This window comes from Ruditapes philippinarum, unplaced genomic scaffold, assembly GCF_026571515.1.
Source record: "Ruditapes philippinarum isolate M1 unplaced genomic scaffold, ASM2657151v2 ctg3452_1_1_1_1, whole genome shotgun sequence".
Lineage (NCBI taxonomy): Eukaryota > Metazoa > Mollusca > Bivalvia > Venerida > Veneridae > Ruditapes > Ruditapes philippinarum.
Window position 1 is genome coordinate 243,154 of NW_026864458.1, and position 63,615 is coordinate 306,768.

At 34.3% G+C, this 63,615-nt stretch overlaps 1 protein-coding gene across 1 annotated transcript; it reads left to right on the forward strand.

Annotated features, from left to right (window-relative positions):
- Positions 1 to 6,591: 6,591 nt before the first annotated feature.
- Positions 6,592 to 53,852, forward strand: LOC132725676 (inosine-5'-monophosphate dehydrogenase 1-like; the record flags this gene model as incomplete). Its single annotated transcript, XM_060710851.1, is given in 16 exon segments — positions 6,592 to 6,786; positions 22,965 to 23,101; positions 24,384 to 24,482; positions 31,521 to 31,569; positions 32,896 to 32,997; positions 33,768 to 33,842; positions 34,288 to 34,494; positions 40,164 to 40,251; positions 41,127 to 41,229; positions 43,330 to 43,426; positions 44,181 to 44,271; positions 44,726 to 44,821; positions 49,767 to 49,910; positions 52,409 to 52,553; positions 52,937 to 53,080; positions 53,768 to 53,852. Coding segments are annotated over 16 exon segments (1,791 nt in total). The 5' UTR covers positions 6,592 to 6,606.
- Positions 53,853 to 63,615: the final 9,763 nt, after the last annotated feature.

Here is a 63,615-nt window from a genome sequence, read left to right on the forward strand (position 1 = left end):
AATAAACAAATTTCGATGGAATTATATTTACTTACAATTCACTCTAACAATCCGTCATTTGATATAATTTATTGACCCAAATTATATTTTTCTTACTATTTATATGTAGCAACCAAAAAACCCGCCCTCCCTGACTAGCAGAAATCGCGTAAACATTTAGTTAAAAGGATCAAACAAAATACACTATACAAAGAATCACAGAAACCAACAAACAAACAAGCAACAAACACCACAAAAAAGCCAAACGAAAAAGATAACTAATGCGATAATACACGCCCCAGTTCTAAATTAAGCCTATTTCAGACACATTGCCCCAACAGGACTGCATTTTTCCTAACGGACATGCCGGCCGTAAGACAAAAAGCCTGACATGGCACATCCCGGCCGTGATCAGGCCGAGATTTGTACTCCAATTACTGAACAATCCGAAAAGGTTATAGCGATCACTAAATATAATACGATAGCACCATATAGCCCTTTACAAAGCAAAGTTTACAATATAATGGTACCAAAAAAAGAAATAAGTGTAAAGCATTCATAATAAAATTAATAATAAACACATGTAAAAATTTACGTCAGCCAGACCAAACGCATTTATTATCTAACGTAAGTGAAACTGAGAAAGAACAATAACAAATTATGTTCTATTACATTTTAGTGCGAAAGGTTTTCGTGTGCTTTATGAATCATATCTAGTACATTAGAATGAAGAATAATATAGAGGAGGGAAGAAATGAATTTTGTAATAATAATAAATAATTTTCAAGTATAAAATCACCTAGAAGTGGAGATAAACTCCCCACTAGCGTAACTAACAGTGAAACTATTTCCTGCCAATACATGGTATTTTAACAGTAATTAATGAAAGCTTTTCTGTTACATGACAATATAGTTTGATTATAGCCAGCATTCATTGAGATCTTAAGTCGAGAATCAGTACTCTAAAATTTATGCTGCCTGTTGCGCCTAAACTAAATTTTAAAGTATACACTTTTAAATCAGCATGTGCCAGAAGTCTTGTTGCAAAGAGTTATTCCTATTTATAAAAACGGGTTGAGTAAATAACCCAACAACACAGAGAATCACATCTAAGTTGTTTAGGAAAATATTCACAATGATTTCTAAAACAGACTTATTCCTTTTCCCTTTAGAAATTCAGGAACTGTTATTTTGAAAGCAGGCTGGTTATTCGTTAAAGATTATTGGAACTGTAGATCATATATTTACTTTGAAACTGTAGTTGATTTTTATTAAGTCAAGAATAAGAAATTATATTGTGCATTTGTGGACTATAAAACAAAGCTTTCGATTCTGTAAATAGAAATATTTATGATTGTGAAACTGTTAATGGTTTTAGACAATGTAGATGGTAAATGCTAAGGGTAATTTATAGTATTTTACACAAAAGCTTAATCCTGGTGTAAAAAGCACTCAGGTTTATCAAACATATTTACAAGTGCAAAGTTTGTCCCGTCAAGTGTGAAAAACCATCACCCAATGTTCTTTTTTCTGTCTTCCTGAATGATACTGCTAGAAACATCTCCAAATACGTTAATGGTTAGATTTATTCGCAGCTATTAAAAATGTACTAAAGTGCAGATATAGTAGAGGTTTACTTTAAATTGTATTACTGCTTTATGCTTATATATGTAATTTGTTGCAGAAATCCGCATCTGATTTCAATTAGCACTAAATGCGTATGTCTACTGTTATTTGGTGTATGGAAACTTCAAGTAAATAACAGCCAAAAACTAAGGTGTGTTCTTTTTTCAAAAGGGAAATGTAGAAAATACTCCTTCTTTTTACTTTAAACAATAGCACCAACTGATATTGTTTGAGATTTAGCTACCTTAGGTGTTAAGTTATATAATAATGGTAATCAATTAAAATTACTAATTATACCCGTTTTCGTGGGTACCAATGCGTAGAGATAATGCGAGGGTTTTGCTGTACTTGCAAAAAATCCAGAACTCTTTGTCTTTGATAGTAGATTGTACAGTTACAACTTTTGGACTCGATGTCACTCCTATTTTTGTTCTTATGATGGTGTTGTAGAAGTGTGGGGTGTAGGTAACATTGATATTGTAATAGAATTTGAAATATCTTAAACGTCATAATGAATGTCAAAAGTCCACTCCAGTGTTATGGTATTTGCAGGCAGCTTTGGTACTCTCCAATTGATTTGTGTCAGTTAAATGAGAGTCTTAAATTTTTTGGTGCCAAAAATCATTTAATTCTAACACGAACCCGCATTTTTCCCTATTGAACAAAAAGAACGAAAGAATGTGTGTTCATTATGCTATAAAATCACTGTTTGACGTCCTATATTTAGACATTGTGACGTAATCATTATACACGTGAGTAACCACTAAAAATGTGAACGCGCTGACAATAAGTACGCGAAACAAATCAGGCGCAATTTAGCTTAAATATCAGGTACGGCCAGCATTTCATTGTTATGTCGGTTAGAATCGAAATTTAATATATTCCAAATCGGGTGGATTTCTATGCTAGAATAACATCACTGTTTGTCGTTCTGATGCGCATCATTATATCACTTGGGCTACGCCCTCGTGATATAATTCCTCGCATCGAAACTCCAAACAGTGATGTTATTGAGCAATAAAATCACAGTTTGGGATATATTATTTCTTAATTCAAAACCTGATAAAGTATGTAATATTATGTACAAACTAATGTTTGAATTGGACCGTCAAAACGTATATCACTCTCCATGGATAGCTTATGTTAAAAAATCATGCAAGGAGCTTGGTTTTGTGCTAAATACTGGAATAAACAATCTGTGTTATTCACCCTTCTTATTTAAAAAATATTGTCAAATCTAGAATTCAAAGGACCAATATGTTCAAATGTGCGCATGAACAAAAGGCTGTTTAACTCATAGAAAATGTAATCACTGACAGGATTTTTAATCCTTCATTTGAGTTAGAACCCTATTTGAAACTTATTACCTAAATCTAGCCTGTATCGCTGTGTAGCGTTTTAGATATGTAACCATTAAACTCCCTATTGAAAAGGGCGTTATAGTAAATTTGCGATATGATTTAAGATATTGCCATCTCTGTCCAAATAAGTCTTTATTAGGTGATGAGTTTCATTATATTTTGTCAATGTCCTTAAGTCACTTATTTTAGACTTCGTTTAATCTACTGGTTTAGAAAGTACTTGCCCATTTAATGGGTTGCACCACCTTAAGAGACGGGTACTTAATTATATTTATTTAGAATATGTAGATTAATTGAGATACCTAGCATGCGTTTAATTATAGCGAGCAATATATTTCATATTCAAAGTAGCTGATTCAAAAACCTGATTATTTAAGATACTATAAAACTAGTATCTTAGCGTTTTACACAAAGTACCATAGCAATAATGTGGTTTAATGTGTGAAATAATGTTAGCCACCTTCTAGTCAGGTATCTATTAGCCAATGTATTGTACTGGATTTGTCTAACCATATATTAAGGTACATTTATCTATTTTGTGTATTTTATTTAATTTTTTGTATATTTTTTTCATATGTAAGGTCTGCGTAAGATCATGCCCTCTGAGAAACCACCAGGATCGCTGGGAAGTGTGTGAGCACTTGGTCTCTACCTCTTTAACGATTTCTGTTTGCTCCCGGTAACTACCTTGTACCGGCGGGGTGTGTGTTGCTAGCTTGGGGCTTCATGGGCCCATGTTGTGGGTTACGCCATGGTCGCTCCCATCACTTTATTTGCGTTTTTGGTCAGGAACTTTCATTGTAGCGGTTGAATTGGTGTTCATTCTAGTCACTCATTTGTAAATCATTCATATTAGGTAGTATCGAAAGTCTCTAAGATCCTTACTTTTTGTTATTATACGATTAACCCACGAAGGTATATTTCAATATGTGAGATTTCGTCAAAGTCTTGTTAGAATTCTCATACATGTAACATTCCCTGACGTATTATTTTGTTAAAATTGAACTACACACGTTAATACATTTGTGTTGTGAAATTGTTATACACTTTGTTTATTAATTAACTGATGCCCATATGGGGCCTAAATGATTTTTAATAATATTTACCAAAAAAAATTGTATTAAAATGCCACTTGTTTAAACTTACATTATACTTATCTAGAATATTCTTCTAGCGTAAGCTCTTGGTTTGTTTTTTTCCTATTTATAAAGGAATGTATAAGAGATATCAATAGCTTCTTATGCGAGGGAACATATAATAGATCACTACTAACTAACCCTTGATCATTTTTTATCATACTTCTCCTCCTAAATATTAATTGGCTTTAAAGTTTCTAATAATGATTGCCTCACTTCCGGCGCAGTTTCTATATTCTGCTAAACCGAAAGAGGCTCGTGGAGCCTTCGTTATGTGTATGAATGACTGCAATTTGACATTGAAGGAAAACAAAATTGCAACATGTTAGAGCAAAATATTATTTCAGAAAACTATCATAGTAAATTGGTGCATATTTACGCTTATTAACTCGCCATTTTGTATACTCGATATAATCTACGTAATTGATTTACGTTTTATGGAAGTAAGTGTTCCAAGTTATTTTATTCACTTACTTAATTAATCGTAATTATGAAAAATATGTTCTATTATTATTTAATCTCTGGTCCTCAAATGTGCGTTAATTTAACGTTTCGCATCCCAATTTAATGATACCCAAGGTTGGAAGACCATGAATAGAATTGTAATGTTCATGTTAATTGTCTATAGTCTCCTAAAAATTATTAATTAACAGTAAATCAAGATCCCTTAGCCTTTACAACCGTCAAACTAATCGAAAAAATAATTTTAAAATTCATTTAACAAAATTAAATCTAGAAAGCAACATCTCACCATGATACACAGCTCCAACTCCCAAATCGCCTCTGGTTGTTAATACGAGCCTGTTATGATGTAACGCAGACGACTCAATTTTTAATCTCTATTTTATAAATAGAGTGTAGTACAGTGTGATATACAAACGAATAAATTTTAAGCCCACTTCTATACTAGAATAATGGCCACCGATAATTCAATAATTTAAATCATTAGCTATTTATTTACCATTCAAAATATCATAATTATGATCATATATAAACATGAAATTTCCTTGTTTCAAGTTATGATAATTTAAAGAATAAAGTAAAAGAAATCTCTGAGAATAGTCTAGCTATTTAAATCAAATATCAATAAGTTATGATCATATGATAACATGAAATTCCTTTTTAAAAAAGAAATTGTATTATTTAATCAAGATTATACATTTTTTTTACCTTTTACATTTTTGATTTTGTGATCTTGGATGTTAAGATGTTATTTTTAATAAAATAAGAAAAAAAAAAACGGTTTAAATGTTATTTGTTCTACGTACTTGTATTGTGATAAAGGGACTACTCTCTATATACTTTTCAATGAGATATTTATACCAGTGAAGTATAATTTATATAGCACTGTTTGAAACTTAGTGAAATACATTATTTGGTCCCATTGAAAGACTTTACAAAGATAAATGATATATGATGTCTTTGAACTGATCGCTTCAGCTACATGTACGTCTTGGAATGATCCTGGATTCGAACCTTGGTCGCCATATTCACAGTCCTACCTCTGGAGCTGCCGGTCCAGTAAGCTAACCACCACTACACAACAGCGGCCGTTGCGTTTTCTTCGTGCTAATTGACCTTATATATTTATACCCGTTTATATAGGGCTTCATTGCCTGTCAAAATCAATGTATACTGACAATTTGTAGTTACATGTTACACTGCTGTATATAGTTGCCATTACATGTTACAAGTTATGTTGTTTACCCATATAAAGTTACATGTAGATAGTGGCAGGTATATATTTGCATGACAGTAACCATGTATGTACATGTAGTTACATGTACATGTAGGTAGTCATGTTTATTTCTTCTCCAAATCCCTCTAGAGGCGTGCACGTCGCGGAGAAGGCACACGGCAGGTCAAGTCACCTTAAGTACCAGAGACGATTGGTTGACCTGTTGTGACTAACTCCGGAGGGTTGGCGCTAACGACTGCCGTTTTTGTTATCGTCGGTCAGAAAGCTGATGCCTTGACAGTATTGTCGTCTCCTTTACCACCACTGAACGAGAAGATTCGTCCCCGATGTGACTACCGCAGTGGACCGGCAAGGATGCTATAATCTCGGACATATGGTTATTCCAGCGCTGAGTATAAACAAACTTAAAAAAAACATGTTTATTTTCATCAGTGTTAGGAAGAAGATTGTTAAGATAGGTCCATTTAACATTTACATTTAAATCGTATGAATGCATTTATTGTAATCTACTCCAGCTGTAGCTAAAGTGTTTATAAACATTCACTGTATCCCGCAATGATTTTTGAACTGTAATTTCCTATACTGAGGCTGATGTGAATTAACCGTGTTTTTCTATGTTATTTTCCGTTCATTGCCGATGAATACTTCGTGTGTAATACTCTAACTTTTATATAAGCTATAACAGTGAAGTAAAGTAATTTTGATCCCCATCTAATGAATCGATCTTATTTGAAACGGCTCAATTTTTATACAGTTGTGTCAATATTTAGCACATTTTTCATACATACTTAACAGACGTGAATGCATGAATAATTTTGAATTTTATGAAAACCAGTTTAGATGTACCAATTTTCTAACTCCATATGTCGCAAAAGGGTATGCAATAAAACGTTTTCAAATTACACTATATATTCACATTAACTATACAAATGATGTGTTAAATGTTGACTACTTTTCACATGGGAACAACTTTATAAATAAAAATGTAAGTACATTATTTTCCTTACTATAAATTATTTACATGTGAATAGTCTCATTTCGTTTAATATAATAATAGATAATTGTAAAATTGTAGGATTATTATAAGATTAATTTAACTTGATCAGGAACTTGTATGTATGTATTTCTAGGCTTAATGAGGGTCCATCCGCCCTTTCTGGCACTAAAAGTACGGACCCTTCTGAATGTTCCAGTATTGAACGTAACGTAATGTCATTACGTTATTGCGGATCATATTTTATACAGTATATGTAAAGATTTTCTTGCAATTAAGGGAATTACTGACAGGAAGGGCGGCATATTAAAATCGCACCGTCCGTCTGTCTGTCCGTCTGTGCGTCCCCACTTCATTCGTGTCCGGACTGTATCTTTGTCACACAACGAGGGATTTTTAAATAGCTTGGCACATCAAGACGATGTGTCGCGTCCAAGAACCACGTCCATACCTCAAGGGTCAAGGCCACACAAATATTTTGAAGTTTCACATTATCAAAATTAGAGTTAATATTTACACAAATTTACGTCCGGACTGTAACTTTGTCATGCATCGAAGACTTTTAGAATGACTTGACATAAATGTCTTCCACATCAAGACAATGTGTCGCGTCCAAGAATCACACGCCTACCCCAAAGATCAAGGTCACACTACCATTTTGAAGTTCACTTTATCACAATTAGAGTTTATAGGTACACACATTCGTGTCCGGACTAAACTTCGTCATGCATCGAAGGATTAATAAAAAAAACTTGGCATAAATGTCTACCACATCAAGACGATATGTCGCGTCATAGACCCATGTCGGATTGTCCCTACCTTCAAGATCAAGGTCACACTTACAGTTTGAAGGTACTCATTCTCTCGAGAGGAGTTTGAAGATACACATTCATGTACGGACTGTAACTTTGTCATACAGGGAAGGATTTTAAAATAACTTGGCACAAATGTCTACCACATCAAGACGATGTGTCGCGACTAACGCTCATGTCCGTCTGTCTGTCCGTGCATCCCCACGTACACAACAATCTTGTCCAGACTATAACTTTGTCAAGCATTGAGGGATTTTGAAAGAACAAATCACATGACAATATTGTGTCACTTCTAAGAACCCCGTTCCTTCTTTAAAGGTCAAGGCCACAGTTATATTTTGAAGGTTCACGCTATCACAATTAGAGATTATAGGTACGAGAAAGCTAAGTCGTGGCCACGAGAAACTAAGTCGTGGCCACGAGATAGCTATGTCGTGGCCACGAGATACTATGTCGTGGCCACGAGTTACTAAGTCGTGGCCACGAGATAGCTATGTCACCTTTGTGCCACCGTATTTACCGCCTTATGCAAAGCATAGGTGTTTGGCGCGTTGATTGGTCACTACCCCCAGGCCCCCCTCACCCACTCTACAACCCTCCTACCTCTCAAAACCATGTAAAATTTATCATTTTTCATTTGAAACATGTTTTAATATTCGGTATATGCTTTTAATTCAATTACCTTCATTTCCCACAAAAAAAAGATTTAAAAAAAAAAAGATATGTATATAAATATATATCATTTTTTTGTCAGTTTTTTTGTTGTCATGCCTGCCGCAGTACAGGACAGTATAATTTTAAACGAATACTTACAGTACGCTGAAGACCTTAAAGATATACTACAGTATGCTCAAATTTGATATAAGAAAATATTGATATTTGCTGGAAGTCTTAAACTCTACACGATACAATACAAGTAATCTAAATTACAGCTAAGCAATTAAACGTTTTGGGTAGCTCTGATTTTTGTGGGCAGACCTGTAGCGGGAGGGGATACAAACAATATTTTACTTTAGGCCCGGTGTCGCATGTCCTGAGACCCATGGCAGCCATGGGGCTTGAGCCCCAATTTCTCCAGACTTTTTTTTTCAACTCACTTCACAGTATCGTCAGTTTTTTTTAATGTTTGGTCCATCAAGGCCATCTTTTTTCCATGTCAGATATTACACCGCTTCTCAAGGCAAGAGTGACACTGCGATATGACAGCGCTTCTATTAGTTACCATGGCAACGCTTCACAATATCTCCATGTCATCCAGTGTGGCATTATTCCGTGTTTCCCTCATTTGCGATATATATAAATCGATATCGAAGCCCGTTCTCCTTCATAGAAAACTGAATATTAGTCGACTTATTGTGCTGTGTATGATTTAGTTATCAACAGCTGATTGGAATAAATCCATTGATCAAAAACACTCAACGATGCTTTCAACTCAACGATGCTTTCATTAATTGGGCTACAGTAGATTACAAGTTAATTTTGAGGTAAGTTTGTCATAATTTTCATATTTTTGCTACTTTGACACATGACTGGCTGATTTACATTATTCAATATCGCTTACACGAGATTAACAGTATGATAGAAAAGAAAACGTACTTAAGTTATTATTCATCGTACTTAAAACAAAAATATTCGGCATTTACAATTTCAAATTTTTGCTTCTATGGAACAAGAAACAATTGCCAATACCATCCACGGAATAATATAAATCCTTGCGAAATGTTACAAATGAATTACATGTATACTAATTGACTTTAAAGATCATACATAACAAACATTTCATTGATCGATATTCCTATAATCTCATGCACATATCAAACGTTATATATACATCATTATGAGTTTATTGGTTTTAACTCGCTTATAAGCATATAATCACGGGGGAGAAACTGTTACATGAAGGATGGGGTTCTTGTGAAAACTTGTCAGGAGTTCTGGTGATAACTGTAACGGAGTTCGTCGGAAAACATGTATATATACTACAAAAACACTCGTAAAAATTGATAATTTAAGGTTTAAGGTGAGTTTAAGGTGCTAAATTAAACTTTAATGAATAAGCTTGCCTTGTATTATATGTGTCTAAAACTAATTCATATGTCATTTTTCGTCGCCTCTTGCTTAAAATCTGGTATTTTGCGTAAAATTTCAACATTATTTGCCAATTCGCACGTAATCATCGATATTCAGCAGTATCATAGCTTAAACCGCAAAACAAAAATGTCTCGATCTAATCTTACACGTTGTTCTCAATTACACATGTTTAAAGCTTAAGCAGACAAAATATACATTGTACCGAATAAGTTGTGCTTCCCTTATCTAAGGGCTGAGTAATTTGTATCATTTTATACCATAATAAACAAGTATATAAACACATATGTCTCCAAAAAGTACTATACATGATAAAAACTCAACTGCGGTTGGCTCTAAATACCGATCTCTCGAACAAATTTGCACGCCCCTCCTGGTTCGAGCGAACTAAGTTTGACTATATATTTTTGTTATCAATTACAGCAAAAGTAGTAGAGTTTCCTCCATTAAGATTACATAGTGAAATATCCATCAAACATCGACAGAAACATTTACGTTTTAATGTAAAAATATGAGAACCTACTTGGTATTACTTTCGTACATCTGGGTAAGTATTTTAAAGCAAATCATGCTCAATCAGTTTGAAGTAGAGTGATTCGAAAGATACACGTACGACATCCAATTTTTAACACTATGGAGAGTCCTGTAAGTCACGGGAATTGCTTAAGCGGATGTTCACTCCAGTGTTTATGTTCTCTGGCATGACGCTTGGCAAGAGTCAGTTCTCGATAAGACATCAGTTCTTTCCATGTATCATGGGGACAGTATCTACCCATTATTATCGGAATAGCATCACGAATGGGTCGTCCAAACAAGATGTGTGCCGGTGATGCCTTTGTTTCAGGATTTATGGAATTCCTGTAGATAAGCAGCGCCCTCTGAAACTTATCAACATCAAGTGAACCAGACGCAGTAACTTTACAGCCAACTCAGCCCTGCAATTTGCATTTGGGTTTAAGTAACCTTTGCGTTTTGCCTGCTGTAAACTGTGGACCTCCATCTGACGTCAATTCCTCTGGGATACCAAATGTAACAAATGTCGCACGTAGTCGCTTAACCAGTGATTTATGTACCATTGGCCAATTAGAATACCTGCGACAATGACGACATAGTCTTTACTATTACATGTGAAATAAACACTACAAATCATCTGAAAGGGGTATTCTAGAGGCTTTATCTCAGAAGGGGGCTGCATGGGGTTCGACTTTGCCATCCGATAACAATGGATACACTGATCTCTAACTTTTGTAATATCTATTGTGATGTCAGGCCAATAAACAAAGTCAATTGCCCTTGCACGCATTGCAGATACTCCTTGATGAGCAGCATGTAGTGAATCAAGAATAGGTTTGCGTAGCACAGGTGGAATCACAATTCGGTGCCCCATGAGGATTACACCGTCAACAGTACACAGGCTCGCAGCAAAGCGGTGAAATGGCCGAAGATCTACTGAAAGTTCCTTGCAATCATCTGGAAACCTTGTTTCAATTTGTCTGATGAGTTTTACAAATGTTGGGTCTGATAAAGTTAATTGCCTCACGAACCATATCCCATGTTACAACCGTGATGTTAGTATGCAAAGCAGTTGTTGCTGCAGCAATTGTGGACATATAATCAGCTATGTCTTCATCCTCTTCACACAGACATACCCTAGTAATGATATCATGAGTATTAGCTGTTATGTCAACCAGAGTATCAGGATCAGGGGATTCTCCTGGTAGGTGCATATTAACAGGTGGGCAGACTGGATGCCTTGAGGCTGCACCAAGGTTCTTTTTACCAGGTACATGAACTTTTGTGAATCTGTGATCTAGGGTTTTTTCCTTTAGGTTCAGGAGTCGCCTGTTGTCTATTTCTGTAATCGATCTATCATTCAGAATCTGGAGTAACGGCTTGTGGTCAGTGGCAACAATCAGATCTTTGCAGCCAAGGATGTAATAACGGGTCTGGTGAGGTGCATACACAACAGCAAAGTCCTCACCTTCAATAGGAGCATTGCCTGCTTTCAGCTGGGTGAGTATAAATCTACTACCAACTAGACACAGTTTCCATCCATCATTACAGCAGGCAGAACTTCTGCATAAGAAAGAAGCCAATGCCATGAACATGTAGCCAAGCAAGTCATACGTGCAGGGTCAAATAGTCGAACACCCTTCCTCATCTCCATATTTGAGTAATGATTTCAAAGCGCATTTTATCACGTACGTAAGTCAATGTTCTACAGCAATCCTTTTTTCAGGTCAGCAAGAATACTATAAAATGAAACATTGCACAAAAAACGGGTGTAAGAAATAATATCTCTTGAACTAAAATACACTCAAAACCAACATAATATATCCTCATTTTTGTGCAAAGGATGAGCGTACTACATTTCATAATGATTTACAACCTTATTGAATAATAAAAAAAAGCTAAAACGTGCAGTAATGTAGCGGCAGTAACAAAAGTTATTAAAAGAACTCTAGGACATCTTAAGTGTTATCTCAAGAACTCCAGCACATTTGAAAAATCGGGTATAAATTTTATCAGCCGGGGTTTTATGCTTGGGATTTTGCATAATTATTAGGTAATTATTTATTGCAAGGATGGAGACCAGAAATAAACATGCAAATATACGTGCGAATTGGCAAATAATGTGGAAATTTTACTCAAAACTATCAGATTTTAAGTAAGAGGCGACGAAAAGTAGCCTATAAATTAGTTTAATCATTGAAATTTAATTTAGCACCTAAACTGGCTTTTTAAAGATGAAAATTATCATTTTTGACGAGTGTTTTTGTAGTATATACAAAAGTTTTCCGTCGAACTCCGTTACAGTTATCACAAGAGCTCTGCATTGCCTATTAGTCGACTAGATCGTTTGTATGAATTAGCAGATCTATAAAGAAAAGCGATTGCCATCTTTATTCAGAATATTTATGTAATAACTAGAATTAACTCGAAATACAAGAACAACATGCGAGAGCTCGTTTAAATTAATATGTCCATGCATTTTCATGTTTATCGTATGAACTATAGTTGCAGAGCATATAACATTGTTGGACTTTCATTTACTGAAACATTTACTGTTGTCTTTCAGAGCGTTACTTGTGCGAATTTAGGTTGCATAACATACGATAATTAGATATGATTTCGTTCATTCCATAATTACCACACTACATTGTATATAGATTGCAGTCGGATATTTCCAGCAGAAATTTAAGGAGTTGTTTAATGCGTCGGATTAGTAGTCTATGCTAGGATTGCTGACCGCGTGGGTGGGCCAAGTCGTTGTTTCCTTGAGCAAGAAACTTTACATTTATTGCTTTGTACTGGTTGGATTCAGGAACGTATTCGAGAATGTTTCAATAACCTTATAATAGCTTCCAACACAATATTATCGTGTATAAACTATATTAGAAAGAAAGTGTTGTTAATGATTAATTTCGTCACACCAAAAATAATTGTACATGCAAACAGTCCTCCAGTCCCTCCAGGAACGCAATTACAACACAACTTTCCGCATTTTTTCAATTATTAAGTAGATATTATGCACAGTAATCAAAATAGTTTAAAGACAAACAGAAGGAAAACCAATTTTAAGTGTCAACAGAAAAATGGCGTGTGTGTGTGTGTTTTTGTTGTTTTTGTTTTTTTTGTTTTTTTTTTTTGTTTTTTTTTGTTTTTTTTTTTTTGTTTTTTTTTTTTTTTGGGGGGGGGGGGGGTTAGGGTGGTCTTTGTTGTTTTTATGATGGATAGAAACAACATGTAGGTTATAATGCTTTAAGAAGCTTTCTCTGAGTTGGTATACTGCGATTATATTAAATACAAGACATCAATTCGCAATCCATAACGGTATTATAACCTGATATTGTACACTGCACACGATGAATATAATATGCACTTGATATTTTTAGTACTACTATACATGCATATTGCTTGCATTACGTACTGATTCAGGCTAAGCGTTAATTAATGGTCAGGCTAAGCGTTAAGTAATGGAATCTGAAAATATGTATACATACATTAATAACACTTCTATAGCTAATAGCTTCTTCATTCATTATTCATTCATTTAGACTTCTATTTATTTATTTATTTATTTGTTTATTTATTTATTTATTTATTTATTTATTTATTTATTTATTTATTACGCGCTTGATATTTTGAATACAGCGCACTTATCATGTAAAATCGTTATAATAACGCGCTTGATATTTTGAGTACTGCGTGCAAAGTGTGCACACACAACTCATATAGCACGCTTGATATTTTGAATACTGCGTGCACACACAACTCATATAGCGCTCTTGATATTTTGAATACTACGTGCGCACACAACTCATATAGCGCGCTTGATATTTTGATTACTGCGTGCGCACACAACTCATATAGCGCTCTTGATATTTTGATTACTGCGTGCACACACAACTCATATAGCACGCTTGATATTTTGATTACTGCGTGCGCACACAACTCATATAGCGCTCTTGATATTTTGAATACTGCACACTTATAACAATATAAAACCGTTATAATAATGCGCTTGATATTTTGAGTATTACCTGCACACACAACTCCAATTACGCGCTTGATATTTTGAGTACTACAGGCACAACTTATATATAACACGCTTGGTATTTTGAGAAAGAAACGCGCAAAGCACATATAATTATGACTAATGCATATTTTGCGAATCGTACACGAACTCGCTCACTACATGCATTATAGTTATTAGTTTATTTAAGTCTCATCCATTACATGTACATATATTACAAATATGCATTCAATAAAACCTAAAATACTTTTCTTCGTAAACGAGAAGTTGAAAAAAATACTACAATTACCTGATTCTCCAGAGTGATTTTGACATAACGTCAATTTTTGTTGTTTTTTACTTAACGACTTAATTAGTTTTGTGATGACAACGTTAGCAAATTAATTCTGCAATCCATTTCCAGTTACTTTATGTTATAACATCCAATTACGTAATCGAATGACGTCTCGTTTCCATTACTTGATGGAATCTGTATTTTTTTTGCAATGGTATCAGTGATATCATGTATGTTAAAGTTATAGAAAAAAATTTGTCTCCTTCGCATTACACAATATTATTTTTATTTTTATGTGGATATTTTTTACGGTTTGTTTTGTGTAAATATATATATATTTCTCACAATATCTAAACGAAAGCGTACCTGTTTATATACTATGACATGACGTGAACAGATGAAAAACAAAAATGTTAAAAAGCGGCTTATCAAGTTCTGGAAGCCAGATCTAAAAACTTACTAGTTAATTGCACCAACGGCTCCCCACTCTCGTAGAATAAGAGGGACTTTGACTTAAGGATCTTTAACCCCATGGGAAAGACTCGTTCCTTGAAACAGTCAGATGGTATATGGGGGTAAAAAAGTTTTAAAAAGTCTGAGATTCGGATACAATAGCGCCACAACAAATTCAACGCCCTAGCCCAGAAGCGCGAGGACATGTGAAAGCTTATAAGGGCGGCACAATATAAATACTCGTGTACACTTATTAACGCTCAGATAATTAACCTTTATAGCATATTATATTTAATACTATATATTTGTTACTATATGTTTAAATCGAAACGTGCGTTGTATGTATGTATGTACTGTACGTACGTACGTACGTACGTACGTATGTATGTTACTTATCAAGCAATTTAAATTTTATGTAGGTTCTGATTATGTGGCGATTTGAGGCATTCGTTATGCTGTGGTTAAAGAACGGGTCATTGACATTTTTAAACAATCTTTGTGTAACCAAATTGCATTGAGCGGCTCTTTGTTTTTATATAAAGAGTTTAAAAGATCCCCCTTGTTTCAAACTTTATAGTTCACGATTTATACTCTATTTCGACACATTGTCCTATTGAAATGGATATAACTGTAAATCCGTGTACAAATTCATGTTCTTGTAAAATAAGTTGTTTTTATGATAAAATTGTATGGGTGATTGTTATAGATTTGCTATTTTATCAGAATTATGTAATATAGATAACATTGTAAGTAATATTGTATCGCCGGAAATCGGTGTTAATGATGGTGTATATCAAATATCAAATATTCTGTACGACAAAGCATTTAATATTTTTGGTAAGAAGTGTTCAATTGAAAAAATAAGAAACATGAAAATAAAAGAAAATATAAAAGTCCCTGGTTTAACAATGACTGCGAGGTGGCACGGCGGGAGTTTAGCATCCCTTTTTTCAGTAGACAATTAATGTATTTAGCAATGACGAAACAGGGAATAATTTTGGCTGAGGCTTGTTTAGCTCAAAAATAGAAAAAGCAATATCATCATTAAAGTGTGGGAAAAGTGGAGGTGTTGATAATTCAATAAAAGAGTGTAAAGATATAATTACACCAAACGCTTTGTAAATTGTTCAATTATATGTATATAAATTGTGTTTATCCTGAGACTTGGACAAAAAGGAATTATTGTTCCCGTGCCTAAAAGGGAAACTCTAAACGATGTAAATAACTATAGAGGCATTACTTTAACTAGTGTTTTTTTTTTCAAAAATATTTTCAATAATGTTAGATTATCGCCTACGTTGGTGGGCAGAAAATAATAATTTGCTGTCAGACTATCAATTTGGATTTCGTTAAGATAAAAGCACTATAGACTGTATTTTTGCTCTTAATTCAATTATAAATAAAGTAATAAAAAAATGAAAATAAAGCATTATATTGTGCATTTACCGATTTTCTTGGTGTTATTTATAGGAATGGTATGTGGTTAAAGTTAATAAAACACGGAGCGTCTTCTAGAATTGTAAATATGTTAAAAGTCATGTATGAAAATGTTAAAACATGTGTAAGAGTAAATGGCTCCTTAAGTGAATTTTTCGATTGTAACACAGGCGTTAAACAGGGAGAACCATTATCTCCTCTGTTGTTTATATTTTTTATTAATGATATGTATGACTTTTTATACGATGACAATATTGATTTTTTTCTCTATTGAAGATTTAAAACTATTTCTTTTATTGTTTGCTGATGATACTGTGTTGTTCTCATATACAAAAGAAGGATTACAAATTTAAATATTATTAGACAAACTACATTTATATTGTCAAAACTGGGGAATAACTGTTAACCACGACAAGTCAGTTGTAATGATATGTAAAAAGGGCAATATGCCTTCAAATGGTGTTTTTCTTTATGATAATAAAATTCTTAATATTGTTAAAGCTTATCTATGTATGTATGTATGTATGTATGTATGTATGTGTGTGTGTGCGTACGTGCGTGCGTGCGTGCGTGTCTGTCTGTCTGTCTGTCTGTCTGTCTGTCTGTCTATCTATCTATCTATCTATCTTTTATATTTCCATACTTCTTCTTTCACGTATACGTATATGTAATTTGTATGATGATCATTTGTAACTGGACAAATCAATAAAATGTATTGTTGTTGTTGTTATCCCCCGCCGATGGAATCGGGAGGGGGATATAGTTTTGGCGTTGTCCGTCCGTCCGTCTGTCCATCTATCCGTCCGTCCGAATTTCGTTTCCGGAGTAGTTCTCTGCAACTACTGGCTGGAATTCAACGAAACTTTATGGGAATCATCAATATCAAGAGGAGATGCGCATATCGTCGGCTTGTTCCGGTCCGACCCTTTAATTCAGAGTTCTGGCCCTTGATTAGTTATGTAGTATGCATATAGAGTAAAAATCGTTTCCGGAGTAGTTCTCTGCAACTATACTGGCTGGAATTCAACGAAACTTTATGGGAATCATCAATATCAAGAGGAGATGCGCATATCGTCGGCTTGTTCCGGTCAGACACTTTAACTCAGAGTTATGGCCCTTGATTAGTTTTGTAGTATGCATATAGAGTAAAAATCGTTTCCGTACTACTTCTCTGCAACTACTGGCTGGAATTCAACGAAACTTTATGGGAATCATCAATACCAAGAGGAGATGCGCATATCATCGGCTTGTTCCGGTCAGACACTTTAACTCAGAGTTATGGCCCTTGATTAGTTATGTAGTATGCATATGGAGTAAAAATCGTTTCCGTACTACTTCTCTGCAACTACTGGCTGGAATTCAACGAAACTTTATGAGAATCAATACCAAGAGGAGATGCGCATATCGTCGGCTTGTTCCGGTCAGACACTTTAACTCAGAGTTCTGGCCCTTGATTAGTTATGCAGTATGCCTATGGAGTAAAAATCGTTTCCGCCCTACTTCTCTGCAAATATTGGCTGGAATTCAACGAAACTTTATGGGAACCTTCAATACCAAGAGGAGATGCGCATATCGTCGGCTTGTTCGGGTCAGACACTTTAACTCAGAGTTATGGCCCTTGATTAGTTATGCAATATGCATATGGAGTAAAAATCGTTTCCGGAGTACTTCTCTGCAACTACTGGCTGGAATTCAACGAAACTTTATGGGAATCATCAATATCAAGAGGAGATGCGCATATCGTCGGCTTGTTCCGGTCAGACACTTTAACTCAGAGTTATGGCCCTTGATTAGTTATGCAGTATCCATATAGAAAAATATTTGTTTCCTCGCTACTTCTCTGCTACTTCTGGCTGGAATTCAATGAAACTTTATGGGATACTAAGAGGAGATGTGCATATAGTCGCCTTGTTCCTTTTAGATACTTATAACTCAGATTTATGGCCCTTGATTAGTTATGTAGTATGCATAAATCTCATTGGCATTTCCAGATTTTACTATTTAACACAAAGTTATGGCTCTGTTATTGCCCTGAATATTTATCAAGTTCAAAGAATATTACTGTTTATGCCATGATTAATATATAAATAAAGCCTTATGTCTTCAGTTGTTGTGTTAATAATAACCAGTACTCGGCGGGGGATATAAATTCAACGAATTTGCTTGTTGAATAATGTACTGTGTTACTAACACTTATCTCTTTAATAATTGAGGCAACAAATAAGGTTGCAAACAATCATATATACTAATTGAGTACAATATGTATTTGGCAGGGATTGTTTTGAACTTTGAAATGAAAACGAGAGTAACGTTTGAACCATTAATGATTGGCGTCCGCGCCGAAGCGCGGCGCCCTTATGGAATGAAATCAGATTTTGTGAAAGGGCGACAGCAACTTCTCGAGCCTTATAGTCGGTCATGATAAAAGCCGATCATTCCGATCGGTATGAGGGTGCTTGATTAAAAAAAAAGTCAATTAATAGCGAACTGGAGAATTTCGCAATGCATGAAATAACCTTTTCCGTCTCTTCGTTTTTCTTATTATCATTTTGTAGTACACAATGGGTTATTATGGTATGTTAAAATAGAATGATGAGTTGATGACCTAAACATTCCGAAAATCTATTTATAGAGGGATGTACTGCTATCGGTAATTCCCGGTCTCTCCCGGTCTATTTTGACCGGGATTGACTAGTGACCGGCGAATAGTACTACACGTTTATTGTCCGGTCTCTCCCGGTTTTGGAGTAGATGTTTGATATCGTTACGTACAGAACAGAACAGATATTTTACAGATAAATAAGCTTTTTCCAAAATGAATGTTTGTCACTTAGTTTGGTTACAATAATTAATAAACATAGATCAACTCTAAAATTTATTGATTATTATTATACATAAACATACAATTCGAAAAAACCCCAACAACAACAACAATAGCATGTTTCATTTTATCTATATGAGATAAAAACAATAAATATGTACAATGATTGAGAAAAAGGTACATTGTTATGGTATAAATATGACACTATCAACTTTGAAACATTTTATTTAATTTGTTATTCGTGTTTAGTAAAGATGCCCAGGAATTATTCAAAGTTACAAATCAGATTTTATGAATTATTTAATTGATTGATAATTTAAAAAAAATGATAAAGAAAAATACAAATGTACATGGTTTAAGAATAAGCAATATTGTATATTGAAAGATAAGCCATATTTTACTGACTTTTTCCAGTTAAGTTTTGACTTATAATCGTCGGTCAATATGACAATTGAATTCTTAAAATTTATTTTACAAATTTAATAAAAAAAGAGTAGTAAACGTGAAAACTCAGTATTAAAATAGCACATAAAACACGAAAAAAGAGAAGAAAACAATATTCATAAAATCTGTATTTTTTATATTAAAATAGATATTACAATTATTGTATAATAAACAATTATGCTCGACATGATCAACATGGTAATATAACCAGTGTCATATTACAGAACAGATACCTTAATTAAGAGGGGGTCTTCGCTAATAGCGATAACATAATAAGAGACAATTCCACAAGTGTGGTGTTGATCATGCGTTACACATATGGATTATAAATGATTTTATACATGTATACATGTATATCCGTTGCTATTAATAATCACGATCATAAAGAAATAACAAGTTATATTCTAATCTCTAGCATGACAATCAAAGTTCATAATGAACAATGTCTTTCGTCCGTTCATTCTGGTAAAAAACCAATTAACCATTGAAAAGTTCATAAGAATATCTTGTCATCATATGTCTACTAGTTCATCTTCACTTTCTGCATTTCTTGCTTGGACGCCCTTTGATGCTTTGCATCAATGCTTTTCTTGTTTATATTGGAACAATATGTGGTGCAGATCCACGAAGGTACAATGTACTTGTTTACATTTTATGACGAAACAAGTTTCGGTTTATGCTACGCTGAAAACAAGCGACATTATGTGATAAAATGCACAGACACTTGGGGTTTGGAGCTCAAAACGCCTTTAAAATCCAAATAAAATGCATATTTGTCAATCCCAGCACATGTACTGATCATATATATCAAAAAAACTTAATATAAGCCGTTTTGAAAAAATTTCATATTTCAACATCTATGTTGAAATATGAAATTTTTTCAAAACGGCTTATATTAAGTTTTTTTGATATATATGATCAGTACATGTGCTGGGATTGACAAATATGCATTTTATTTGGATTTTAAAGGCGTTTTGAGCTCCAAACCCCAAGTGTCTGTGATAAAATGATGATATATATTATATCAGGGTCTTTCAAATAGAAAGACCCTGATTATATGGAATGCTTTTTCACATGTCATGACAACATGCCAGTTTTGTAATTTATGCTAAAATGTACCTTTTTGAACTTTGCTTTGATGTGTATAATTTGTAATAAAATATACAGGCATGTCGATTATTACATATTAAAGAATAAATGTTAACGCAGATACGTTTTCACTGTGTGTGAATTATCACGGATATACCGTATATTTATGGTTCTCCACTTGAATGAATGACAGAATATATACCAGTAAACATAGCAAAGAAATTTAGTAACTGGATCAATGAGTTTATTCAGACAAGAAGCCAGCCCGTGCAGAATTAAAATGTACCTTATGACACTCAGTAAAAAATCAGTTTAGGTTATAACTTGTATAATTAGGAAACTCGATCCGTCACCCTAGACACAACAATGTTTTGGTGTGTTAGTAAACATCTTGGCGCCTTCTCGGTTTAATACGATATATCAGTATTAGTTTTAAAGATAACTGTACATGAAATTATATAATAAAATTTATCAGTCAATATTTATCTATTAAAATGTTATATCTATCTTCCATTAATGTCAAACCCCTTGGGGGACGTAGAAATGTCTGAGCGTCAAAAATCGCGAGAAAGTTAAAAAGAGTTGGCTGAGACATGTTTGATGAAAGCTATGGTAGCACTGAACTGCTCTGGGCTACTAGTAGGGCAATTGCAGGGGGTAGGTGGTTCCAGTGGTATACCGACTCCTAGGAAAGAATGAGAATTTATAATAGTCTGAAGTGGCTGAGAATAACCTATAACATAAGGAATGGCCATGGCGTGATATTCTGGACAGAGGTGTCAAATATTCTTCTATAGGGATAGCATCCAGACCATGGTGAATCTTATAGAGAAGGGATAACCTAGCATCCATACGTCTGAGTTCCAGTTTTCGAAGGTTAAGGGGGTGAAGCATGTCCGTGACGCTAAAGGTCTGACCATAGTCTAGCTTAATCCATGCTCTTTGCTGCTCTTCTTTGGACATTTTTCGATTTGATCTATTAGAGTTTTTGGTGTGGGGAGAACCATACTTCGGACCCATATTCAAGCTGGGGTCTGACTGACATCTGGTAAGCGATGGACTTAATGGATTGGGATTTAACCTGTATGTTTCTGCGAAGGAATCCTTGGGTTTGGTTTGCTTTCTTGGATGTCCTGTCTATATGGGCATCCCATGTGAGGTTTTCTGATATATCCACGCCTAGGTATTTAGCTGAGGTAACCGATTCAAATTGGACTCCATGAAAGTAGTATTGTGTTGGAATAGGATGTTTCCTTTTTTGTGACGTGGATAACTTGATACTTGGAGGGGGTTAAATTCCATATCCCACTCCAACTCCCACTTTTCTAACCGATTAAGGTCATTTTGGAGGGTGGCTGATTGGTTTGCAGACATCAGAGCAATGCATATATATAGTCGTATCGTCTGCAAACAAGCGGACTTGGGAATTTATGTTATGTGGGAGGTCATTTATATAGGCAAGAAACGGGGAGGGGGCCTAGAACAGAGCCTTGGGGACACCTGAGGATACTGCATGGGATGGGATTTGAGCAGCTGCCATTCAGCACAACAGACTGCTGCCTGTTATCAAAAAACTTTTGACCCATTTTAAAGTTTGACCTCTGATTCCATAGTCATGTTATTTTCAGCAGTACTTTCTCATGGCTGAAAGCCTTACTGAAATCTAAAAGAATCAGATCTACTTGTTTTTTCTCATATACTGACGTGGCCAGGTCATTTATCAACATTACAAGTTGCGTAACACATGAGCTTTTTTCCATGAAACCATGTTGGAGGTGGTAGAGGATGTTATGGTTGGTGAAGTGTATAACAATGGAGGAGGAAACTATGTGTCCCATAACCTTACACAGAACACACGTTAAGGAAATTGGCCTATGATTTGCAGGGACTACCTGTCGCCTTTCTTGAAGATTGGGGCTACATAGTCAGATTTCCATTGGGATGGCAACTAGCCTTCATCATTGGACTTTCGGAAGATAACCTCTTGGATTGGAGAGAGCTCTTTGGAAAGTGTGTTGAGAACAATTGGTTTAATTTTATCTTGACTACAGGCCTTATGATGTTTTATGTTATTGAGAACTTTCTCAGAATACATATATTTTTTGTATGTTGAAAAAAGTTGTCATAATGTTACATCAAGCAATGCATGTCAAAAGGAAGAAAACGGACTTAAGTCTTAATATATTTAAATGTGTATTTGTGATATGTTTTCAGAGCCTTGCTGAATGTCGGACAGCAAGCATCCTAGTGAAACTTCAACTCCTGTGGGGACAAGTACAGCGTGTTTTTAGATCAGTTGGGAAACGGTGTGCCGACAGGCTCCAACATATGGGCTCAGCTTGTAACAATAAGTTAGTAGAACTTGATATGTTTTCTTTCCATCTTATATATAGATTGATCATTCACGCGGTGCTCAGTAGATACCGTTACCCATGTGCTTAAGCTTCTAGCCATACTCCATTAATTAATAAATTATATTTATCTGTTCAAAAGTATACATGTATCTGAGCAAAAAAAAAAGTTGCCTCTATAATTGTTCAAATTATTTGCATATCTATGCCACTAGAATACAATTCATTCTCAACTGGAAAAAATCTGATTTATGTTCAATGTACATATACTGAATGTACTATCTAAACTGCAATCCAGCCGATTGTAAAAAATGGACACTCCGTATTATATATCATGCTATAAAATAAGATATGCATATGCCGAATATCCATTTCAAGTGGTTAGTTAACAGCTGCTATACATCGTATGTTGTGATCAGCTTTATCGTATGAAATAACGGCAGTTCAACATTACAGTGTCTTAAATGGCGTCTCTCAAACAGTCTTTTTAAAGGCGCCAACTATATTTTCGTCGTATTTACTGTAGCATCCCTCTCTATGACTGTACTGTAGAGAGGCCGTAATCCACAAAGAAAGTTACATACATGTATCTCCCTCCATAAAATAAGGAGCTCGGGACACATCATGCCTACACCTATACATGCTAATATATAGGTAAATCCCAGCCCAGACATACTACTACAAGTTCTCATTCTTTCCAACAATAATCTTCTACTCTATAGAACACCCATCATTGTCCTATTGCCTTCATTTGGCATGTTCAATGCGGCCACTTTGAGCACTATTAAACAGATATCCAGATTGCTTAATATACTTTAAAAAAAATTGACACCACCTTTTTCAAATGTACGTTATAGTTTGGTTCTTTTACCTTTCTTCGGATTGACGCGAGGGCTGTTTTCTTCCTGGGGTTAAAAGGAATGTACTGTACATAGATCTAAAAAGGGCTTTTCAAATGTCTTTTTAAAAAAAATCCCGATCTCTGCTGGTGCTTGAATCGTACGCGGAAATTTATCATAAGCTCCGATACATGTTGTTTATTCGGATTGAAAATTCGTTGTAACATTTCAAATTTTTATCTTTTAAAGAAAATTATAAGTTGCGTTAATATTTAGTGGTATGTAGCCTTAAATGTGTACCGGATGCGGAAAAATTGAGATTATCAGAACGAGGCTATTTCCGCCATTGCCAAAACAAATGCATGTGTGATTCATCAGTGATCATAATTTGTGTCACAGCTAGATTTCTAATTAGTTAATGACTGTATGTTAACGAATTTCAGTATGGCAGACTATCTTATTACTGGCGGAACAGGGTACGTACCAGATGATGGTCTAACAGGTGCCCAGTTGTTCTCACACGGTGATGGATTCACGTACAAGTGAGTAGCTTAACTCACAGGGGGAAGACGCTGTGATCTGACATTAGCCCGGCCCCCTCCCCCCAATGGCCCTGCTACAACCCATAAAAAATATCAATGGAAGTTGATTTGCACAATAAAAATACATAAAAACAATATTCTGACACGTTTCGACGATTTTCATTATATTCCTATACTATAAGTTATAACAAGGGTACCGTCTTCTATGCGCTTTGATACTGCCCAAGTTCATATCTAGCGTCGAAACTCAGCCAAACTCAATATAATTTTATAAACATGGTCTCGATCAATGCAGCATTGATAAATGTATGTAATAACAACAGTCAACTTTGGAAATGTTGGCAACTTATTTTGATACAACTCCCGAAATTGCCGGTGACTTGAAATCTGACAAGATCTGATTCACGTAAACATTGAAATGTTTACGACTGAATTGCATCAGAAACGCTAAAATGCGTAGAAAATTTAATTGCATCTGCTAAAACAAAATATTCAATAAACCTTACCACAAAAATACACTCGGAATCTATTTCCTATCGTGGCGTAACGATCAAAGTCTAATCCGATCTTCCCGTCTTTTCTCATGCCTCCATTACACAAACTTGACCCGGAAAAGGTAATGCACAACTCTGTATGGTTCTCGTCCTCGCTTATACGACGGCGTCCGATTCGGTACCAGTACTTTGTAAACATAAACACGTGTTAATATAGCGCCAATTTCGAAAGTTTGTCTAGAACTGTTTTTGCACATTTTCTGTCGATATAGTACAGAAATCACAAAATGTCAATAGTTTCCTGGTAAACACATTAATAAAACACTGTATTTGTACACTGGAGCTGCCAATATTTTAAACACGTGATTATGTTTACAAAGTACTGGTACCGAATCGGACGCCGTCGTATAAGCGAGGACGAGAACCATATAGAGTTGTGCATTACCTTTTCCGGGTCAAGTTTGTGTAATGAAGGCATGAGAAAAGACGGGAAGATCGGATTAGACTTTGATCGTTATGCCACGATAGGAAATAGATTCGGAGTGTATTTTTGTGGTAAGGTTTATTGAATATTTTGTTTTAGCAGATGCAATTAAATTTTCTATGCATTTTAGCGTTTCTGATGCAATTCAGTCGTAAACATTTCAATGTTTACGTGAATCAGATCTTGTCAGATTTCAAGTCACCGGCAATTTCGGGAGTTGTATCAAAATAAGTTGCCAACATTTCCAAAATTGACTGTTGTTATTACATACATTTATCAATGCTGCGTTGATCGAGACCATGTTTTTAAAATTATATTGAGTTTGGCTGAGTTTCGACGCTAGATATGAACTTGGGCAGTATCAAAGCGCTGGAAGCGCATAGAAGACGGTACCCTTGTTATAACTTACAGTATAGGGATATAATGAAAATCGTCGAAACGTGTCAGAATATTGTTTTTATGAATTTTTATTGTGCAAATCAACTTCCATTGATATTTTTTATGGGTTGTAGCAGGGCCTTTGGGGGGAGGGGGCCGGGCTAATGTCAGATCACAGCGTCTTCCCCCTGTGACTTAACTTAAGCTTAAGCCTTAAGGTCTTCAGCGTACCATTTTTTATACTATGGCATGACGTGAACGCTGAAGACAGACCCGTAGGGAAAGTCCACAAATAATTGTGCCAGAAATCTGACACGCTCGTATTCATTCTTCGGACATGCCGTGAAGTAAAGTCATGGAGTTGAATAGACTGTGGTAAAGTGAAACATATCTTGATAAAACCACAGTGGATTCTGTCATTTTTTCCTTTCCCACTATACTGGTTGGGGAGATAACTTCAGCTGGTTGATAAACTCGGCTTTTTATAATTTAATCAACTTATCGGCTTTTTTAATGTAATCAAGCTGACAATCTCGTACAAACGCTGGAATTCGACAATATCTGGAAATTTTGTCAAGTTTGGTAAGATATTTAAAAAATAGCACAGACAGTTACCCGTTTGTTTAAAAAACATGCCTATAAATAGTACGGGAAATCCGATTACTGTACGCATGCGCAGTAGATGCTCATTTTGAGGCCCGTACAGGGTTACTTTTATATTTTGACCGACTACCGGTAAAGCAGACGATGTTCACGGATACATTTTGTACATGAATTCAGACTCAATTTTGTCTTGCAAACTCAGAAAAAGTCCTATTGCACAAATAATCACAAATGTAATCTTTTCGTGCAATGGATTGACAAACTGATGTTAAATGCTCCTTTATATGTTTTGTGTAGGTTGAATACCACTAAATTAATTTCTTCTTCACTCTGTTAAATTACGAAGTTACCCAAGCCAAAATACATTTGAATCACTAATTCTAAAAATACATATTTCGTATGTTAATAAATGAAAATGCATGTATTTTTACAAAAAAGTATCGAGTTTTTTGTTGTTTTTTTACATAACATTGTATAAAAGTAACAGTCCTTATTGAAAATTTCTGATAAAAAATATTTTTTTATAATTTGACATATATGAATAGCAAAGGAATAATGAAATGTCTAAACATGTTATTCTACGTTTTAATTTACTCATTAAAAATTATTTAAGAAGAAAAACAAAGAGCCGAAATTATCTACTCGCGCATGTTAAAAATGTGCTTTTTACGTACCTCTTCCAGGGCCTCTCAAAATTACCCGTCTTGTTTCTAAATATAACTTTTATGGTGATACCGGAAAATCAAAGAGCTGAAGTTTATTATGTTGCAAGATTCATCAGAATATGTAAACAAATAAATGAAATATGCCCCAAAAACACCGATTTTCGGCCGAGTTTATCTCCCAAACCAGTATATATAATATAACAAGGGATACAACTCAAAATTGTTCACTTCATGAAAAAGTAAATAGAACGCAGTATACAACATTTTTTTTTCTTTTGATTGTTGGACACTGATGAAAGAATCGATAATTAAAAAAAAATGACTCACTTTGTTACATGGACAAGATATTATTAAAAATACCCTTTCAAATTTCATTTTTACACACGTTCGTAAAATTTGTTTGTAAAATTACACTTGTAAAACGACATCTAATGCAAACGTATGTTCATATAAGAAAGTTTAATCATGTAATCGGTTAAATATCAATCATCCACCACCATCAATGATGCAATCATTAACTTCTGGTACAAATTATTGTAACAATTTTTGTTTGTTTTGATAATTTCTATCCTCGGCTTCCATTTTGATGTTGCCCGTATGTTTCATGCGTAATTCCAACTTCTGTTAGTGACTGTCAATTTCATTGGTTAATGAATAATAATAAACCAGATAATAACGGCGTATAGCCGCGACGAATTGCGTTTTTTTCATCAGCCAATGAAAATACGCGAAACTTAAACACACCTGCAAAATGGACGACAACTTGACAGCCAATGTAAATATTGAAATGTTAGCTATTTCCTACAATGTTACAGGTTTTAATGATGTGTTTGTAGTAGAACTTGGGTTATGACTCGTTCATATATGTACTTCTACAATAACTTTGATGGAATAGAGGATATTTTATACAGTTTACACATGTGAATGCATTTTACGAACCCGTGCTGGTAGTGCGAGGTCACGACTTGTATCCCTTGTATATATTATATATATATAGAGAGATTTAATAAAATAATGACAGATTTCCCTGTGGATAAAACTAGAGTCACCGTAGCAGTGCTCAACCATTTTTTCACAAAATCACATAAAAACTCTTTCAGAACAAAAAGTTTGCTGGGAAACTTATTTTTGTTACAAAGCTGGCCGTTTCAAACTCACAATAAGCTAAAGCTTTTTAATTACACAGATCAGGATACAATTTACCACGGAGTTGTATACAGGGTATAAAACCACTATATTTTTCAGGCAACCAAACCAGTGCTCGACCAGATGGTTTTATCTCTTTCAGAACTTTTATTTTATAAAAACAGATATGACTTTTAATGTTCAACAATTCTATTTCAAAAATATTTTGAAACATTATTGTTTTAGTGTCTATAGATGTAAATATGAGAGCAAATATGATATGAAGGAAATGCTATACATTGACAAATGAAGTGTATATAAGAGTTTTGGAATTTACATATACTGGGGTGTTTGAGATTACTTATTTTCATATTTTTTTTACTAAACTCACTCTGCAAACATAGCTAAGTGTGATAATTGGTGTAATATACATGGTCTACGCTTTTAGTGGTGTGTTCCCGATTTGTTTCCTTACAGCTGCCATATTTGTTTACATGTTCATAGCCCCAGTCTTTTATGGAAGGCAGGGTTTTGATGAATTTTGGTTACCTTTCTTATGGAAATCAATTGGAATAATAAGAGTAAAGGCAATTTAACAAAGTGTTGTCCTAAATTATCATTATTTCAGTGTTTTAAATAGTTTTTACTGCTACTTTTATTATAGAAATGTATTTTTGTACTGTTTAATATTGTCTGCAAAATGGCCAGTCTTCTACCAAACTTTGGGTACTTGTACAAGGTGTATAGGTTACAGGTCAGGTACAAATAACACACACAAACTCCTAGGGTTTTTCTACTTTAATGCATAAATCGTACACAAATAGAAGTATTGGTCGAGCATTGGGCTGGTCGAGCACAGGTACTGTGACTCTATATATAATCTGTTGATAAGCCAAGGATGGACAAATATAAATCTTATTATGAACGTAAACTAGTTAATAGTTTCCAACAGGTGAAAAATTCAGCACTTGGCCACCATATTGTCAAAATATTTGACCACGTGATTACGAGGTTGACCTTGCTTCCAATTTTTAGCTCGACTATACGAAGTATATGGAGAGCTGTCCTACTCGCCCCGGCGTCCGCGTCCAGATTTTAGATTAAAGTTTTGGTGCAGTAAAATATTTTTCACTATAACTTTGTCATTTCTTAAGGTATCAACTTCAAACTTCAAATATATCTTCCTTATCATCAACCACATCATATGTGACAAGGTTCATAACTCTAGCACCAATATTTTCAGATTTATCTCCCCTTGAACTTAGAATTTTCCTTAAAAAATACTATTTTTTACTGTTACTTCCTTATTTCTGAAGGGATCAACCTCATACTTCAAATATATGTACCTTATCATCATCCCATCTTATGTGACAAGGTTCATAACTCTAGCACCAATAGTTTCAGATTTATCTCCCTTGAACTTAGAATTTTCCTCAAAAAGTACTATTTCTTACTGTTTCTTCTTTATTTCTTAAGGGATCAACCTCATACTTCAAATGTATTTACGTTATCATCATCCCATCTTATGTGACAAGGTTCATAACTCTAGCACCAATATTTTCAGATTTATCTCCCTTTGAACTTAGAATTTTCCATAAAAAATATTTTTTTTACTGTTATTTTTTTTATTTCTAAAGGGATCAACTTCATACTTCAAATATGTTTACGTTATCATCATCCACATCTTATGTGACAAGGTTCATAACTCTAGCACCAATATTACAAGAATTATCTCCCCATAAACTTAGATTTTTTTACTTGAAAAATGTTATTTTTTATTATAACTTTTTTATTATTATTTAGGTATCTACCTCAAATTTCAAATACTTATTCCTTATCAACAATTACATTTTATGTGAAATTGTTCATAATTCTTGATGCAATATTTACAGATTTATCTCTCTTTGAACTTAGGATTTTCTTTAAGAAATATAATAGCTTCTTTTCTTTTTAAGGTATCTGCTTCAAACTTCAAATATATGTTTCTTATCATTACACAAATGTTGTGTGACAAGGTCCATAACTCTAGCATGACTATTTCTAGCATTATTCCCCTTGATCTTGGAATTTATGTTAACAAATATTATTTTTTTACTATAACTTAATACATAATTATACATAATTGATTTTCCTTTCATAGTTTTGTCCTCCTTACTGCGTCCAGTATTTCATTAGTCGAGCTTCGCTGTCTCCTGTGACAGCTCTTGTTGGATATGAAATTAAGTGCTACCTATGGCGCGGAAAGCTCTTATGAATTATGATTTTAGCATAACATGTTTAGTGTACATGTAAACCAGATCTTTCTTACAGGTATTTTGTACCGTAAACAAAACAAATAAGTTGGTGGTGTTCAACCTATCATCGGAGTGCTCGGATATTCCGTGAATCTCCGAACGTAAAGGGGGACCACTGCGCATGCGTCGGCGTTTGGAAAATCCCATCCGCCATTTTTGTTAATCTCTAATCACAGTTGTTGTTTAAACATTATTTTTTTATGTGCTAATTTATCAAAAAGGATATGTTAAAGTAACTTTTTATATTTATTTTGTAGTTTGTACTATAGTTCTTATCAATGAAATGCATGTTTATTTTCTGATTTTCCACATTAATGATTATTCTTTCACTGGAAGTGTTATTCAGCATGCGTCTGCTAGCAATAATCTAAATTATGTAGACGCTCATTAAAAGCTCTCTGAAATCTATATTTAGCTCAAAAGGATTTCAAAATGGCAGCGTCCAGTTAACACAGCTCAGTAGGTATAGGATATATATTTTTTTGAAATTTTCATTTACTTTTAATTTGATTTCATTTGAATTGATATGCCCCGCAAGGACTTTCCGAGTATAAATTACTTTTTTCAAGATATCAATATCCACATTAAACCGGTTAAAGTCAATCAATGGCCGATGTGCATGTGGATGAGAACTGATAATGAATGTGGATTTCTCATCAGTACACGCAACATAAGTTAATAACTTGATTATTGACAAACAATCACAACTTTGCCGGGATCGAAAAAATCATTCAGAGCAACTTGTTTGTATGTATGTTAGCCTGGTATCATCAAAAGCGAAAGTGAAAGTAGATTACATAAATATACTGCAAGATAGAGGAAATTTGTTAATTTGTATTTGATTATAAGATGCACTACCCCCTCTGGATTTGAAATTTTAGTCTCAAAATGTGTCTTATAAGCAGAAATGGACAGTACATGTATGTTGATGTAACATTTTGGAAAAGTTAATATCTAAAATTATCTTGTTAAATTCTTTTTTCTTGCATTTTCAGTGATTTTCTCATCCTGCCAGGCTTTATTGACTTTTCAGCAGATGAGGTGGTGAGTATTTTATATTAATTGTAAAGGACTTCTTTTTGTGTTGTTGAAGATTATGTGTTAGACTTAAATTATCTTTAAAAGAGTGTGTTTCATTGTTGTTATAAATATTAAAACTGTATCTGAAAAGTCCTAATTTTCTGTAATTATGCCACTGCAGCATCCGCGATGCGGTGGCATATAGCGATTCACCTCTGTGTGTGTGCGTGTTTGTGTGTTATATAGATTATAAAGTGAACTTAAAAAATCTTCTTCTGAAAAACCACTTGTCCAATTTCAACCAAACTTGGCAGGATTGATCCTTGGGTAAAGAGGTTCTGAAGTTGTTCAAAGAATTTCATTCCATGCAGAAATCTGGTTGCCATGGCAACCAAAAGGAATGATAAGAATCAATTTTAAAAATCTTCTTGTAAAGACCCAGAAGGCCTAGAGCATAGATATTTTGCATAAGGCATTGTCTGGTAGACCTCTACCAAGATTGTTCAAACTATAGCCCTGGGGTCAAAATTGCATTGATTTTCACTATGTACATATAGTAAAAAATTAGAAAATCTTCTTGTCTGAAGGTACAAGGCTTAGAGCTTTGATATTTGGTGTATGATATCATCTATAGGTACTCTACCAAATTTGGGGGGCATTGATTTTCGTTATTTACACATAGTAAAAACAGAAACTAAAACAAATGTTTTCTAAATAAGAGAAAGTTACAGCTTAGATATTTTGCATGAACGTTGTTTGGTGGACCTGTATCAAGATTGTTTGAATTAAACACTTTGGTCAAAATATTGCCTTGCCTAAGGGGACAGTGACCTTCTTGTCATTTGATGTACAGCCATGAAATTTTGACCATGTGCACAGTTTTAGTTGTATAATTGAACTTTGATATCAGGTGACCTAGATTTTGATGATGTGACCTACTTTCTAGTCCTTTGATGTACAGCTGTGAAATTTGAACCATGTGCACAGATTAAGATGTAAAGTGAACTTTGATATCAGCTGACCTAGATTTTGACAAAGTGTCTTACTATGTTGTCCTTTGATGTAGTCATGAAATTTAGGCTGTGTGAAATATGACCTTCACCACCAAATTCACTAGACTCAAGTGCATTGATATATTCCTACTCTGATCTTTTATTGGATTAACAATAGATTAACAATAGATTTAATCACTAATCTGATAATAAGAATTAGATAGGTCAGGGATCTATGCATTATGACAATCTTCAGTTGTATAGAAACAAAAAAAAAATCTGTTCCTACACTACTATTTAGTGTTGTATTAATGCGGTGGCATAGCATTTTTCTCATATGCAATCTTGTTTCTGATAGGATCTGACATCAGCACTGACAAAGAGGATCACTTTGAGAGCACCTTTTGTATCATCACCCATGGACACAGTGACAGAATCTCAGATGGCTATTGCCATGGCTGTGAGTATCTATATGATTGATTAAGTAACACTAGATTAGCAAACATGTAGGTACATATATTTGTTTAAAGGTTGACACAATGCTTCTCATTAACCAAGCATCTATGTGACTTATAATCCAACAAAAAAACAACAGAAAAAATCTTTATGATATCTTTATGTTTATTTTCTTGTTAATAAAATATGGTTTTATAATGCAGAAATGTCATTTCTTTCTGAATTGAACAAGTGCGCAGAAATAAATGAAATGTATGAATACCTTGTGTACATTAACATGAGTGTCGTAATTTCATTGCATATTGTATATGTTATTATACCCCCACACAACAAAGTTGTAAGGGGGTATACTGGAATCAGCTTGTCCATCCAGCCGTCGGGTGTCCGACTGTCCTTCGGCTTTTCCTTGGGGACCCAATAACATAAGATTCGTTTGACCCACAGTCTTCATATTTGGTATTGAGATTGGTCATGATTAGTAGACGACCCCTATTGATTTTCAGGTCACCAGGTCAAGGTCACAGGGCCTTGACTAAAAAAAAAGCTTGTCTGCTATATAACTTAAGATTCCTTTGACCCACAGTCTTCATATTTAGCATGGAGGTTAGTCATGACTGTTAGATGACCTCTATTGATTTTGCTTGGATGTTGATCTTGAGCTCCAAATGACCACTGTTGATTCTGACAAAGTGGTGTGCAGGAGTATTCACGCCATGTTTAGTGCTAGTTTATTTTGAAATTTAATTCATATTAATTTATTATGATATGTTACAGTTATGTGGAGGAGTTGGAGTAATTCATCATAATTGTTCAGTTGATTTCCAAGTTAATGAAGTGAGAAAGGTGAAGGTAAGCAACTGTTAATGCAATCTTAAGTGAATTCCTTTAATTATTATATGGGTAAGTTAAAATTTGCATGCCTGTATTGATTGGTAAAATTTTATTTTTTTTTTAACTTAAAAGTTACCAGGAATGAGAAAGCAAGTCTTAGTCCTTTAAATGGATATTTACCAGACAATTTTGTTTAAGTTCTTAAGATGTCAGTAGATAAGAGTTTCACTGTGGATTTAATTGACTTTTTTGCCTATGTTTATTTTATTTCTTTCCGCTTTTTGAAAAAAATGAATATGAAATATTAACTCACTTACTGGACACAATTTGTTCTAGAATTTATTCAAAGTTTATATTGTATACCTCATAGATAATCTTGAAGGGTGTGAATACAGTCTGTATTTGTTTCATCTAGTTGCTTATGATGTTTATATTTATTTTGAACAATTCTTTCATTTTTCAGAAATACGAGCAAGGCTTTATTGTAGACCCAGTTGTGATGTCACCTTTACATACAGTTCAAAATGTGATAACTGCGAAGAAACAATATGGGTTTTCTGGTATACCAATCACAGAGAATGGACATATGGGCGAGAAACTGGTTGGTCTTGTTACACAAAGAGATATAGACTTCCTGTCATCAGAAGATTATAAAACACCAGTTTCTGAAGTAAGTCTAGATAGTTGATGTTGATAAATACGTAAATTTTATATTAATGGGTAGATTTTGGGTAAAAATGGAATTGTATTTCAAGAGGAATTGGTCAATTAACCTTTTCCCTTATATAAGTGTGTTTCAACTTCCCCCCCCCCCCTTTGAGGCCTCAAACAGTGAAAAAATGCCCTATTTAGGCCCCAAACACTGTTTTTCATTTGAGAAATGTTAAAAAAAAGTGGCCACTTTTTGCGGCGCTGTCCCCAATTAAAATGTTACATCAGGGGGTTGCCAAAAGGGGGATGTGCCCCTTCTTTTTGGGGGGGGGGGTTGAAGGGGGTCTTACCCCTCTAGCCTAGGCAGTTTCTACAACCTAAAAAAAATTTGGCGATACCCCTCCCTAGCCTAGGCAGTTTTTATTGCACCCCCCACCCACTCCCAAGACCATATAAAAGATTGGACATTACAAGACAAACAGAATGGACAGAAAGGGGCAAGACCATATTTATAACTACATATGATCTTTCCATTCTGGTTAATAAATAGACAGAAAATGTAATTAAATATTAATACTAGGGATGTCATTTGGAGTCCGAATATCCGAACGTTCGGATCACGATTCGGTGTCCGGAGCCGATTTTCGGATCCGGATGTTCGTATAAAATATTTCAGAATATTGAGAAAATGTGAAAAATACATGAACATGCGTTGAGATAATCGACGTAGACATGGTGTTGACACCATATTGCATATTGTACCTTAATTTGACAATACACATCATAATCTCTGCAGACCACAAAAAAAATCAATAATTACTATAATAATTACGAGTCGTGTATGACACATGTTGTTAATCTACATGTATGTTAAACACCAAACAAATTTAAGTTTTGTAGGATTCAAGATGAATATTCTAAGTCCCGTGCGATTGTCATCGGCAACGATTTTACATTTTTGATATCCAAATTTAAATATTTTATTAGGCAATTTTTTTACATATATTTCGGCTTACTTCGTCGACTCCCTATTTTGAGAAAATGAAAAATCTGCAGAAAAAAAATTAGCAAATAAAGAAATGCACTTACGAATAGTAATATGTTAATTAACACAGCTTTTATTGAAATTGATAAGATAATTATCCGTCAAAATATCTTTCTCCTTTAGTATTAATCAAACATGTGCCTTTTTTTAAAAACAATTTTTTCACAGTTTTTTTTCACTTATGAACACTTAAAATATGTGTAATTCATGTAAGTTTCGGCAACTTCTTTGATGATCGAATCAAACAGCCAGGTCTACATGTTGGTAAACATCAAAGATTGGCAGATTCTTTTGAAAAGCCGGCTACACACCTGTATAAGGTCATCGTGTGTAAATTGTATGCAGGTTATTGAACAATGGAAACTTTTAATTTTTTACGGGTGTTATTTTGTTTTCACAAATGGGAGCAAGTGTTATTATCCCCCGCCGATGGAATCGGGAGGGGGATATAGTTTTGGCGTTGTCCGTCCGTCCATCCGTCCGTCCGAATTTCGTTTCCGGAGTAGTTCTCTGCAACTAATGGCTGGAATTCAACAATACTTTATGGGAATGTTGATGAGCATGTGAAGTTGTGCACCTGGGTATTTTCGTCTGGATATTTTTAGTATTTTTAGAGTTATTGCCCTTGACTCAGTAAAATTTTGTCCGAATTTCGTTTCCGGAGTAGTTCTCTGCAACAAATGGCTGGAATTCAACGAAACTTTATGGGAATGTTGATCAGCATGTGAAGTTGTGCACCTGGGTATTTTCGTCTGGATACTTTTAGTATTTTTAGAGTTATTGCCCTTGACTCAGTAAAATTTTGTCCGAATTTCGTTTCCGGAGTAGTTCTCTGCAACTAATGGCTGGAATTCAACGAAACTTTATGGGAATGTTGATCAGCATGTGAAGTTGTGCACCTGGGTATTTTCGTCTGGATATTTTTAGTATTTTAAGAGTTATTGCCCTTGATTTAGTAAAATTTTGTAATTTTCAACTTGTGTCGCATGTAGCTCAAAAAGTATTTGACCTAGAGTCATGATACTTTACAGGAATGTTGATCAGCATGTGAAGTTGTGCACCTGGTTATTTTCGTCTGGATATTTTTAGTATTTTTAGAGTTATTGCCCTTGACTTAGAAAATGTTTGCAATTTTCAACATGTGTCGCATGTAACTCAAAAAGGATTTGACATAGAGTCATTAAACGTTATTGGAAAGTTGCTCAGCATATTTAGTTTGTTCCTGGGGTTTCGCTTGTGGATTTATCCAGTATTTGTAGAGGTATTTCCCTTGACTTAGTAAAAACTGTTTCATTATGTTGTTATTTGATCCTTGAGTGCTTGAGTTAGAATCGACCAACTTTACAGGAATAATGATCAACATCACTAAATTACAGGAATAATGATTCACCTCACTGTGATGCTATGAACTTTGCATGTGGATTTTTTTCAGTTTTGTTAGAGTTATTGCCCTTGAATAACAGTAGTATAAATTTGCAATTTTCAACTTGGGGTTTGCTTGGGGATTTATTCAGTATTTGTAAAGTTCTTGCCCTTTACTTAGTAAAAAGATTTTTAGTTTTCAAAAAATATTTGACCTAGAGTCATAAGATTGACAGAACAGTGGCGCGGTGGGGGCACCCGTGTCCTATGGACACATTTCTAGTTTTTATTAAAGAAGAATTAAAATGATTTGTTACAATAACATTTAAAAATATTTGAAAATTGTGAGATCCCTTCTTGATGCCTTGAAAATGGCAATGGAGTCTGGAGATTAAGATGTTTTTACATCTAGGTGAGCTATTGTGATCCCCCACCGTCCATCGTCGTGCGTCGTCAGCAATTTCTTTAAACAACATCTCCTCAGAAACAAATGACTGCACAGCAACCAAACTTTACAGAAATGATCCTAGGGTGGTCCCCTTTCAAAGTTGATCAAATGGTTCCGGTCTGTTGCATAAGTAGGTCACAGGGCCAGAAAAGGAGTTTCAAAAATGCAAAATTAAAAAATCTTGTCTGAAAGTACAAGGCCTAGAGCTTTGATATTTGGTATATGATATAACCTATAGGTCCTCTACCAAAATTGTTCAAATTTTAGCCCTGGGGTCAAAATTGGCCCCACTCCAGGGGGTCATAGATTTTCCTTATATGTATATAGTGAAAACTTAAAAATTCTTCTTGTTTGAAGGTACAAGGCTTCAAGTTCAAAGAATATTACAGTTTATGCCATGATTAATATATAACAAAGCCTTATGTCTTCAGTTGTTGTGTTAATAATAACCAGTACTCGGCGGGGGATATAAATTCAACGAATTTGCTTGTTGTGTATTATAGCACTAATTAAGGAATTTAGACAATCGGCGATGAATTTCATTTTCATTTCATTTGAAATTGTAAGTATCATACACACTTAATTTATCGATAACAGTCATATTCTATATAGAAAAAATAAAATCAATACCAAAATTATTTTGATACGTAACATTCAATTAAAAAGGAAATGAAACGAAATACAGTTCAAATACTACACTTTGAAAAAGGTCGCGAAAAAATGGTTACGTCATATCAGCCAACTAAGAATATAACAACGATCCGAACATCCGAATGTATCCGGATGTTTGATTCGGATATCCAGATGGCCGTTTCGGCTCCAGATGACATCCCTAATAAATACCTTAGATACACTGTCCGCAGGTGCAAACATTTTACATGTTTTGCAGGTCATTTGAGTCACGGTTGATGAATCACCCATAACACTATCCAGGTCAACATGAAGTTCTTAAAGTTTTCAAGCTTGCAGTTACTGCCTTCTTAGACGTTTCCTCGATATTTGATTTTGATATTTTAGATGCAATAGAATCTCCATCAGATTTGTCCGCCGGCCGTTTCGTCATTAGAAAATTCGTTATAGACTTTTGAGACATTTTTACCTTGTTTATTTCATGTGGTAAAGTCAAGCATAATGGGCCACCTATATGACTGAAATATGACTGTTGGAAAAAGGCGTAAAATGAAACAAACAAACAAGCATAACGGGAATCGAATCTTCCAGTACATGTCTATTTATAAAGACCAATCAGAGACGGTTACAAAATTATCTACCAATCGTAATCGCGCGTACCGATTGACGTAATTTTTTTCACGAACATGCCCAAAAAATTGGATTTCCGCAATTGTATGCGCGAGATTATCTTTATTTTGCGGCGTTATAAGTTTTGTTTCAAATTTTACACAAACATTTAATTGTCATCAAACTTGGCCAGGATGCTTATCTAAGACATTGCTTGGATACGGTTGATGGGTCAGGGGAGCAGTCCGGGCCATCATGGCCCTCTTGTTTTATCAGTGGCCGATAAAAAAGGAAAATCATATTGAGCAATTTGTAGAAAACATTTCTCTTTGTTTGATGAAGAATATAAATTTACAGAATCGCTAAAAATATTTACCCTTCTCAATATATCCACGTGAAAAAACAAAATGTCAACAGGTGCTAAGGCAATGTACATAAATATGTCTTTGATCTTTTGTTAGGGCTGTCGTTCTTACGTCACGCTCAAGATGTTTGTATTGATTAACCTTTTACCCCATGAGCATATTGCGAAAAATGGCTGTTTTCATTGAAAAGCCTCCTGTAACAAGTTCAGTCTGCTATGAAACATGCTTCAATACTGATGAAACTATCAGTCTGTGCGAAAGTCTGTCGGTCCTCGGACCTTGCCAACTAAAAATAAGGAGGGCTGAGATGAATTTCGATACAGTCAGTCCTCATGTCCGAATAAAATTTCAGCCAGTTTGAAACAATTTTTGGCCTTCTAAAATTTGCAGAACTTCCAAGTTCAATCTTTTTTCTTTTTTTTTTTGCTTGTATTCACAGACCCAGATAACCAAAATCACTGCAAGATACAACCAGTTTTTGCTAAGTAGTGTAAGCCACCATCTTGTCTTGGATAATTTCCTTACCCAAACATATTTTTTCTCCAATCTTCAAAATTAAACCTTTGAAAGATGTATCGTTTTCTTGTGAATTATGCTAATGTTTTATCTATTATGTTTCTGTATATATTTTTTCAATAGTATCTTATAGTTGAGTCTGATAATTCATATTTGCTAAATATTTTTGTTTATAATTATGGCAATATCCCTCCCCCACCCCTACAAAAAATACCTTTCAGAGTCCGGGCCAGGAAAAAATCATCAAGGTCGGAAATAAATCTAAGGATCCCAGTCCTTGTGGCTGGAAATTTTTTTTGACGTTCGCATTGACTGAACTTGGCATAAATGTTGACTAGACCATAGCCTCTGTAACAGCATGCTCAATCGTAAATGTCCTGTTACCATGGCAACGGGGGGACGTCTCAAAATTGCCAAAAAACACTATTTTGCATTGTTTTTCCCATCAAAACTGATTTCAAAGTGCTGCAACTTTTCAATGAATTGAGAAAGAGTAAAAGGCTTTTCAGCGTCAGTTACTAGTTACCCTAAGATCGACATGAGGCCATTTTTAGCCTGTCACATGTCCAAATTTTTCTTCGCGCCTAAAAAGTGGTCACTTTTTTTAACATCATTTTTCAAACAAAAACAGTGTTTGGGGCCTTAATAGAAACAAAAAAAATCTGGCATAGCATTTTTCACAAATGCAATCTTGTTTTATGATTATATTTTAGGTGATGACCCCTTTTGAGGAGTTAGTTTGTGCTCCAGCAGGTGTTACACTAAAAGAAGCTAACCAGATATTACAAAAAAGCAAAAAAGGTAAAATACATGTCAACTGATATTTTATGCATGTAAGTTTGTATAAAAAAACAACTCCTTTATTAATGTATTATAATATATTAAAATAGTATAAATTCTTTAAATTTTTAACACTACTAAAATTTTCCCCAAAGTCAAGTTGGCTGAAATTTGTTTTGAATAATCAACTGACATACAGTGACTGATACAAAGGTCTATGATACTCTTTAATCTCATTTGCCACAAAGAGATAATTAATTAGAATTTGAAAACCAGATATCTGGCCATTCCTGTGTAATACGATCTGATAACAGCTAATTAATGGATGAACGTATTTTCCTTTTAGATGTCAATATACTGGATTTTCTATCAAGTACATATTATTGATAAATTAGGCTGGATAGGCCAACTTGAAAATATTGTTAGCTGTTATGCAACTATCTCAAGCAATATTCATTCAAAGGTAGTTTTTCCTGCTCTTTATGACAGTTTTCAGCATTTTTCTTCCTTTTTTCTCTCTGGTCCATTTACAATCTGAAAGGGCAAATACTGTTATTGTAAAGCTGACATAAAAGTTCCAATTTGCCTCATTTCACAACTCAAAAATTCCCATTTTGATAGGAACCGGACCGGTTCCCAATAAGGTGAAAAGAAATCACTTAGATTTTATTGTCATTTATTGACTTGTATCTAAATATATATATTTCATTGTTGTTGAAAATTTTCAGATTTCCACCCTGTACCATTATTAAATAGAAATGAATAATAAAAATAAAGATGACTACCAAACATACAGTGGAAAACAATATGCTGAGGATTATTTACAGAAATAACAGATGTAACACATTTGACCTTGTGAATTAAGTAATGATGTGATTGATTTTATATTTTGTCAGGAAAGCTTCCAATCATTAATGACAATGGTGAGCTGGTGGCGTTGATTGCCAGGACAGATACAAAGAAAAATAGAGAATACCCATTGGCATCCAAAGATGAAAAGTCAGTATATATTCAGATTATGGTTCCATTTTCATTCATGCTAAATTTACATACTTATATCATCTCTTTCGTTATTTGAGCTTTGATTTGCACTATGTTTAATTTGCAGCCTGATGGTCGAGTATACAACCATTTATCTTGTGGAATATTTTTGTAAAAGTTATCAAAGGCAAAATTATCATGTTTCCTTAATACTAGGGGCTATTCTTGAAATATTTGTAACCTAGAATGTCTCTATTATTAAAACATGTGAATATTGTATGTAAACAGAAAAAAAACATATGGAGCAAAACATTATTATTATACACATATTATTTTTAGCAGGGTTTTGACAGTTTAACAATATGCATAAGCCATTTGTCATTAAGGTAGTTTCTTTCTTATAGGCGTTTTGGAAGTATTATTAAACGAAAATCAAACAATAATTTTATATACTACAGGCAGCAGATATACATCTTTACACAGTTCAAGTGCTTATTAAAATAAGATCTTATCTGAAAACTTTGACTTGGTTAAGGAAATGGACGTACTTGTGGTTAATTTAATTTGAATTCCTTGCTTAAAGTAATTTATGTCTTCTCTAATGGAAGGTTGAGTAAAATATTACAAAAATTGGTTAAAAAAGGTTAAAATCAGCTGGAGAAAAATGGTTGTTGAGGGTAGAGTATCATGTTTATAAAAACTTAAATATTAGTTTTACATCACATTGCTTCCAAATGTTATTCTGTGAGATTTTAGGTGAGAACCAAGAAAATAAACATCTCTTGTTCTTATTCATTCTGTAACGGGTAGGCGCTGTCAGGATGTATTTAGGAAAAATATATATAGATCTATATGCAGAGGATGGCTGAGCTGTTCCTAAACAAAACCTGTGAGTGGATTTGACGGAATGGGCCAAATTCGAAACAGACGACAATAGAGAATTTAAACAACGATATTTATTAGTATTAGATTCTATGTATAATAAACGATGTATAAATAAATTAACTCTTTAATTTATATGAACAAATTTATGCGTTATTAAATTTATGTTATGAAAATTCGAGTAGAGTCTTATTGCTAGTCTATTATGTTCAAATGATTCCTGGCATAAACCAAAATGTATTTAGATTACTGCTGGTCAGTTCCTCCTAATCTGCTCCTGCCCCGTGGAATACAAGTATTCGAGATGTAATGTAATGTTCCGAAAGTTTCCGTTAAAGATTTCCGTTAAATTTATTAATGTGACTAATTTAGATGTTCTTGGCCGAATTTTTAAAAGAAAAGCTGTTGTGCTATGCGCGCGTTCCTATTTTAAATGCCCCGCGCCATAATACTTTTGGTTGAAGGCCGAATAGTGGTAAATTGGTAGTCCCAGCCAATCAGAACGTTCAATTGGTGAACGCCGTCATTCTCGTCCATCAAAAAGCTTTCCGGTTTTCCACGAAGAAAAGTGTGCATCCGCCATACAACTTAAACATCTCTCGTTGGAATTGATTTAGGCATGAAAAGTTACTCATATGTAATTATACGTCATATTTTTAAGTCATTTTATAATTTTAATTACAAACAATACAGTATTTAGCGTCTCTGAATGTTTCCCACAACACTGTAATTTTACGAACACCTTGATGTCACAGTTCGAATCATTGTTTCTAAATAGAATTAGCCTGCAACTTGAATAAATATGGGATTTGCGAACGAACAAGTTGGTTAACAGTAAGTGCATATGCTAATTAGTTGCCACAATAAAAGTTAAGTCTAGGGATTATGTTTTTGAATGAATTTCCGACATTGTCATTTGTTTTCGCTACCCGGAAGTATAAATTTACATTCAGTCAACGTACCTTGTATTTCTCAACAAAGACATTGTTAACTGTCACAAAGGACAGAACGGTATTTTGAACACTTTTTAATGTTCAAATAATAAAGAAGCAGGAATTGTATATGAGCTCACATTACAATTCTTTTACTAAAAACCAGCTGAAATTCCAAAATAAACTTAGCCAGCCATTTTAAGAAACTGTCCATTATCAATTTCAGAGATTCTAAGTTAGTCAACAGGACAGAGCCTGGTCAGACTTCACAGATGTAGTAATTAGTACATGTATATGTTTTCAGGAAGCAGTTATTGGTTGGGGCAGCGGTCAGCACACATGAGACAGATAAACCTCGGGTAGAGGCTCTTGTTAATGCGGGAGTAGATTTTATTGTTATAGTAAGTGTATTCTTTGAAGATTTTGTTATATCTGTTACCGAAATGTGCTTCATAAAATTTGAGGTGTAACTAAGTGTAATATTTTTGTGTACCTGATATGACAAAATAGTATTGTATGTTTAGCATTTATATTGCCTTTACATATTTTAACAAGTGATGGAAAGAAGGATCTTTACTTCATTAAGTAGTATTTTACGTCAATATTACTCACCTTTCTATGTTAGTGTAACACTTGATCAAGGTGCAGAGTTTATTAAGCATGAAGTTTGCACTTGTCACATGGGATCAAAATCATAGATCACTGTCCAAGGCCTATATCCTTAGCAAGGAAGTTACTAAAATATATACCCGAGGATATTCAAGTTTTTTATACAAATACAGGATAAATATTCATTGAGTGGTTTGAAAAATGATAATTTTTGTACCACAATATAAAAATAAATCCTGTGTTTATGGAAAAATAAACTTAAATTTTCTGTTTAAAATATACTTTTCTCTTTTCTTTTTTTACCAGACTTCCAATTAAATTTTGTGTATTGGCTATTTTTTTTAGAAGAAGTCGGCAACACCTCATTTATAATATGAAAAAAATGTTTCACTGCAATGAAAAATAAATTGTAACATTGAAAATGCATTTTATTTTATCAGCATTTCTCAGTATTTCATAAGTATAAAAAAATAATTTTTTATTGGATTATTTCAATTCTGCCACAGGAAGGCATTGTTTTATTAGAATGTTTAATTTATTTTATAGGACTCGTCTCAAGGAAATTCCATATATCAAATAGACATGATTAAATCATTAAAGAAACGATACCCTGACCTTCAAGTTATAGGAGGTAATGGTAAGCAGATCCTTTCATTTGTTGTAATCTTACTCTTTTTATAACATTAACAGAAGCTTTTAGAGTTTCTTTTCTCCAGACTGGAAAACACTTTTTTTTAAAGATTATATGAACCCCCTTTCCCCCCCCCCACACACACACACTCACAGAAATAATAAAGTAAATTAAAAAATAAAAAAAAAATAAAAAAAGAGTGATTATTCACAAGTGGGAAAATATTAGCATCTGAGGTCTTCATTCACAAGTAAAGCTGGGAAAGTTACAATTGTTTGACTAAAAAAAAACAACAATAAAAGTTACAGTTATTTGACTTAAAAACCAACAATCAACAATATTTCATAAACAACCTATTAATAGTGAAGGATAATCAGTATGCTTCTATGATTCTGTACCCAGGGTATGGAAAAAAGAGAGAAGAAATTGTATGTTTACTTATGGATATATTGTTTTCTAGTTGTGACTGCAGCACAAGCAAAGAATCTCATAGATGCAGGTGTTGATGGCCTCCGTGTTGGAATGGGGAGTGGGTCCATATGTATTACACAAGAAGGTAAGCATCTAATACAGAAGCATCTAATACATAGTGATGAAAATGTGCAGCCTTAACAAAATTCAAACTTGGAACCTTCCAATACCATTGTTGCTCTACTGGCATAACAATCCCGCCACTTAAAGGCCCACTATGCTTGAGGAAGGCTTTTATTATGCCCCCGAAGGGAGGCATATTAAAATCGCACCGTCCGTCTGTGCGTCCCCAGTTCATTTGTGTCCGCACTGTAACTTTGTTATACAATTAGAGATTTTGAAATAACTTGGCACAAATGTCTACTACATCAAGATGATGTGTCGAAGAACCACGTCCCTACCTCAAAGGTCAAGGTCACACTATCATTTTGAAGTTTCACATGATCGCAATAAGAGTAAATAGGTACACACATTCGTGTCCGGACTGTAACTTTGTCATGTATCTTATGAGTTTGAAATAACTAGGCATTAATGTCAACCACATCAAGACGATGTGTCATGTCCAAGAATTACGTCCCTACCTCAAAGGTCAAGGTCACACTAACATTTTGAAGTTCACTATATCACAATTAGAGTTTATAGGTACACACATTCATGTCCGGACTGTAACATTGTCATGCATCAAAATATTTTAGAATAACTTTACATAAATGTCTACCACATCAAGACGATGTGTCATGTCCAATAATCACGTCCCTTTCTCAAAGGTCAAGGTCACACTACCATTTTGAAGTTCACTATATCACAATTAGAGTTTATAGGTACACACATTCATGTCTGGACTGTAACATTGTCATGCATCAAAGGATTTTAAAATAACTAGGCATAAATGTCTACCACATCAAGACAACATGTAGCGATTAAGACTTATGTTCCTACCTTCAAGGTCAAGGTCACACTTATAGTTTGAAGGTACTCATTCTCTCGAGAAGAGTTTGAAGATACACATTCATGTCTGGACTGTAACTTTGTCATGCATGGAAGGATTTTAAAACAATTTTGGACAAATGTCTACCACATCAAGACAATGTGTCGCGGCTAAGACTCATGTCCGTCTGTGTGTCCCAACTTACACAACAATCATGTCCAGACTGTAACTTTGTCATGCATTGAGGGATTTTTAAATAACTTGGCACAAATGTCTATCTCATAACAACATTCTGTCGCGTCCAGGAACCACGTCCCTTCTTTAAAGGTTAAGGTCACACTTATATTTTGAAGGTTCACGCTATCGCAATAAGAGGTTACAGGTACAATAATACTAAGAACAATTTTAAGTAATTAGTTACTTTCATTCTCTTTTCGTTTCATAATTTTGGGGGCATTCGTCACTTTTTTTTATTTCTAAAAAAAGATTTTTAGTGTCCTGTTATAGTTTCAGAAAAAGTTACACATTAGCCAATTCCTCGAACCATTTTTTAACCAGGTTTTCCGAAGGAAAAAACTGGTTATTAGATTGAGGTATGTCGGCGGGCGGGCGGACGGGCGGCGCGGCGCGGCGTAAACAATTTCTTCTGTGCGCAACTCCTCCTACATTTCTCAACGGATTTTGACCAAACTTTCACAGAAGCTTTGTCATCAAGTGCCCTGGCGCATATTGTCGGGGTTTTGCGATTAGATAATATTTGACCTAATTATGGCCCTTTGTTTTTTTTTCCTTATATAAAATATATAGTGAACAATTTCTTCTGTGCGCAACTCCTCCTACATTTCTCAACGGATTTTGACCAAACTTTCTCAGAAGCTTTGTCATCAAGTGCCCTGACACATATTGCCAGGGTTTTGCGATTGGTATATATATTGACCTAATTATGGCCCTTTGTTTTTTTTCTTATATAGAATATATAGTGAACAATTTCTTCTGTGCGCAACTCCTCCTACATTTCTCAACGGATTTTGACCAAACTTTCACAGAAGCTTTGTCATCAAGTGCCCTGGCGCATATTGCCAGGGTTTTGCGATTAGATAATATTTGACCTAATTATGGCCCTTTGTTTTTTTTCCTTATATAAAATATATAGTGAACAATTTCTTCTGTGCGCAACTCCTCCTACATTTCTCAACGGATTTTGACCAAACTTTCTCAGAAGCTTTGTCATCAAGTGCCCTGACACATATTGCCAGGGTTTTGCGATTGGTATATATTTGACCTAATTATGGCCCTTTGTTTTTTTTCTTATATAGAATATATAGTGAACAATTTCTTCTGTGCGCAACTCCTCCTACATTTCTCAACGGATTTTGACCAAACTTTCACAGAAGCTTTGTCATCAAGTGCCCTGGCGCATATTGCCAGGGTTTTGCGATTAGATAATATTTGACCTAATTATGGCCCTTTGTTTTTTTTCCTTATATAAAATATATAGTGAACAATTTCTTCTGTGCGCAACTCCTCCTACATTTCTCAACGGATTTTGACCAAACTTTCTCAGAAGCTTTGTCATCAGGTGCCCTGACACATATTGCCAGGGTTTTGCGATTGGTATATATTTGACCTAATTATGGCCCTTTGTTTTTTTTCCTTATATAGAATATATAGTAAACAATTTCTTCTGTGCGCAACTCCTCATACATTTCTCAACGAATTTTGACCAAACTTTCACAGAAGCTTTGTCATCAAGTGCCTGGCACATATTGTCGGGGTTTTGTGATTGGATAATATTTGACCGAATTATGGCCCTTTGTATATTTTTTCCTTATACAGAATATATAGAGAACAATTTCTTCTGTGCTCAACTCCTCCTACATTTCTCAACGGATTTTGACCAAACTTTCTTAGAAGCTTTGTTTTCAAGTACCTGGCACATATTGTCGGGGTTTTGTGATTGGATAATATTTGACCGAATTATGGCCCTTTGTATATTTTTTCCTTATACAGAATATATAGTGAACAATTTCTACAGTGCTCAACTTCTCCTACATTTCTCAATGGATTTTGACCAAACTTTCACAGAAGCTTTGTCATCAAGTGCCCTGGCGCTCACTAAATTCCCATGTTTCTTCCAAGACATCATTCAAGTATTTTTTTAGTCCCCTACCGGTTTAACCGGAGGGGACTTTAGGTTTACCCTCCGTCCGTCTGTCCGTCTGTCTGTCTGTCCGTCTGTCTGTCCGTCTGTCTGTCTGTCTGTCAGTCTGTCAGTCCGTCAGTCCGTCCGTCCACAAAACTGGATCCCGCGATAACGCAAAAAGTACTGAAAATATTTTTATGAAACTTGATATATGGATAGATGGCAGTATGGAGATTATGCACGTCTTTTTTTTTTCTTCCTATGTTGAAAATTCTGGTTGCTATGGCAACAAATAGTCTGAAAATATGGCAAATTTAACACATAAACTGGATCCAGTGATAACTCAAAAAGTACTGAAAATATTTTTATGAAACTTGAAATATGGGTAGATGGCAGTCTGGAGATTATGCACATCTTTTTATTTTCTTCCTATGTTGAAAATTCTGGTTGCTATGGCAACAAATAGCCTGAATTTCAAGATTTCTGATTTAAATTTTTCAGCTTTTTCACTATATGTTCTTTATTTCTTAAGGTGTTTACTTCAAACTTTAAATATAAGTTCCTGGTCATCAACCACATCATATGTGACAAGGTTTATAACTCTAGCACAAAAAATATTAATATTACCTCCCTTGAACTTAGATTTTTTAGGGGAAAAAATGTTGTCTTTTTTAAATAACTTCTTTATTTCCTAGTGTATCTACTTCAAACTTCATATATATGTTTCTTATTATCACTCGACATTTTTGAGAAGGTTAAATACTCTAGCAAGACTATTTCCAGAATTATGTCCCCCTTGAACTTAAATTTTTTTCGAGAAACTGGTATTTTCACTCCAACTTCTTCATTCCTTATAGGATTTACTTTAAAATCCCACATCGTAATAATATGACAAGGTTGTATAAACATAATTTCCTTACTAAGCATGGAAACTTAACACATTACTGTGATATAAACAAACTTATTTTATTATGTTTTGTGGTCGATATTTTCAAATACAGACTTCATCCTCAAATTCATTATAAATGGCAATACACAGGAGTGTATGACAATTAAAGAACTTTTTGAGGGACCGGTAGGGGACTACTGTATTGCCCGCAATACTATCAAATGCTTGTTAAAATTGTGAACATACTTTTCTTGATATCGCACAAAACACCACACGCCAATATTGTTGACAAAAGAAAATGACAAGAGACGCAAAAATGCAAAAATTAAGCAAAAATAAAGTACTGTTTACCTTTCTAAAACATTTGGGAAAAAAAGGCGAATAGACAACATAAAATTTCTCAATCATTTTTGTTTGAGGAATATTAAAAAAGCCATAATTCCTCCTAAAAGTTCAATTAAAAACAAATGCCCCTTCATGACAAAGCTTCTGTGAAATATTTTGCTGAAAACCTGGTTGCATCGCATTGCGATGTTCCTTGTTTTTGCATTTGTTGCTTGTTGGCAATTAGAACAGTTATAATGATTTAGTATTTTGAATGGAAGTCAAAGTACTACTTTGTTTACATTTTGATACTTATATGACAAAAATTTCTTCATTCAGCGCTACTTTCTTTAAGTGAAAAGCATCAAACAATCTTTAAACCATTCTTGAAAAGTTATAAAACTAATGTTTAACAGATTTAGGGAAAGGGAAAAATATTCATTTCTGGGGCATAACACAATTGTTTTATGGGTGACACATACTGTTACATAGCTAAAATTTACATAATGCTTTAACAGGTTTGTTTGTATAAAAGGCTTGTCACCTATGTACTAATCTGTTTGAGAAAATACATTTGATATTATCTCATTAATTAGGAAGATCGATTATTTTAGGATGTGCCTTAATCTGATATATTACTTAGTTTTTTTGTTTTAAAAATGGGAAAGATTGATTGTAAAACAAAAATATTTCTGGATTCCATTGTGCTACCTGTTCAGTGTGTTGTATATGATAATTTATTTAAGTTATGGCTGTTGGCCGTCCTCAGGCTACTGCGGTGTACAAGGTAGCGGAATATGCTAGACGGTTTGGTGTACCGGTGATAGCAGATGGTGGTATCTCAACAGTTGGTCATCTCAATAAAGCTTTATCACTTGGTGCTTCCACAGGTTTGTACATAGTTATTAAATACATCTTTAAATAAAGGCTCTTTACAAATGTTAAATGCTTATTTTTCAGACAGGGAAAACTGACATCTATTTGGCAAGTAAGACCTTGACTTCTCAACCCCCTAAGATATTAAGATGACTTCTAGACCCCTTGACTCTTAGACCCCTTTTTACATGACTTTTCGACCCTAGTCTAGTGGGTAAGACATTTCGACTCCTATATCAATTTTTGTACTTGAGAAGGCCAGTATGATATTTCAAGAAGTAATTTAAGGCAGATAGCAAATATTTTAATTATTTTCATTACAAGATCCAACAAACTTTTGAAAAAAGGGAAAAAGAAATAAAAAACAATTGTTTTTAATTAGTTAATTGTTTTGTTACAAAGCATTATAATATACATTGTACAATCATGTTTTTTAAAGCTGGGGCATAATTTATTAATTTAGGTCTCGGTAAAGTAAAGGAATTATAATAATAATGATAATGCGTGATTTGTGCATTGCATGTTTATTCATATCCACAATTTCTATTAATTTGTAAAGATTTAGAGTATTTTTTCCGTGTGGAACACATGTATCTTATATTGGCGATGAATATTATTATATACATGTCTACTTAAACAATGTTATACATGTATATTAAATAAACTTGTCTGTAGTTTGAAGTTTCAAGTTCAAGTTTTTTATGGCATTTACATTATGAAAAAGAAACTGAAATAGCAATTGATCATTTATCAATTGCTTGTGATTTGTTCATGTTATTTCGAGAATTATATTTAATAACAACAATGTATATTAAGATAATGTAGTATTGTAGTTATATAGAGTGGGAAAAAAAATCATATAGTCTCATCTATTTCTTATATTGTAATTTTAACATAAAAAGTAAAGTTAATTTTCATAATCCTTTTTTAAATTGTTTACATCTTATATTTCATATATACGCATTTTTTCTCTCATAAGTAATATTTTCATCAACAAACCTAATTATGAACAAATCTTGATTTTCTTTCATATCTTAGAGTCAATATATGTTTCTCTTAATCTCTTTGTCTAAATCTTGGTAAGAATATGCTTGCCAAAAAAACATCAGTCGCGTGTCGGTGATTGAATTATTGGTAATTAACACCTGTGGAAAACACCCTGTAAATTATACATTTTTTTGTGCTAAATAAACAGTAGCTGCATTTTATTATTAACGGGGTAGGTTACATTACTAATAGCGCATTTTGTTTAGTTATTTTACTACCTTTTCCAAATACTTATATTAAAGTTCACATAAATTATAGATATATGTACGGCTCATGAAAGAGACAGTTCTTTTCTAACTACAATCAATTATTACTACAAGTTATCTAAAATCTGTATTTGAATGATGCATGCTCTTGCCTACACTGTAATGTGCTAAATATTGCTTTATGTGTTTATTACATCATAATAGTGTTACTTTAAAAATGGGATATTGTGTACACAGATATGATGTAAGATATTCAGTTTCTGATAGTCATCAAACTATATTATTTATTTCATGTATAACAATAACACACATGTATTTTCATTAAAAAAAAAGTATTCAAATAACCAATAAGTCTCAGATTACCTGAAGTGTATATGGACAAAAATGACAGCTTTTGCTTACAAAAATATGAATTACAACATGACTTATAGAAATGTATTTAAATAAAAAAAAAATGTATCCAATGTAAATTGTTATTACTGTAATTTATGAAAATATTTATACATATATACATACATAATATATTTTCTGTTTAAATGTAATGCCAGTGTCTCTGTTATGTTTACATAAAATACTTGACTTGAAGATTGATTATAAATAACAAATAAATGCAGATAATGTTTTCACTTTTAATTCAATATATCTAATAAATTAAACATATATGAATCAAACTTGTAAAAGAACCTCATTTTTTTTTCTGAATTAATGTCTCCATGCACATTTTTTTTTTTCTGAAATAACATCTTAATGTACATTAGAGAATAAGGGGTCGAAATGTCCAGTAAATTTAAGAGGTCTTAGGGGTCTAAGTGTCCTGGGTTGAGATGTCTTAGGTGTCTAGTGGTCGAGGTGTCAAGGGGTTGAGATGTCACAGAGTTTTGACCCAGACATGCCTTAAAGGCATGTGTATGTTCATAATTATTCTGGCTAAACTGGGCCAGGGGGTGAAGTTACCTTACTTTGAGCCGGGTTTTTTCACCGCTGCAGGTTTAAATCCTGTTTTGGACATTGAATATTTTCATTGGAGGAAGCTTGTCAAAAGGTGACATCTCATACATGAAATAGTGCAGAGAGGGCTGGTTGTCAAAGCCAATAGGGATAAGGAAGGAAATCTCCATATAATTTTAAAAATTGAATTAGTAATTCAAAATTTTCATTTTCCTATTTCATGATCAACATTTTTTGGCTTTTTGCCTTTTTATCACTAATTCAGTAGCAACGTTTCCAAGCATAAATCTGTTGTATGTTTTATATTTTAGTTATGATGGGATCAATGTTGGCCGGCACATCTGAGGCCCCAGGAGAATATTTCTTCGCTGATGGTGTCAGATTAAAAAAATACAGAGGTATGGGGTCACTAGATGCCATGGAAAAACATAGAGCTAGCCAGAGTAGATATTTTAGGTAAGAATTATCAATGTGGCTTAATGTGTGATGCAAGCAAGTTTCTATGTAATGTTTGTAAGATCTGCTAAAATTATTCTTGATGTTCATAATCATAGTCTCCAGTTTGTTTTCCCCTACATCTTTTAAATTCTTTTACTTTCTAGAACATTTACCAACTTTGTGTGAACATCTACTCGTGAACTTAGGTTTGCCTTTGATGTTTGGCTGTTGTAAGAGCAAAGAGTTTTGGGGAGTGTCATGTAAAAAAAAAATGGTGAAAAAAGGAAATGTTCAAAACTTTTAACAAATGATGAATTAAGCAATTTTAATCTATCAAGTAAAAATCAACTAGAAAAGATTGTTCTGATGAATGTTTTCATACAAGTATATTTTATTTTCAGTGAAAGTGACAAGTTGAAGGTTGCACAAGGAGTCTCTGGGTCCATTCAGGATAAAGGATCAATACACAAATTTGTCCCTTATTTAATAGCAGGTGTTCAACATGGCTGTCAGGACATAGGTTCTAAAAGTCTGTCACATTTAAGGTACATTTGTGGTATCATTATTTTATAGAGCAAAGGAATTAAGCTTAGTATATAACTTAATGTTTAGAAGCAAATTTGGGATTTTGCAAGTTGTAGCTCAATTGTTTCCATCTAGATTTGTTAATGAGAATGCAATACAGTTGCACAAATGTGAAGTTTGTAATGATTCTCTGCTTATTCATGCAATCTTATATTGGTAAAAACTGACAGTTATGTTATAGCACTGTCCACTGAAATGCAATATATAGTATTCTGATTCAAGTTATTGAAATTGATTAATAAATTGATGATAAAACCATTAATAAATTGATGATAAAACCAAAAATAAAATTATATATGATTTAAGAATACATCTGCAACTTTAAACAAACAGTAATTTCATGGCATATTATACTTTTACTGAATATCACAAAAGGTTTTGATTTAGGCAAATCATATGCTGTTGTATTTTCACGAGTTATCTCCCCTACATGTATTTTTGTGATAAGATTCTTTACAACATCTGCATATAGCAGACAGTTGTTGAATTTACTGACCCGGGAAATAGTAATGACTATTTCAAGTTATAAACATATAAATTAGCTACCACTGAAATGACTATTTTTCATAGTTTTTTAACTTGAGCAGACTTTAAATCAGTTGTCAGATGGACATGACTAAAGAGTACACATATTTTGTCACTTACAGATCTATGATGTATTCAGGAGAGCTGAAGTTTTGAAAGGAGAACAACTTCAGCACAGATAGAGGGTGGAGTTCATAATTTACACTCGTAAGTTGATTCTCAAGTATGCCCCCTAATTGTTAAGGTTAAAGAGAATTGAAAACAGACTTGTTTAATTGCATCTTAAATACAGGGTGACATCTGTCTATAGAAGAAAGTATATAGTAAATAGGTATAACAGTCAAAAAAAAGCATTTATAATTTTATTTTCATTTTGTTTGTGTGTCAGATGGGACAGAGGCAGTTATAGTTAAAAGGGCAATATTATTTGGGTGTATTATTATATTATATACATGATGGTATCTGCATGAGTCTTCTGTCTAATACTAGTTATAATATGGAATGACAGTAACATATGCATAGTTAATTTTACTTTTATTATTGTAAATATTTGTAGAAGTTGCATATTATAAACCAGGTTTTCCGAAGGAAAAAACTGGTTATAAGATTGAGGTATGTCGTCGGGCGGGCGGGCGGACGGGCCTTAACAAGTTCTTCTCTGCGCAACTTCTCCTACATTTCTAAAGGGATTGTGTTCAAACTTTCACAGAAGCTTTGTCATCAATGGCCCGGATATATATTGTCGGGGTTTTATGCTTGGATATTTTTTTTACTTAATAATGGCTCTGTTTTTTTTTTACATAAAATGTTATTTTTAGTGTAATATCTTTTTAATCACAACAACAACATTTAAACAAACTTTATATAGTTATTGAACAGAAACTATCTAGTTTGTTTTACGGCTGCCAGCTCATCTGCCTGCTTTTCGGTCCCCTAGGGTCAAGGTCACTGTTACTGAAAATAGAAAATTGGTTTCCGGTCAGTAACTATAGTTTTAAATGAAATATTCAATAAAACTTGGTATTTAGCAAGCTTTATGAAGACCTTGCTTTTGAGCCCCAAATGATCAAGGTCACTGTTACTAAAAATAGAAAATCAGTTTTCAGTCATTAACTAGAGTTTGGATTGAGATATTTCAATGCAACATGGTATATAGTTAGCTTTATGAACATCTCACTTATTGCTTTTGGGCCCCCTAAGGTCAAGGTCAGTTATTAAAAAATGGAAAATTATTTTCAGGTCAATAATTAGAGTTTGGAAAGAGATATTTCAGTGAAACTTGGTGTAAAGTAAGCTTTTGTGAAGATCTCCTTGGGATTGCTTTTGGGTCTCATAGGATCAAGGTCAAGGTTATTGTTACTAAAAGTAGAAAATCAATTTCTGATCAATAACTAAAGTTTGGAATGAGATGTTTTAATGACACTTGCTTTAAATTAAGCCTATGTGAAGACCTTGCTTAAGATAGCTTTTGGGCCCCCTAGGGTCAAGGTTATTGTTACTAAAAATAGAAAATTCATTATTTATGATTCACATAGTTACATTGTTTGTTATTTGTTTTTGTATTTCAACTACAATGGATCTTTCTACAATGGTATTAATTGAAAACCTGGTTTCGTGGCATTGCCATGTTTCTTGTGTTTATCTTAAATAAGGTAATTAAGTTGTGATTTGGTTGTTTTTTTTTTACAAAGATATGTTTTGGAATAGACAATTTGGCATGGTCAGAATCTTACCAACAATAAAATATGTCATTGTCTTTTTACATTTATTGATAATATTTTGTATGAAATGTAGGAAACTGATAAAAAAATTAAATTTAGTTAGGTTAATCAAACACTTCTAAGAGGTTTGCAAGGGGTTCTATTTACACATTGGTTTAAGTGTGGTGTATGTGTATATTTCATGAAGTGTGTTGCGTCTATAATTTGGTAGGTGAGTAAAATAAAGCGTGTATTGTTTTTCTTTGTTTTCTTACCGAGTGATTTCACATCATTCATCCCATCATGTTCAAATCAGTGTATAACAACACTCATTGTTTCTGCAGTCCCAACATTTTGAATGTATAGTTTGTGTTGAACATATCTTCCTTCCCTTGCTGATATGTTAGTTATGAAGTTGAACTGCCCTCTGTTACTTTATTTAAGGGATTACAGTATCAAATTCTGAAGCTAAATTATATTGCACTTGGTCAGACACAGAAAGGTTTTTGGTACTTTGTTAAATGGTTTAAATATTAAAATACTGTAAGTGAAATACCAAGTTTATATTCAGACAAGCTTGGCTCTATACACTTGTGACAAATGCAAGTTTGTTTTTTCTTGCCTAGCATTAAGTAGAATCTTGTAAAGGCATGTCCTGATGAAATCCACACCCATACTTCTTTACCTGCATGTCATTTAACTGATTAAGCTGATAAGAACAAGTTGTGTTTTTCTGTTTGTGCCCACACCAGCATCATCATTTTGGTCAAGTTATTTGTGTACTTCCCTACATGTCTACCGACCCCATTGATAATTAAATTTGAAATTTGGAATACCTGTTGATGGCTCTTAGCCTCACATTGAGTATACATAATTAATTATGTCCCTTTTCTATGCAAAAATATACTTAAATACGCTGGTTAATAGAGAGTTGTGTTTTTTTTTAAGTTGATTTAGAGCATTTCAGCCATTTCACAATGATGTTTAGTGTTTGTGACTGCAAACTGCTTAATTTTAGTGCTAGATACAGAGTTCTAGATTGTTTTTATTTCAGTATTATAATGAAGACAGTACTTTCTTATGTTACCTGTATTAAAACTGAATGGCATTGGAAAAATAACTATAGAGATGTAAATTTCTTATTCTCTTTAAATTGTCTTTGATCATTGAACATAACTTTTTAGAATCATCCACTGGAACATAATTTGTACACTTTTAAACCTATTAGCACTTAAGCCAACTAATACTTAACCTTAACCTTGTAACACTGACATTGACTTTCGACATTTGAATTTTTAGGAACAATTGACTTGAAAAAATAATTTGTTTACACTGACATTGATTTAATCATTTTAATTAGAGGAAGTGTTTTATTACATACAGTTAAACTTTGTTGCTCGAACTCGGATCGCTCGAATACCTCCTTTCGCTCGAACTTATCGCCCAGTCCGGGCAAAATTCCTATATAGCATATATTGTTCTACCTAGGATCGCTCAAACACCAATCGCTCGAATACTGATAACTCGAACTCTCGAACCTGATCTCTGGTCCCTTCGGCAGAAATATAGTTAAAATCACACCTTTTCGGTCAAACACAAAAAGACAACAAGTTGCGGTTCGACCAAATTTGCACAGACCCTCTGAGTTTGAGCAAACAAAGTGCGACTGTATTACACTTTTGATAACTTTTTTATTTTTATGACAAGCCTTTAAATATTTGTAAAAATTCAAATTAAAGTGACAGTCGCTTTATTTCCTAATATTTATTATATACCTGAATTGTAGTGACTTACTTAATGATATACTACAAAATACCAGGAAACTTTTCTGTCTTACATGCCTTTCTTTAATTTCACTGCATAAAAGAATACAACAATTGAAATTTAATAATCTTTTACTTATATACTTATATACTTACCTGTATTGAAATTTTTATGTTTGATTTTTAGATTTGAGCATATAGTTGCTGCTTCATCCTTTAATAGATCAGTCAAAGTAACCTTAATCACGAAATAGAAAAAAAACTATGCTGATATTTTAAGGAGACAAGCTTGTAGGGCCTTATTTCATCAGCTGATTTTTTGTTTTCAGTAAATAGAGGATATTGAATGAGTATAAGTTTAATACAGAATTTATTGAACAAGTTGAATAAAATTATATTATGCAAGCATATTATTTTATTCAACTAGTTCAATAAATTTAGTGATGAATTTACATGAATTTAATATTCTATTTATCACATACCAAACATTAAGCTTGTTTGAAGTGAAAAAGAACCATTTTTCATTGGCATGCCTATAGTACATTTAGCACATCTTAAAGCTATGTTTATATAATGAAAATGATGTCAGGTCAAATTATATTCATGGCCGCGCTATACCATTTTACGGAGTCGCAAAAGCGGCGCAGGTATGTGATAAAGATAATTAAGTGATTGTTATGCTCCCACAACTTAATAAGTCCTCAACTTCTCTCATGTGTTAGGGGCATATAGATTTGTGTTTGTTAATAAGGTTTTCAACGAAAACCGGGTTATTGTAATGCTGAAGTCGGCAACGGGTGGGCATCAACTTTGGTTTCCGCTCAATAACTTAAGTTTGCTAAGGCCTATTGATACCAAACTTGGTGTATGGGTAGCATATATCAAGAAGCAGCTTTGGATTGCTACCCAGGTGTCTGTGATCAAGGTCACTGTTGCTGAAAAATTGAAATTCAGTTTTCGCTCATAACTTCAGTTTGCTAAGGCCTTTTGACACCAAACTTAGTGTATGGGTAGCTTATATCAAGACGCAGCTTGGGATTGCTACCCAAGTGTCTGTGATTAAGGTCAAGGTCACTGTTTCTAAAAATAGAAATTTAAGTTTCCGCTCAATAACATTAGTTTGCTTAGGCCTTATGACACCAAATTTGGTGTATGGGTAGCTTATATCAAAAGACAGCCAGGTGTCTGTAATCAAGGTCAAGGTCACTGTTGCTAAAAATAGAAATTCAGTTTCCGCTCAATCACCAAACTTGGTGTATGGGTAGCTTTTATCAAGAAGCAGCTTTGGATTGCTACCCAGGTGTCTGGGATCAAGGTCAAGGTCACTGTTGCTGAAAAATTGAAATTCAGTTTTCGCTCAATAACTTCAGTTTGCTAAGGCCTTTTGACACCAAACTTAGTGTATGGGTAGCTTATATCAAGAGGCATGAAAATACAGCCAGACATTGAAACTCAGGTATCTGGTATATTTTTATTAGTCCCCTACCGGTTTAACCGGAGGGGACTTTAGGTTTACCCTCTGTCCGTCTGTCTGTCTTTCTGTCTGTCAGTCCGTCAGTCAGTCCGTCCGTCCACAAAACTGGATCCCGCGATAATGCAAAAAGTACTAAAAATATTTTTCCTATGTTGAAAATTCTGGTTGCTATGGCAACAAATAGTCTGAAAATGTGGCAAATTTAACACATAAACTGGATCAGTGATAACTCAAAAAGTACTGAAAATATTTGTATGATACTTGAAATATGGGTAGATGGCAGTCTGGAGATTATGCACATCTTTTTCTTTTCTTCCTATGTTGAAAATTCTGGTTGCTATGGCAACAAATAGCCTGAATTTCAAGATTTCTTATTTAAATTTTTTAGCTTTTTCACTATAAGTTCTTTATTTCTTAAGGTGTTTACTTCAAACTTTAAATATAAGTTTCTAGTCATCAACCACATCATATGTGACAAGGTTTACAACTCTAGCACAAAAATTATCAGTATTACCTTCCTTGAACTTAGAATTTTTATGAAAAATAATGTTGTCTTTTTAGCTCACCTGAGCATGCTCAGGGTGAGCTTTTAGGATAGATGATTGTCCGTCGGCCGTTCTCATTTAGTTGTTTACACTCTAGCGATCGCATTTTTGCCTCAATCATCATCAAACTTGGTCAGGATGCTTATCTAGTTAATAGCTCAGATGAGTTCGAATATGGGTCATCTCGGATGAAAAACTAGGTCACAAGAGCTAAAAATAGAAAAACCTTGTTAACACTCTAGAGGTCACATTTTTGCCTCAATCATCATCAAACTTGGTCAGGATGTTTGTCTAGGTGATAGCTCGGATGAGTTCGAACATGGGTCATCTCGGATGAAAAAGTAGGTCACCGGAGCTGAAAATAGAAAAACCTCGTTAACACTGTAGCGGTCACATTTTTGCATCAATCATCATCAAACGTGGTCAGGATGCTTGTCTAGGTAATAGCTCAGATGAGTTCGAATATGAGTCATCTCGGATGAAAAACTAGGTCACCGGAGCTAAAAATAGAAAAACCTTGTTAACACTCCAGCGGTCACATTTTTGCCTCAATCATCATCAAACTTGGTCAGGATGCTTATCTAGTTAATAGCTCGGATGAGTTTGAACATGGCTCATCTCGGATGAAAAACTAGGTCACAAGAGCTAAAAATAGAAAAACCTTGTTAACACTCTAGAGGTCACAATTTTGCCTCAATCATCATCAAACTTGGTCAGGATGTTTGTCTAGGTGATAGTTAGGATGAGTTCGAACATGGGTCATCTCGGATGAAAAAGTAGGTCACCGGAGCTAAAAATAGAAAAACCTTGTTAACACTCTAGCGGTCACATTTTTGCATCAATCATCATCAAACTTGGTCAGGATGCTTGTCAAGGTGATAGCTCGGATGGGTTCGAACATGGATCATCTCGGATGAAAAACTAGGTCAGTGGAGCTAAAAATAGAAAAACCTTGTTAACACTCCAGCGGTCACATTTTTGCCTCAATCATCATCAAACTTGGTCAAGATGCTTGTCTAGGTGAAAGCTTGGATGAGTTCGAACATGGGTCATCCTGGATGAAAAACTAGGTCACAGGAGCTAAAAATAGAAAAACCTTCTTAACACTCTAGCGGTCACATTTTTGCCTCAATCATCATCAAACTTGGTCAGGATGCTTGTCTAGGTGATAGTTTGGATGAGTTCGAACATGGGTCACCTCGGATGAAAAAGTAGGTCACCGAAGCTAAAAATAGAAAAACCTTGTTAACACTCTAGCGGTCACATTTTTCCATCAATCATCATTTAACTTGGTCAGGATGCTTGTCTAGGTGATAGCTTTGATGAGTTCGAACATGGGTCATCTCAGATGAAAAACTAGGTCACAGGAGCTAAAAATAGAAAAACCTTGTTAACACTCTAGCGGTCACATGTTTGACACAAGTGTCATCAAACTTTATCAGGATGATTGTCTAGGTACTTGCTCAGATGAGTTCGAACATGGGTCATCTCGGATGAAAAACTAGGTCACAGGAGCTAAAAATAAAAAAACTTGTTAACACTCTAGTGGTCACAATTTTGACTCAATTGTCATCAAACTTGGTCAGGAAACTTGTCTAGGTCATTGCTGGTATTAAAATCGAACATGGCTCATCTCGGATGAAAAACTAGGTCACAGGAGCTAAAAATAGAAAAATCTTGTTAACACTCTAGTGGCTACTGTTTTAATCCAAGTATCCTGTAAATTGGTCTGAAAGTTTGTTTTGATGATTTCTAAGTCAAGTTCGAACATGGGTCATCTTGGATGAAAAACTAGGTCACACCGCCCAAATATGGAAAAACCTTGTTAACATTCTAGTGGTCACATTTTCGACTCAATTATCATCAAACTTGGTCAGGATGCTTGTCTAGGTAATTGCTCGGATGAGTTCGAAATCGCATGTGAAACTAGGTCACCGGAGCTAAAAATAGAAAAAATCTTGTTAACACTCTAGTTATCCCCCGCCGATGGAATCGGGAGGGGGATATAGTTTTGGCGTTGTCCGTCCATCCGTCCGTCCGAATTTCGTTTCCGGAGTAGTTCTCTGCAACTACTGGCTGGAATTCAACGAAACTTTATGGGAATCATCAATATCAAGAGGAGATGCGCATATCGTCTGCTTGTTCCGGTCCGACCCTTTAACTCAGAGTTATGGCCCTTGATTAGTTATGTAGTATGTATATAGAGTAAAAATTGTTTCCGCGCTACTTCTCTGCAACTACTGGCTGGAATTCAAGGAATCTTTATGGGAATCATCAATATCAAGAGGAAATGCGCATATCGTCAGCTTGTTCCGGTCCGACCCTTTAACTCAGAGTTATGGCCCTTGATAAGTTATGTAGTATGTATATACAGTAAAAATCGTTTCCGGAGTAGTTCTCTGCAACAACTGGCTGGAATTCAACTAAACTTTATGGGAATCATCAATACCAAGAGGAGATGCGCATATCCTCAGCTTGTTCCGGTCAGACCCTTTAACTCAGAGTTATGGCCCTTGATTAGTTATGCAGTATGCATATGGAGTAAAAATCGTTTCCGCGCTACTTCTCTGCAACAACTGGCTGGAATTCAACGAAACTTTATGGGAACCTTCAATACCAAGAGGAGATGCGCATATCATCGGCTTGTTCCGGTCAGACACTTTAACTCAGAGTTATGGCTCTTGATTAGTTATGTAGTATGCATATAGAGTAAAAATCGTTTCCGTGCTACTTCTCTGCAACTACTGGCTGGAATTCAACGAAACTTTATGGGAATCATCAATACCAAGAGGAGATGCACATATGCTTGTTTCAGTCAGACATTTTAACTCAAGAGTTATGGCCCTTGATTAGTTATGCAGTATCCATATAGAAAAATATTTGTTTCTGCGCTACTTCTCTGCAACTACTGGCTGGAATTCAACGAAACTTTATGGGAACCTTTAATACCAAGAGGAGATGCGCATATCGTCGGCTTGTTCGGGTCAGACACTTTAACTCAGAGTTATGGCCCTTGATTAGTTATGCAGTATCCATATAGAAAAATATTTGTTTCCTCGCTACTTCTCTGATTCTACTGGCTGGAATTCAATGAAACTTTATGGGATACTAAGAGGAGATGTGCATACAGTCGCCTTGTTCCCGGTCAGATACTTATAACTCAGACTTATGGCCCTTGATTAGTTATGTAGTATGCATACATCTCATTGGCATTTCCAGATTTTACTATTTAACACAAAATTATGGCTCTGTTATTGCCCTGAATATTTATCAAGTTCAAAGAATATTACTGTTAATGCCATGATTAATATATAAATAAAGCCTTATGTCTTCAGTTGTTGTGTTAATAATAACCAGTACTCGGCGGGGGATATAAATTCAACGAATTTGCTTGTTGCTACTGTTTTGATCCAAGTATCCTGGAAATTGGTCTGAAAGTTTGTTTTGATGATTTCTAGGTCAAGTTTGAATATGGGTCACCTGGGTAAAAAACTAGGTCACACTGCTCAAATATGGATAATCCTTGTTAACACTGTAGTGGTCACATTTTTAGCTCGACTATTCGATAAGAATAAGTAGAGCTATTGTAGTCACCCGCGCGTCGGCGTCCGCGTCGGCGTAACCACTTATGTTAAAGTTTTTGTAATAGTTTTAATATTTTCAAAGTCCATTGACATATGGCTTTGAAACTTTGCACACTTGTTCACCATCATGACCCCAACATGTAGACAGGAGGAGGTAACTCTATCAAGCATTTTGACAGAATTATGCCCCTTTTTCGACTTAGAATTTACGTTAAAGTTTTTGTAATAGTTTCAATATTTTCAAAGTCCATTGACATATGGCTTTGAAACTTTGCACACTTGTTCACCATCATGACCCCAACATGTAGACAGGAGGAGGTAACTCTATCAAGCATTTTGACAGAATAATGCCCCTTTTTCGACTAAGAATTTACGTTAAAATTTTTGTAATACCTCAAATATTTTCAAAGTCCATTGACATATGGCTTTGAAACTTTGCACACTTATTCACCATCATGACCCCAACCTGTAGATAGGAGGAGGTAACTCTATCAAGCATTTTGACAGAATTATTCCCCTTTTTATGCTCCCCGAAAAAATTTCGGGGGAGCATATAGTCGCCGCCTTGTCCGTCCGTCCGTCCCCTTTTCTTGTCCGGGACATAACTTTGAAACAACAAGAGGTATCAACATGAAACTTTGTAGGTAGATAGATCTCATTGAGTAGGTGTGCAGTGCACAAGAACCGTAACTCTGCCGTGCCTAATTTTTGAATTATCCCCCTTTGTTTATTTTACACTTTGAACTTTGTCCGGGACATAACTCTAAAAGTATAAGAGGTATCAACATGAAACTTTGTAGGTAGATAGATCTCATTGAGTAGGTGTGCAGTGCACAAGAACCGTAACTCTGCCTTTGCCTAATTTTTGAATTACCCCCCTTTGTTTATTTTACACTTTGAAATT